Below are 59,285 nucleotides of genomic sequence, written 5' to 3' on the forward strand. Positions count from 1 at the left end.
ACACTTTTGGTCACTCAGTTATTTTTCTATAAAAAAAAAAACTTAATTGCACTTTTGGTCCCTGATCTAATACGATTGTGCAAAAGTAGTCCTTTAGTGTTTAAATGAGAGATCAATGTCTTAGATCTTGTTACAGTGAGCGAACTCATTCCCCCATCCATCTCCATCAGCTGACTAACAGAATGTGTTGACGTGTGCATCATTAATTGACGTGGCACCTTATGTCACCACGCCATCCTGATAATTAATGATTAAACATTTATTTCTCCCCTCCCCAAAACACAGCTCTTCTTTATTCATCTTCACAGTTATCTTCATCTTCATCTTTATCAAACAAAATCTCATATATAGAATCATACTCAAACCTAAAAAAATAACTCATCTTCATTGTAACTCATCGTGACCAACCCACAATTCACATCAGGGCTGCATCAATCATAAACCCAGAGAGTTGTTCAAACCTACCATGCATCATCAATAACCACAACTTCCAATACCCTTAATTTACACTAGACCTACATCCTTCCCAAATCCTCACAACACCATGAACTCAACCAACACAACCTCCAACCTAAACCAAAAAAACTAGCACCATCTTCTACAATAGGTGAACCAAGCCATCGAACCCAGCAAAATCATAACCACTCGATTCAAGCCACCATCAACCAGGAACCAACACCATCACATCCTCCATCGCTAAAGTCACAGAACTCCCATCACCATCACATATTCGACCTCCACAAACCCTCGCACAACACTGCTTTGTTCTGTGAAACCATGTCTCAATCACTGCTTCCAAAATGACCACCATCAAGTCCATGTTATCATCGTTTCCAGCCTCCAGACCACCATTCAAATCTGGGGTTTTGCTTCTTCTTTGATTTGGGTTCATGTAGAAGGGACCATCCAAATTTGAAACCCTTTGCGACGATTGCTTTCATCAACACATCAAATTGACAGTCTTAGAGACGACGACATACCCAAATGAATCGCGTTCGAAGATTGCTATTAGGGCGTGCAATCGCGTTTGAAGAGGACAAATTGTTGTTGATAGAATCAAGGCTTGCAATCAGGTGTTGCATGTGTGGTGAATCCCTAAATTAATTAAAAATTTCCCCCACCATATCCAACTTCTAGCTTTCTCTCCTTTTTCTCACACCTTATTCGCCCTCACCTGATATTGTTCTTTCAATTTTCTGGTATGAATCTTCATATTTATGCTTTCTCTATTGGGTACACTCTTTTCTGCGAAAAAAGGTTCAAGCTTTTATGGGTTTGATTTTGATTTAAGGGTTTTTGTTTGAATAAGATGAAGATGAGCACTGTGAAACTTTCTCTTCTTATTTTGTTCCCTTCAAGCTTCTTCAATTGAATTTGTGGAAATTAGGAAATGAGTTTGGAGAAATTAGAGATTTTTGTTTGGAAAATGAGGTTTTGAGAAGAGTCTTATTGCGTATATGATGGTGGAGGAGGAGTGTGATGGTGGCGGTGCGGTGGAAGGAAAGAAGAAGAAGGAGAAAGAGAAGAAAAAGAAGAAGAGTGTGGTTGAGAAGGTAGTGATGGTGGTGCGGTTGTGGTGCTCTGTTGGTGAGAGGGAAGAAGATGGTGGGCTGAAGATGATGACATAGCAATTATTTTTTAAAAAATTAATGTATAATTGGTAAAAGAAATAACATGTCAGCACATTTCATTAGTCAACTAACAAAGATGGACATAGAGACTGATTTCGCTCACAACAACAAGATATGAGACATTGACCGCTCGTTTTAAACACTAAGAACTACTTTTGCACAATGGTATTAGATCGAGGACCAAAAGTACAATTAATTTTTTTTATATATTTTTTTTGAAAAAACCAAATATATATATAATAAAGAGGCAAAACCCCAAGTAATACAACAAAACAACTACATAATCAAGCCCCTAATTGAAAAGAGAAGAAACTAAAGAGAAGAAAAACAAAATACATCAGAGAAAAAGAGAAAGAAACATCAACGAAAACAACCCACATAAGAGCGGAAATAAACTAACAAAGCTCCAAGAACTCCACGTTAAAGCAGTAGCACCAAGAGGGATGCGCAGGTAGGTTCAGAGATAGTAAATGATAGTGATCAAAAGTGCGTTGTCAAACAAATGTGAAATACTTAAATAGTGATACTAAATTCCAACTCACTTATCTTTAATGTGATTGGATGATGGGTTATTTAACCCAAACTTTATCATGGGTCATTTAGACAACCTACTAAAATATTGCAATTATATAAATCAATTTGAATCTTCATTTTCGTATTTTAAAAATGAGTGTATTATATATATAACTTTGTTACTTCGTTTGAAAGATATAAGCTAAGTAACCATGCTAAGTGAAAGTTGAAAAAGACCACACGGATCCAAGAGAGCACCGAGAAGAAAGGATGAAGGAATTGAAGAACTATAGCTCAGGGATGACGTAATCTAGTCTAGATACACTGCTTCTGGCTTATTTTCTACAGTATTTTTTTATTATATCGGAAAATTAAATTACACATTTTAAGGATTGAATCACATTCTTATTCCTAACTAATATGTCTTTACTTTTACCACACGATCTATCCTTCGAAGACTCTATAATATTTTTTAAACTTGAAAAATTAAAGAACACTATAGAAAGACACTAAACAAGAAGATAGGGTGCAAATGCGGAAACTTAATAACCATATCTGCTATATATATAGAGGTACTTCTCTAATTTCTAAACATGTAATGTGTTGATGAAGTATATGCAACCAAATTGAACTCTTGTGAAACATGGACTTTTTTATTTTGATAGTGTAAATTTAAAATTTATTTACCAATTTAGTGTAAGTTTTAAAATATTTACGAAACTAGTGTAAATCGCAATTAGTGGTGACGATATCTATTTTTTTTTCTTCATGTTTTCAAGAAATCACCAATAACTCTGGCAATATTTGATTTTTACCCATATTATTTTTCTAGTATTGCCATTACAGTTGGCGATTTCATTTGTTTTTTATTTTTAAGAAAAACACCATTGTGATTGGCGATTTGCTTTGTTTTAATTTAAAACATTACGTTTTGCTTTACAGGTTTTTATTTTTTTGGCTTATTAGCACTTTTGGTCCCCCAGATTTTAAAAATGTGTAAATTGAGTCCCTAAAGTTTAACAATAGCATTCCGCTACCCCGACGTTTGTCTCTATTAACACTTTTGGTCCCCCACCATAATTCCGTCCAAAAACTAACGTTTTTGGCTGATGTTGACTTTTTTTTTAAATGAGTTGGCCACCAATTATGAGAGAGAAAGGTAATTTAGGAGAGAGAGTCAAATTATTAAAATATTAAAATAAATTAACATCATTTAATTAAAAATAAACATTAAAAATTTCTTAAATCCCAATTAACTCTAAAATCCCTAATTCATGCAACAAATGAAGAAGAGTTGCAGGAAAACTGAACAGGGGAAGAAGAAAAAGGGACGCGGTGGAGGGGTGCGGCAGCGGAGCTCCAGGGGTGCCGATGGCGTTTCCAGCGGAGCTTATGACACCGTTCACTACGATCTAACCGATCTGCTTTCCTGGGTTCAAACTATGCTCACCGAGCTCAATCCTGCTCCAACCACCACCTCTACCTTGCTCGATCCATCTTCTCTCTTGGAAAATCCCCAAATCAACGACCCTTTAGACCCTTCTTCAGTACTGCTCTGGATTGGGGTTTTTTAGGTTGGAGTTTCGGTTTTCTCTGGATTTGGGGTTTTGGGGTTCAACAGTTTCTGGGTTGATTTTTTGGTTTGGGTTTCTGGGCTTGGGTTCAATTTCTGGGTTTCTCACTAGATTAGGGGGAAAGGTTTTCTGGGTTCAAGAAGATTGGAGATGGGGATCTTTTGAAGATGAAGATGAAGTGGAAGAGATGAATCCTTTTTGCTGTTAGAATCAATCTAAGATTTACATGCTTCTCTTCTTGTATCATTGATGAGCAAGGTATATTACAATCATGATTAAAGGGAAGAACATTGCTGGCCACTATATCAATCTGTCGTTAATCTCACTCTGCATTGTTGGAGAAACAAATTTTCTTTTTTGTTGTTTCATAAGATAAGGTCCATTAAGCATTTAGAAGACCAAAGTTTGATCATATCAATCTGGTTAAATTGCAGGTTTGGGAGAATTTGGGGGAGAAGAGATGGTGATGGAGAAGAACGCTGAAGGAGAAATGAGAAATAAGGATGGATTCAGTCACGTGATTCTGGAAAATCAGAAATTAGATTGAATAAATTTAATAATTAGATTATCTCTCATAATTACCATTCTCTCTCCTAATTTGTGGCCAACTCATTTAAAAAATCCACGTGAGCCAAAAACGTTAGTTTTTGGACGGAATTATGGTGGGGGACGAAAATTGTTAACGGAGACTAACGTCGGGGATGCGAAATGCTATTTTTAAAGTTTAGGGATCTTATTTGCACAATTATAAAATCTGGGGGACCAAAAGTGCTAATAAGCCTATTTTTTTTGTTCACTTTGATAAGGTTGTAGTTAAAATATAATTTTTTATGCATGCAATGGTAGATGCCCATTATATTAATGTGTTTAGTTTAAAAAAGAAAAAGAAATCGCCAATCTTGTTGGCGTTATTGTTTAAAACAAAAAAACAAAAGACATCGCCAAGTGTAATGGCGTTTTGTTTAAAAAAAATTAAAATCGCTACTCATGATGGCGATGCAAAAAAAATTATAATATATGTATAGTGTTAACGCCAATCCTAATGGCGATACCAAAAATAAAACATCGCCAAAGCCATTGGCGATTTCCTTAAAACGTAAAAAAAATAAAATTAGATATCGCCATCACCACTGGCGATTTACATTAGTTTCGTAAATATTTTAAAAGTTGCACTAGATTGATAAATAAAATCTAAATTTACAATACCAAGATAAAAAAAGTCTAAAACATGATAGAAGATGGTTAGCCAATCTCTACCCAACAGTGCAAATGTTGATAATTTTCTCTCTCTATGAGTAGCTATGAGCGTCTTAGAACATTCATCACTTTCCTACAATCAAACCCAAAAACAACATCATAATTCCTGGGTGGTGGGAATTTGCGGGGAAAAAATGGGTGGTGACTAGTGGGAACAAATGACAAATCCTATTACCGATGACTAATTATCGCAGTAATTTCATAGACCATATTTTTGCATATTTCCGCCAATAATCAGTTAGCGGAAGCTTTTATTGTACACCAATATGTCAATGGCTAAAAATCGTCCCATAATTTAGCATTATAATAAGTTACCGACGATTCAATAACCTATATATACAAGGTCAGGAGGAGGTCCCTTTCATCACACTCCACATTTACTTTCTTTATTCTTTCTTTTCTACCCTTCTTTGTTTTTTTATTAAGTTATTTGCTTTTTATTTTAGTTTTGTTCTCTTTTTTTGTAGTACTTGTTGTGAGGAAAGTATATTCAGAAAATCCCCGCATCTTTAGGTTAGTCAAACTTTGTTCCATGTGATGTAATTTAATCATAAAAATTAGTTAAGTAATATATTGCATGCTTGTAAGACTTAAATTTATATGCTTAATTTGCTTAGTAAATCAACGTCTTTCTTATCTTTGTTTTAAATCAATATTTGTAAGCATTGTAAATTTTTTTTTGAACGGAGCATTGTAATTAGAATATGGTTAATATGTGTTGTATATATAATGATCTATAAATGACAAAAAAAATAATCTTGGCTGGGGATGAAATGTTTGATCTTTATTCCCAAACTATTAAAAGTTAAAACTTTTTTAGCGGTGAAACACTTCCATCCTTAATAAAATGTTATTTTTCCCGTCCAGTGTATTGTCGTTGGCAACTTACCGAATGAAAGTAGTTATCGGTAATTACTGATGTAAAAATTGTCAGTCAATATTACTAAGGGGCTGAATATTGGGTTGAAGTATCTCTTGTACTTCGCTTCAATATATTGCTTATTGCCTATTAAAAAAAAACTAAGGGGCTGAATATATACCCATGGTTTTTCGATTGTTAGTAATTTCACATTATTGACACGTTTTGGTGGTTACCTATGACTTTTTTCTTGTAGACTGTAGTGGCTCCCATCCAATGTGAGGTACACACTACACACTACTTAGTTTTGCAACAGAGTTCGTAGTAGATGACGAATGCTATGAGCTCCTGCCTCTCCTGAATGCGATCAAAATCTAACGAAGAACGTATGCCAACCCTTTTTTGAACATTAAACGTATGCCAACCTTTTTTTTTTTGAAGTAAACGTATGCCAACCTTGATCCTAAAGAATAGAGTTGTTTTTTTCTTTTCCACCACCACCACAGAACTGTTACAACAAGAATATTATTTCGTTGCTCTAGCTAGTAACATGAAGAACTAATATGAAAATACTATACCTTCAGGAATCATAGGTAACAAAATTCGAAAAAAAAAAAAAGTGAAGCATCCTTAAAATGTGGGCAATATCGATACAAATGATCCAAATCTTAATAAATCTCAGAAATTTTCTCTAGTACAACAACCTGCTTCTGTCCTGTCAAAAAAAAAGAAGCTGCTTCTGTATTTTTTCTTTTACTAGACAAATTTTAGTTGTTAGTAATGTTAGTAAATTAGTCATCTCGCTTTTGTATATAATATATATGTTTCTATCTTATTGATATCATTTTTTATTTTCATATATGGTTTATAAAACTTTCCTTTACTTAATATGGTTATATAAAACTCAAATATTTTTACGTTTTATGTTTTATATTTTCATCTGAATAAAACAAGAACCTTTTATATTGATTTTTAAACAGAGTTTAGTTATTAATTATGCACTGATATATTGTAAAACTGTTTTACATAATCATTCAATTAAGGGGTTGTCTAAATGACCCATGTGGGTTACTAACCACAACCTCTTCAAAATTTGTCAAATTTTTTAGCCTTAACTAAATTATCCCCAAAACCATGTTAACTGATAGATTAATCAATCAGCAGTAAGAGACTAGCTAATTAAGTTTTTCTATTAAAAAAAATTAAAATTTGAAATTTAAAAAAAAAATCATTAATTTAAAGTTTTTTTTGTTGTCCCTAAAGGTTAGCTCAAGTGGTAAGAGTTATGTGACATAAGGGTTTGAGAGGGTAAATGGTGTACGGTCCAGGGTTCAAACCCTGAGAGCTGAGGATCACTAATTTACTAACATTACTAACAACTAACATTTGCGTATAAAAAAAAAATCAATTTAATGTTTTTTTTTTGAAATTTCAATTTAAAGTTAAACAATCTAGAAGTTAGAAGTTGATGATTTAGACAATCTAATTTATATAGCTGCTTGGTGGGGCTCATCTATTGCTGTCGTTTATACCTGGCACTTGCTGATGCAGCTGTGTTGGTGTTAATGCATGCCGTTCTTGTAAGCTGCCGAAAGCTGCCTCTACAAATTTTATTTGGTCTACAAGAATTGCATTGAATTGGTTTTTATTAATCTGTCTTCCAGGCCTGACTGAATTCAGGGAATTGTTTTTATATTACCTGCGCATTTGGGTGAAAGAACATATGATAAATGAGAGAAGAAATGTATTTCATCTCTGGATCATAGTAGCTAGTAGTATATATAAGTAATAAGATAGTTAAATCAGTTCAGTAGTTAGGCTTCTGTAAACTGTAATTAATGGATCTTAGTTAGCTTGTTGTGTCTATAAACAACTTGTATTGTTAGTGAATCAATTGGATCTGTTCCATCTTCTTCTCATCAATTTTCACTTTGAATTTGCAATTAAAAAACTACAACCAAATATCGGGAAGAAAATGTGTTGGGCCGTAAGAGGATAAAACTCCGGGGGTCATCTACATTGGGCTAACATGAACAAACTACAAGTGGATTGGACACCACATATTTCACACAAAACCTTAAGACATTATGTGTATGGGCTCTCTCACTTATAAATTGCTCATTACTCCCCTATTAATTCTTCCAACGTGAGAATTCTTACTCACATTTGATATCCCAACAGAATGTTAAAGTAAATGCTCATATTAGAATTAGGGAGGTCGAACTCAACCCAAAAGCTAGCTCAAGAGTTGAGGGTTACTCTACCCTTCATAAGGACTTGTTTGACCATATCTTTAGCCAATGTGAGACTTCTAACACACCCTCTCACGCCCAGGACTTGACATCTGAAGCGTGGAATTAACATCAACGGGTGACTCAAATATTGAAGTCTTCACAACAAATGGATCTTGGATAGGCTCTGATACCATATTATAATTAGGGAGATCTAACTCAACCCAAAAGCTAGCTCAAGAGTTGAGGGCTGCTCTACCCTTTATAAGCACATGTCATTTTGGTGTGTCCAACATTTTTTCTTTATTGCAGTTTTAGTCTTCTAGTTTAGTGATTTCTTAATTTTAGTCCTCCAGTTAATTTTTAGCAATTTTAGTCTTCCTAGTTTTAAAACTACGTATATTGATCCACCTTAATTTTTCATCCAAAATTTAAAGGTGTTTGTTGATATGACTGTCACAACCTGTTGTTCTTGGTGGAGATGTTGATTTTGGGATTGACTGTGCCGGAAGGAAGGGCTATCACTAGGGTTGTATAGTTGGTGTACCTTAAATTTTGTGTTTCAGGAGTTTAAGTTCTGAAAGTGCAAGATAAGCACACTTTGAGAGTTAAACTTTAGTAACACAAAAATTTAGTCTTTAAAAGTTTTCAAAGTCACTCAAGCTTATTTTATGCCAAAGTTTATTTTGGGTATATAAATACTTGAATGGCGTGTTAAAATATCCTCATAAGATAACTTCATTTATTTTGATTTAGTTTACTAAGGTCTCACAGCCAGCAGTTATGAGACTAATTTTCTTAATCAAAGAGATCACAATAAGTGGATAGGTCTATCCTAACAAATCGTACTTCATTCGCCCAAGAATCGAACTCTTATTAAATACTTGCGAAGATAAATGATTTATCAGTTGTGCTATATAATGTTGTAGCTCTTTAATTAATAAAAATGTCAATTCAATAATTTCATTGTGAGTTCGATATTGTTGTTATTACAAGCCGCCAAGTACTTAAAAAATTTGAGATAAAGATGTCTTTAACGTGACATTTTGCTGAAGACAAAATTACATTTTGTTGAAGACAAAATTCCTAGTAAAAGGAAAAGTAATCCACCTGCATTGCCTTCATCCCTTGTCTTTCACGTTGAAACAACCAACGGCTGCTTTAAGTTTCACCCATAGTTTATCTTCAAGCTACAACTTTTTTATTTTCTACTAGTGCAATTGGTTCCTTTGATCTGTGAATCTCCTGTTTCATTCTTTCTGTGGGTCACTGAGAATTGATTGTTGGTAAATGGTAGCGATTTCATTTGTTGAGGATAAACCTGAACCATGGTAAGGTGCATGTTTCGGCTTAAAAAGTTATGGTGAATAAAAATCATGATAAACAGAAGCAACTTCATTTACTTATTGTAGCTGTCTAGAGTGATTTTCACTTCACCGTAATTTTCCATCATATATCCAATCATCAACTAAAACTACACATGTTGAGCATAACTTGCCCCTAGATAGAAAATTTTGCTATGCATCTGGTTCATTTAGCGATATATATGCATTGAGAATTTGAGACCTATGTGAACTCTAACAAAAATTTAAATGTTCACACTTCCATTGTGGTTCGTTCTCTCATAGGACAATAACATATAGGTGTGACGTGGTAGTTGCAAACCTCATTTTTTAATTATGTGTGATTGGAAGTTCGATTTTCATTCATGATTGAGAATATATTTTTATAACAAGTTGTTTAAGGTTTAGTGTGATGATCCGCCCTATAAAGGATTAACCATGGTTGTCCACCCATACTCTATTGTAAACCAAAAAAGCAGCAGGACAAGATAGAAAGTGACAAAGATGGAACATGCTTGCTATTTAATCATCCACTTGTTAATCCGACCGATTATGAAATTCCTAAATCATAGGAAACCGATGCTCTCGGGGATATCCTATTGATCTAAGCTTGCATTGCCAATGCTAAGATTTAACAAGACAAGACTTTGACAGCTTCGTCTACGTAATCTTATTCTGTCCATAGTGCAAAATCATCGTGCACCACGCCGAACGAGGAACTCAACACATCATGGTTTCCTTCTAATGTTTCTATATAAACTGGCATCACATGAGAAGGGTTCTTTCAGAGCGATGTTGAATATCCTTAGAAAGGAAAGAGAGAAGCGAGTTTGCATAATCTTGAGTTATGTCCCCTCCTCTTTATAGTGTCCTTCTTGAAGATGAAAATTCAGTGTTTCTTCTTGATCTTGATCTCTCCTCCCCAATGGGTTTCCATGCCTATCCTCATCTACCTATTTTGGATAGCAGTATTGCCAATTGGTCCCTACCCTTTTCAATTTCCGATGAAACCTTTAGGGAGAGCAAGAAGCTGAAGAGAACCATGATCCCCATTTCCTCTGCAGATTTCAGCATCTCCTCATCAAGCAGTCTGAGTGTGAGTGTGAATAGCATTCCAAGGCTCAATTTCAGAGACCACATAAGGACTTATAAGAGATACCTTGCTGCTGAAGAGTTACCAGAAGATACCAATAGTTCTGAAAGTGTTGTTGGAGCTGAAGAAGATGGTTGTGCTGATGGAATGAGGCTTGTTCAGCTCCTAATCGCTTGCGCAGAAGCGGTGGCTTGTCGCGACAAGGCACATGCTTCTATGTTGCTATCTGAGCTTAAATCCAATGCCTTGGTGTTTGGATCATCATTCCAGAGAGTTGCTTCTTGCTTTGTGCAAGGCTTAGCAGAGAGGCTAACTCTGATTCAGCCAATTGGAAGTGGTGCAGGAGTTTCACAATCCATGATGAACATCATGGATGCAGCCTCAGAAGAAATGGAAGAAGCATACAGGTTGGTTTATGAGACATGCCCACACATTCAATTTGGACACTTTGTGGCTAATTCCACTATATTGGAAGCCTTTGAGGGTGAGAGTTTTGTCCATGTAGTGGACCTAGGCATGAGCCTCGGTCTACCTCATGGACACCAGTGGCGGGGACTGATCCACAGCCTCGCTAATCGTGCCAGCGGACACGGTCGTGTTCGCCGGCTCAGAATCACAGCGATTGGACTATGCATTGCCAGACTCCAGGCCATTGGTGATGAACTCTCGGATTACGCAAACAATTTGGGCATTAACTTGGAATTCTCCGTGGTGCAGAAGAATTTGGAAAATTTGCAACCTGAAGACATCAAGGTGAATGATGATGAAGCTCTTGTTGTCAATAGCATTCTGCAGCTGCATTGTGTGGTTAAGGAGAGTCGTGGCGCTTTGAATTCGGTGCTTCAGATGATTCATGGGCTCTCACCAAAGGTTTTGGTGATGGTGGAGCAGGATTCAAGTCACAATGGACCTTTTTTTCTTGGGAGGTTTATGGAATCACTACACTATTATTCTGCTATCTTTGACTCATTGGATGCTATGTTGCCAAAGTATGACACTAAGAGGGCAAAGATGGAGCAGTTTTACTTTGCTGAGGAGATAAAGAACATTGTGAGCTGTGAGGGGCCATTGAGGATGGAGAGGCATGAGAGGGTGGATCAGTGGAGGAGGAGGATGAGCAGGGCTGGGTTTCAGGCTGCACCTATCAAGATGGTGGCTCAGGCTAAGCAGTGGCTTCTCAAGAACAAGATTTGTGATGGATACACTGTTGTGGAGGAGAAAGGGTGCTTGGTGCTTGGGTGGAAGTCAAAGCCTATTGTTGCAGCTTCTTGCTGGAAATGTTAAATGATGAATCTTCATTCTCCTGCAGTTTGATGTGTGAAATCAATCCAATAAGTAACAGTTTCATTGTGAAGTTGTTGTGTGCTTGCTTAATTTGTTTTTTATTTAAAGAAAAGTGAATTAGGACCCAAATCAGTGATTTGAAAACGCTCTGGTGATTCGAAACCACTCAAGTGATTTCAAAGCAGTGAAGATTGGGGGGTGAGAATAAATCTTTTCCTGTAAGTAATGCTATGTTATAGCTGCTTGGGATAGACCAGAAATAAACTGATGTCTTGTTGTTTGGTGTGCATATAGGGAGGAAATTGACATGTAAATTCCCACAATTCTTTTATTCTATTTTCAACAAACCAAATAATACTCTATAATGCTTTTTTCTGTACTTGCAATTTTAGGCTTTGTCAATTCAACAACTTGGCCAAGATGCTGGAACCACTATCACTACAATCAAAGCCTAATGTGAACATTTCAGGTAAGATTGCATTTAGAAAAACCTTGTGATATGGGCCGAGACTCGACAAACTGGCCCAAAGCTATTAGGCCAGCCCAAAACAATCAAAGCCCAAGCGCAGTGATAAAACTTCAATTCACACAAAAGAAATATCAAGCTTTCAATAGTCTAACACTCTAACTAGCTGACTGAACTAGACTAGTTAAACTATTATAACTATGGTCAAGTTGTTAGAGTTAAGGTTAAGTTGTTTTGCTCAGGGCCGGTCCCGACATTTTGGAGGCCCTGGGTTAATAATAAAAATGGACCCCTAAATTTTTTTTTGGAGAAAGTTTAATAGGAAAACTAAGCCAAAAAAAGGCCTTTTACAGCGCTTCGCACATCTCGCCGCTGTTAAATAGTATACCAGGTACGAAGTGCTGTAAAAGATTGACTATTTACAGCGCTTTTTTAAGTAAAAGCGCTGTAAAAAGTATTCGAATTTTTTTTTGGGGCCCTTCTTTTTTGGAGGCCCTGGGCTGTGGGCCTGCTTGCACAGGCCCAGGGCCGGCCCTGGTTTTGCTAAGTGGCCGATCGTTTATGTCACGTAGGCAAGCAGTTAACACCTAGCAATTGAACATGTGCGAACGGCCAACACACATAAATGTAGTCCTCTCAATGTAAGCAAGGCAGACTCATTTTTCTTTCTTTGTTGCTCTTTTATACTCTGGTCTGACTTAAGCGTCCCTGAGTGCTTTTTGCAGGTACGCTACACATTGTGCACCACCATGTTCCGCCTTTGCTCCACCAGTCTACACGGCTAAGCACTACTCTAACAACTCGGAAAACATCATGTTGAGTGTTGACCAGAATCCTTGAGTCCGACAAGGACACCTTGGGTGATAAACTCAGGAGTGAGAAATCATATCACATGTGATGGTGAGACGTTAAGAGAGAAACAATGATCAATGAACAACCTAGAGGGTGCATGCTGTTAACAGCACCGAGAAAACAAAATTGCCAAATGGAATATAAGTAGATAACATTTTGAACATCCCAGATTTCATATGCAATTTACTTTAAGTTAGTAGATTGACCATAAAGCCTAATTATGCACTATCATTTCCTGTTGCCTTTTGTGTTATCCACGAATTTACACTATGGGGAACCTAGTTAGAGTGTATAGGCATCAGAATAGGCCATAAGTCTCAAACCTTCTTGAGCCTGCAGTGTGGACTGGAGTTCTAAGAATAAAGGGGATACATCAATGAAGCAAGTAGAATGAAGCTCTGATGAAAATAAAAAGAGAGATTTATGCATTGTGAATCAAATGTTAGGACAAATTAAGTAAACTAGATTGCCTTTCTCTCCTAGTTGAATAAAATTTTGACCTGTTTATTTCTACTAAAACAGGTTTATTATCATTAAATTATAAAAAGGGACTGGTTGAAAATTGAAATCAGTTCAATACCACCAATTTTGACCCAATTAAACTTAAAAAGAGTGAAGTGTGTGGAGATGGATTGCTATTTTGTTGGAGAACAAGTACAATGAAGAGAAGTAGTGCCTACAAAAATTAGTTCAAAAGAGAAATTGGTGGATATGTTCTCATAACCAGTGGCTGAAGACACCTTTGAATAGATGCTCAACAAGCAGTTCAAATCTTCCTGGCCCTGGGCCAAGGGGGAGTGATCAAGTTAAATCTAAATTAATTGCTAATGTAAATAGGTTTCTCATATCTCATAGTAAATGATATTTATTAAGACTTAATTGTGAAATTTTTAAAGAGTAGACACATGTCACTACATGATTGGACAACTTTGATGAAATTGATATAAGGAACTTGGGGTAAGTTTTATCTAATTCGAAATTGCTGAAAGTTAGGAACCTAATAGCTCAAAGTTATGAACATTGATATTCCACACTTCCTAATAAGGTGTAAGGGTGTGCTGTAAATTTTTAGGAGTGTAAAAGTATAACTCTCATCTATATGCCGCTCTAGTTCACCAAATTCATCTTCTTCTTAGGAGTTTTACATATATCATTTTAGAACTTTTTTTTAACCAACATTTTAGAACATTGTTTTGGAGAAAAAGTCATATTATAAAATTTGCTATTCCATACCAAACTATATAATAGATACATTTTACAGAGGTTAAATTCATACTATAATTAGTTTTAAGAAAAATACTATAATTTAAATTATGATTTTTCAAAATTTTGAAGTATCATAAGCATAACTTTTTAAACATTTTCTCTTGTAAATATTTCTTATTTCATTATCATTATAAAAATATCATAGAGTGAGAAAAATAAACAAGACAGCTAGCATATAAAACAATTTCCACAATACTCAAATAAAAATTAATTTTAGAAATAGTAAAAGGACATGAGATAAAACAATTTCCACAATAAAAATAATAATTAAAAAAAGTCTCTGTTGGTCTTACCCACTTTCCACATCCAAATTCGGAGTATCAATCCCTTTATTCTTTCTTTCATTCTTCCTCCAAGGTCTGGTGCTGGTGCTGGTGCTGGTGCTGGTGCTGGTGCAGAGTCAGTCACCGCCGCAGACAGTAGCCATGGGAGTGTTCGCTGGAACCACCGCTGCTGCTTGTGTCACATCCTCTCTCGCACTCACACCAACAACACCATTCTCTTCTAACAAGAGAACAACCATCACCACTTCATCCTCCAAATGCAGAATTCGAGCCACCCATCACCAAAACCTCACTGCATTTCCCTCAACATCCCATCTTTTCTACGCTAAATCCCTCCGCACCACCAAACCCCGCATTTTCCTTCCACACTTAATTGCTTCTCTGGTTTGCTCACTCACTCTCTCAACAATTGGAAATTTATCATCACTGTATGTATTTGTAAATGTTTCCTCTAATTTTTCTTCTAATGTGCAGGAACAGGTTGACCAAACTTACATAATGGTGAAGCCTGATGGCGTGCAGCGTGGCGTTGTAAGCCTCTCTCTAATTTTGTTTTCACTTAGAATTGTTTATTTTTATTTGTAATGTGCTGGTTTTTGTTCTTTTAATTGATGTTATTTTGGATAATGATTTACTTATGGTCCTGCAAATGCTGAATTTTTCTTATTGTGTTGAACTGGTTTAGGTGGGAGATATTATCTCTAGGTTTGAGAAGAAAGGGTTTAAGTTAACTGGCTTGAAGCTCTACCAGTGCTCAAAAGATTTAGCTGAGGTTTGTACTCGCTGCAATACTTGATTCTTATAATATCATGCTGCATCCATTTTGTGTTGAATTTATACTGAACAAACAACACTCTGATTGTATTTTGCATTTAACCTGAATTTTTGTACCAATGCATCACCTACTGACTACTCAGATAAATGATAGCATTGTGTTATGTTTAAAATGACTCATGCTAACTTCTAAAATGTTGATTCTCCTTTTTGGTTTAAGATATGCATGTTAACATTAAGAGTATGTGTTTTATTATAGCCTTGTCATGTCCTGTAATTTTTAAGTTTGTCATATCTTTGTATCTATGTCGCATTATATATGTATCTCACATCATGTCCATTTTTTCTATCATGTGGTAAAGTGTAACTTTTTTTTCTTAATGTTGAAAAAAGGAGTTTATGTAGGAAAGGAGGAAAAAAGAGAGAAAGGAAAATGTAATCATATTGTCCAAAGTAACAACCCAATGGTCCTATTCATACTACTAGTGAATCACATAAAACTATATTTCTGATTAAATAAGGTAATAGAATGAGAAGATTGGTTTCTCAACTAAAAGACTGCTTGATTCCAGAATATATTATAAGAATCTTCTAATATTCCTAGATACAGGGAAGATATAATGACATCTGTGAGGCGAAGGATGCACAACAGAGAGGCACCTTTGTGAGGGCATGAAATGGGTGGGGTGCCAAATGACATATGTGTTCTGTGACAAAGCCAATATGAGGAAAACAAACTGGAAGGGAACCAATATGTGGAAAGACAAGTTGGGACAAAGTTAACCTGCAGTAAGAGGGGAGCTGGGACAGAACTGAAAAGATATGAGAACAAAAATCAGGGTTTGGGGGTGGCAAATCTTATATTTACAAGTTCCATAAACTTGACACTTTTCTTCGGGGTGGATACTATGGCCTGATTGTGGGATTCAAGTAAAGGAGGAGAAAGAGAGAATGAATACTCCTCATAATATTATCTATGAAGTTGATATGGTGTGTGACGATACGATAAAAAATATCAACCCAATGGTCCTACTCACAATAGTACAGTAAATAAGTTAACTATACTTTAACAATGAGAACATTGCTTCCTCAGAAGATATTATGATATATTCGAACAATCCTATCATCTAGAGGGTATACTCTGTGTATAGTAACAAATAAATAAGTTACTGTTGTCTAATTATTCGAAACAGATGCTATTTGATTTAGTTGTAGCTGCATGAAATGTAAGAATATGGAATCCAACCATTTGGTTACAGAATCTCATTTTATCCATGTTTTCATGATTGACTTCTATACCATATGATATGAACTTACAGTCTTTCAAATTGTGTTTGCAGTAATGTTCTAACTGTGATGTTTATTATGACTTCAACTTTTAATGTGATGTATACATTTCTGAGGCTTATTATGACTGTTTATGGTTCCAGGAGCATTACAAGGACTTAAAACTAAAGTCATTCTTCCCTAAGCTGATTGACTATATTACTTCTGGTCCTGTTGTGTGTATGGTATAATTCTCTCCACCAGTATCCCATTTTTACCTGCATTTTTGCAATCTACCAGATGAATGTGTTCTCTAATTCTGATATAATGCTATGTTTGCAAGGCTTGGGAGGGTGTTGGTGTAGTGGCATCAGCACGCAAGCTTATAGGGGCTACAGATCCTCTTCAAGCTGAACCTGGCACAATAAGAGGAGACCTTGCTGTTCAAACAGGAAGGTAAGACTTTTGTTGCTTTTTCATCTGACTGGTGACTATTGAGTGCCTTGACTCAAAGTCTGTTTGGATACCCGCTAGTGAGTATAAAAAAGGGAAAATAACAGATCCCGTGCGACTTTTTGTTAAAGTATGCCGCAAGGTGTGTTATTTTCCGTTGGCATATTCTCTAACGGGTATTCAAACGGACTCTTGAGTCAAGAATCAAGATAGTCTGCAAAGAATCTGTATTTCTTGGTGATTTGAGTAACAGGAATGACAAGTCCTTGTGATGAACTTTGTTCAGGAATATTGTTCACGGCAGTGACAGCCCTGAGAATGGCAAGCGTGAAATAGGTAAGCCTCTTATGCTATCCACTTTTATCCAAATAAATGGAATAAAAAATATATGTGAATGCAAAGAGAGTATTTAAAAGCTAGCTACCAATTTGAACATTAGCAGGTTTCAGCAGTATTATGAATACAAAATAAAGCTTTAACTTCAATTTTTTTACTGGTTTTTAGCATCTGTCCATATTTTGCTTTGATTAATGTGAGTTTCAATTTCCAAGAAACCTTAGGAGCTTGACTTTGCAAGTGTCAAATGTTGTTTTATTGCAACTGATTAAGGCTGGTGAACATATGGTTAGAAGATGGAGTGCACATTACAATTAGTAATATCATTTTGAGTGGGAGTGTTTGTGTGGTATTATCCTCCATCAATAAGGTTTTGAACATGAGAATTTAGGTAAAGTTGTGGAACTCTAGTGAATTCAGGTCACACAATCAACTAAACTCTTCAAAAATATTAGTATTTAAAAAAACATATCCTAGTCCTGGAATGTAATTTAATATCAATATCCACATATTGAACAGTCCAATACGGCAATACCATAACTAAACAAAAGAAATTAATAAAAGATAAAATTATTTCAATTGACGGTCATATTGGCCAACACACATTGCTTTGTAGTTGAATACTTGAACAAAATAGAACAAAAATAAAAATGAAAACTTCAAAACTCTTTGGATAGAAAAGTGAGGCATGTCAACCGTTAATTTTCTCATTTACGGTTGAAATATCAACCAAAAACTGTACATTAAGACCAAGACCATGGATAAATCCAATTTGTAATCTTGCGTAGAATCAAGAGTTTCTTAGAGTATACTTCAACTTGTACGAGCTTACCAGAGATTGTTAATGCAATTTAACTCGTTTGTGTCCTCTGATAGCAATCTTACAAGAGATTTAGATGAATTTGAGAGTTAACTGTGATGTGTAGAATAATCTAATCTATTTGTTTTTCTGAACTTCTGGCATCAAGTTTCGCCATGAAAAACTGTTATCCTTCATCTCCTCATGACATAGCACCAGTCTACCACCTCATAAGTTATTGATGTTGCAGTCACTTATAAAATTGTATCCGTTATCTTTTGAAAACCGAATATTCTGGTGAGTCCGAACTCCGAAGTTAGTAATTGGGATACAATTGAATTGCGCATTATTTCAGAGTAGTAAGGATAATTTGTGCTGCAATGTAAACTTTTCCCATAGTAATGTGATTTTTTACTAACTGGCTTATTTCCATTTTTTGCAGCTCTCTGGTTCAAGGAAGGTGAATTATGCGAATGGACTCCTGTTCTAACACCATGGCTAAGAGAATAGTAAAATCACGGACGCCCAATCACAGATACAAACAGTTTCATGGTTCAATAACATGATCCATTGTTTCCAGCTGTCAATGTAGCATTACATATTTCAATTAGCTTTTCAAGTCTGAAAAGTTCATCTGTAATTTTTATAAAATTTTGCAATTGCCTGAGATTCAAGTTCATACCATTTTCTTTTGCGTGCGTGCTTACATGAAGTTGCTGCAACTAAATAAAATTCAGCATACTGATGACATTATCTACTGTACTGAACAAGATTGATGAGCAAACACCCAGAAAACTTTAATTTTGAAAAAACTCAATGATGATAACAACCTTTGATGTATTTTAAATAACAATACATGGTACATTGCAGATGGGGTAAGCTGAGAATGAAATACAGTACAGTATAATAAGAATGAAGGGAGTTACCCATTCCCCTTTGTTAATCAGACAATTCACAACAATCTTGCAAAGTTTGAACACTCTCCATTTCACTATCGTTTTGAGATTCAACAGAACCAGACGACGAAACGCATCCAGAGCTACCATTCTTCGATCCTCCACCAGAGGACGACCCAGTAACTTGCCCAGAATCCTTCAATTTAAAGAAATGAAGAATTGAAACATTACCATGCTTTCGCTGTTCCGAGTTCCCAGTGGAAACTCCGCCACTAAAACTAGCTGATGCAGTTACAGAAGAGCAATCTGTGTCAGTACCCGTCATAATTATCTCATCATCACCTGGTGAATGATGCGACCTTGACGCATTTGGTAGATTTCGATCTGCATCCATATTTGCATCTGAAGAATCAGTTACAATCTCTTCCATTTCCTGAGAAGATTCACGTGCACTTGAATCGCGTTGAGCACCGAGTTTCAGCTTCATCAGAGTAGCCTCTGAATCAAAAAACAACGAACGAACGAACGATTCAGAATTTGAGCAATTGAGGAATTAACAAAGGGACGAGGAAAGAGGGAAGAGAGAGAGTACCGTAGATGGAGAAAGAGTCATCTTTGAGAAGCTTGGAGGGGCAACCTTCCAACGAAGAAGACGAAGCCCTAATTTTGCCGAACATTTTCTCCGATTTCACTCCAACCGCAGGGGAGAGGGTATAAATAAAGAGAGGAGCTGAATTTGTTGGCGCTGTTTTGATTGAATTGCAGAAATCAGAGCGGGAAACGTACAAGCCACACTTCTCAATTTCGACCCAAAATAATTGAGATGATGGAAATTAGACAAAATAGGTTTTGACCAAAAAAAAAAAAAGAATTAAATTGATTAAATAGTTAGTTTTTAATACTTCATATCCATTAAATTATTTTTTAAAAAAGAATTATCTAATTTAATATATTTATTTAACCTAAATATATAGCAATGAGAATTGGGTTAAAACTTAAAACCCTATTTTGGAAAATCACGGGGCCGCTCCACACTTTCTTCCAAGGTGCCGCTGCAACAACCAATGGTTCACTTCATCCTTCCATCTTTTCCCAAGCTCTCAAGTTTGAACCAACCACCACCATTAATCGAAGGTACCCGAACCCTCTATGTACTTTATTTTTTTGGTTATTTGGGTCTTCACAAACTATTCTAATGTAAGAGGACAAAGTTTTACTTATTGTTCAATTTTTCATCGTAAGGTTTCTTTGTGTCTATTTTCAAACACCATTGCTGAACTAGTAGTAAGGCTCAATTGATATCATGTTAGTTTAGTTAACTTACAACTGCATGTGGATTGTAAAACGATGATTTGATTATGATTATATGTTTACGATTTGATATCTAAATACATGCGTAGTTTCCATCAGGTGGATTGCTTGGGTATAGAGGCAATTCATTTTTGTATGTTGTTTTCTTATTTGTAGGCATGTTTGGTGCTGGCTGCTATTACAGTGACTTGCATTATTTGATTTATTTCTTGTCAAAATATCTTCATAAAAATAATCTTAATTTTGATGTATAGTTGATTCACTGACTGCTTTGCTTGCAATTTCTTTTCTATTAATAATTAATACCCCTACGCCCTTATTAATATTATTTGAGAATCATTTGTGCAATATCAACCCTTCATAAAATTTTATCAAGCATGAAAACCTACCAAAGTCAAAGTTTCACATGCTTGCTTGTGCTTAATCTGAATTCAGTCTCTAAAAACTAGTGCAACATTTTTTAGTAGGAAAGAAGTAATGTTGTTGCCATAGATGATAAATTTTGCTCTAAACAAAATCCACCACCATGAACAAAATCCATAAAATCCATACATACTAGTATGCTAAGATTACAAGACGTCTAAATGGAAATTGATGTCGTTTGTGGATAACCTTCATTGTACGCTGTCAGGATGTGTCATATTATGGTTTATATGTTGGCACAAAAAGACTATTCTCGTGTTGACTTTTAAACAGGGGATTGTACAATTATATTCATCAACGAAACATTACAATAGTGAAAAATCTTGTTTAGATAGATGGTTGTAGTAGAACCGTTTTTTTTAGTGTGTATGTTCTTGTTTTTGGTACCACATATTGGAAGACTGGATGTAACAATTTAGTTGTTATATTTTCTTGTTGTATTCATCATTTCCATGTTATATTTTGATGTGCTTTGGTGCTGGTTAAAACCAAGGACACATGTAAGTGAGTGGTGAATTTTTTTTTGAAGCAATATGCAACTAACACAGTAACACACGAAATCAGTTGTCACATATGGTTATAGTGCTAGGGGGGCAATGTTTTCGGATGCAATACATCGACTTTGTGCATGACACTTGCACAAAAATGCATGTAACACCGTGAAGAACACACCTTTTTGGAAGAATTCAATAATGTGATGAGTTTGAGGAATATTGGAAGAAGATATTTGTCAAGCTCGGAGAAAACAAATGGATTTCCAAAACTTCATGACATAAAGTCAATGTGACTCACCGTTTATCTTCGCGAACAATTCTTTGATCGAATGCAAACTACCTCACTATGTGAAACAATGCTCGAATAAAGCCATATGTTGGCAAAGAAAAAATAACATTGTTGAGTTAATGGACAATATAGTGCAAGCTTTAAGAGAATGCATTAGGTTGCTGATATTAAGATTCATTTTCAGAACTTGTGTTGACTAAAATCAGTTGTGCATGAAAAAAGAGTCTTAAAATCAGCAACCAGCTTGTAAAGCTTGCTCTATATTGTGCATGAACTCAACAATACAATACTTTTGCCAACATATGACTCTATTCGAGCATTAATGACCTCACTTTGTGAGGTATTAAGATATTCGAGCAAAGAATTGCTCACGAAGATATGCAGTGACCCACATTGACCTTATGTAGTTTTGGAGACCCATTTGTTTGGCACAAGCTTGTGCTTGACAAGTGACAACCATCTTCTTCCAATATTCCTCAAAAAAGGCATATGTTCGTCACAATGTCACATGTATTTTGTGAAGTGTCATGCACAGCTTGTGTGATCCATCTAGAAACACTTGTTTGATGACCTGTCTCATAGGACCATCACCATCCGTGACGACTGATTTCGAGTGTTTGTTGCACACTTTTTCCAAAAAATTTCCAACCCCCAGGATGTCATCCACAAACAAAGCACACCCGAATGTAATGGTCTGAGAATGCAGATTACAACCAGAAAATATAACAAGTGGATTGTTATATTTGGTCTTCCGATAGGTGGTATTAAAACAATAAATTCACCGACGCACTAAAAATCAGTTTTACTTCACCAATCTACCCAAACAAGATTTTTAAGTCTACTGTCATGAGTAGTTGTGTAATTTGAAGTACAAACATGACATCATTATCAACTTTTCCTCTTAGATAAATTACATCCCCATGTTTCTGTCAATGAACATAGTTGTACACAATGTTCTGAAAACCGGACGAGGCACTGGTTTAAGGTTTAAAGGTCGAACCGGGGTTAAATCGAGGTCAAACCGTATTAATTTAAATAATATTTTTTTAAATATACATCTTTAAAATAATTATTTAAAAGTATGATATCTCTATGTTATTTTTCAATATTCTACTGCTATGTTATTTTTCAATATATTTCAGTTGTATTTGTTTGGTACTCAAGCAAATCTATATCTCTTCATGCATTTAATCAGTATAAAGGCAGTCTATAACAAGTGTGGACAAGTTTCTTTTTCATTAGAATTAGTTTTGGCCCTTGGAATCACAAAAAACTTTTTCCCATAATTTTTTTATAGAAACAAAACGCAAGAATATATATTTCTAACTAATATATTTTTATTATTTTACATTTCAATTATTAATTTTAAATATATATCTTTATTCATAATAGAGCAATCATAACAAGATATCTTTAATTTTTTTTTTTTTTGAAAGTATGATATCTTTAAATTGGGTTTAGGGTTATTTTCTCTCTCTACAACCTCTCAAGTCTCAACTTCTCTCTGCGTTTCTACAGCCACTGTTCCTTTCTTCTTCCTCTCTTTGTCTCCATGTTCTTTTCTTCTTCCTCTCTTTACCTCCATGCTCCTTTCTTCTTCCTTTCTTTGCGTGTGATACTTGCCTCTTCAGATCTGTGACTCAGGTTCCCTTTTTTTTCTCTTCTATGCTCGTTGCTCCTTCCATGGCCGCCGCCGTCCCCTGTTTCTGGTGGTGCTAGATTCGGTGTGATTGAAGGTTGCTGGCTCAGGGTGGAGGCGCTACTACGGCCGCCGTAGAGAGGGAGCTTGCCGGCGCTCAAGGAGAACTGGAAATTGGAAAACAATCACCTCGTTCACGTGGTTTCTCTCCTCTGTTTCACGATCTGTTTTTTTTTAAACATCATCTAAACGACGTCGTTTTGGCTTGAATGAACAGACCGGAAAAAACCGGCCAACCCGCGGTTTTTACCGGTTTGGCCGGTTCAAGTCTGGTTTTATCGGTTCAATTACGGTTCGATGTGCAGCCGGTTTTAGAGGAGTTCCGGACCGGGGAGGGGTCCGGTTCCCGGTTGAACCGGCCGGTCCGGTCCGGTTTTCAGAACATTGGTTGTACAAATCCTCTTTCAAAAAATCAATAACAAAATATGTCATTTCTATGCCAACATGTAAACCCATAATATGGCATGTTCTTATATCGTATGAATGAAGGTTATCCTGAGCTTTATCTACATCGCTCATCATCCAGTAAGCGGCTACTAATGACACGTACATGGATGCGGTAAGTTCATGGTTATGATTCTCCTCAACTGACACCGCCTCTTATTTTGATATCTTCTTGTAATCTAAGCATACTCGAAGCTTGACTTGACACGCAGTGTGAGTGAGGGGTTTATGATCTTTTTTTCCTATCCAGCATGATGAAATATTTTTTATCCCCTCTATTGCTTACATATTGGCGTATTATAAAATTTTCTTAAAAGACCAGTGGAGCCCAACACTCACTCTGAAGACTGCACTTCTCTCTGCTCCTCAACTTGATGATCCTCAATATGCTATTGTGGCACATCAGGCCTGGCTCATTCTTTTGTGCAGTCATGTCTATGGTTTTGTGAAATGTTTTTGTTTTCATATGCTTTATGTGTATAGTTGCCAAAGGCAGTATATTGAAGAATTCAATCCTCGTCCCGGTTGCTGCTAGATCAACTTATGTTAATATTGCTTAGTTCTCACAAGTCCTGTCATTCACTATCTGAAAGACTAGCAGTCATTTGTTAACATTGTTAATGCCTCTAGATTTTGATGACAAACAGGTTTGTGGTTTCTCACATCCATGAAAAATGCGCCACAAGAAGATTATATAGCAACTAATTAATATTTATTAAAACTTCAGATTAATTTTGATATATTTGATGTAATATAATAGCGAGTAAATGTAAAAATGTGTTCCAAGGGTACAAGATCGATTTTTGTGATGGTGGTGTGGTTATATTCCACTAATGCCCTTCTTGACAATCTTTATGACCAAGAAATAGCATCAACTATATCAAATTCAATCTTTGGGTGAAAAAGCAGAAGACTATTATCCTGTTGAGATTGAGAACCACTGAAGTGGAGGCTTTTGTTCAAAAAGTCATCAATGAAAGTAAGCATAACTATTGCTAACCAGTACAAAGCAAAGACATGTTTGATTTGAAGGATCACTTGAAGGATCTGGAGATGACTGATGAGAGCTGCAAAGGCCTTAGAATACTTCAATACCACCCGACACATGATCCTTTACTATGAGGATCTTGTGAGAATTCACAGTAAGTACCTCATCATTTAGGTATTCACAGGTATATCCATGCCACGGGTACTGTTATTGAGTTTAACTGCATAGTTGTCCCACAGGTATATAAACCAAAGCTTTGCCAGTCTTCCCAATTTATAAATTGCCATCTAGACATATTCAGATTTTGCTGTAATAATGCAAACAATGGTGTGACAAATCAAGAGTTTGGTTCACCCCCTATGCAAGTAGAAAGAATGCAACCCCTTGTTACAGAAAGTGTAAAATCTGAGACTATGGAGGAATTTGAATATGGTATTGCAGTAACACAGGAGAACCATTATGGAGACCTTTTCTTTACAATGAGGGTTGTCCTAGATGCACTACCAAGTGCCACCGGTGGTACTGAAATCTATTGCTCCTCCAAACCACACGTTTGAGTTGCATCATCCTCTTTGTAAGCTCGCCTTGTGGTGTAATCTTGTTGGTTCAGGCAAAAAAATTGGCTGCTGTTGCTCCAAGCACATTGGATTTTGTTGCTTCTCCATGGAAAGCTCGGAGTCTTGGATTATAATAATGCTTTGAAGGCATCATTTAATATGCTCTAATCAGATTGTTCATATTTTGTGAGTTATGTTCTATTTTATTTGGTTAATTTAATGTTTATTACTAGCATCTCTCTATTTATCTTTTAATAAAACATTTTTATGGAATACTTTTTTCAAAACAAAATGATGTTTATCCATGTCTCGCTTTACGTTGTAGTCAGTTGTAACTTGACTTGTTCAAACTATTTCTTATTGTTACAAAAAATATCACTCCTTAGAACATTATATTTTTAAAAGGTTGTCTAAATGACCTATGAGGAAGTTTGGGTTAAATAATTCATCATCCAATCACATTGGAGATAAGTGAGTTGGAAACTTATTTATTAATTTATTTCCAACTCACATATTTCCAATGTGATTGGATGATGGGTATTTTACCCAAACTTTTCTTGGGTCATTTAGACAATCCCTTTTAAAAATATTAAAAACTTTGCTAGGTAAAATCAACATAGGTGAAAAACTAAGAATAAGTAGTGGATAGGGGTGGGAATAGTGAGTTGAGGTAGGTTTTGTATAAATATGTCTGAAAGGCCTAAGGCTTAAGTTTGACCTATTTGAAGATTTGTTTCATAATAAGATTTTTGCGTTTGCAAACAAATCTATATGTAAAGAGGTTATCAAAGACTGGCGGGTTTAATTATATTAAAAATAATTTCTATAAAGAAACTAATAATATTATAAGCTATAAGGTATGGATGAAAGTAAACTTGGTTGAGTCTTTTAGGTTATGATAACCTATTTAAAATCATACTTCATAATAATGTATTTAAATAGGTCATAAATCTAGTTTTAAATAGACTTTATACCCTTGAATCATTATATAAGTCAATTTGTTTAAATATATAAAAATTTAATTAAGCATATAATTTTAAGATATATTAAATTTCTAACGTAACAACAATAACAATGATAAAATATATTTATATGAATCTTATTTATTTAAGCTAGCATGTCAGACATACGAGACTTTTTGAATAATCTAATCATATCTTTTTATTTAACTAAATTAAAAAAACTTAAGTTTGTCTATTTACTAATTTGGTTTGGTCTAACCTAGGCCTGAAATAGGCTAGGCTATAGGCCTACGAACGGTCTACTTATTCTCACCCCTAGTGGTGGACATGACCAAGCATGTCAGTCACATAGCTTATGTACCACCACACCAAAGAGAGTGAACTTAGCTTATGTACCGCCACCAAAGAGAGTGAAAAGAGAAAAAACGTTTAATTAATAAGGGTACATTTGTTTTAAAAACTAAGGTGTACTTCCAATTTGAAAAAAGGAGTATTAAAAAAAACTTACTCTTGACTAAGCCATCTTGACAAAAAAATAAAAAATACAAGGGTATCTTCGAATTCTTTTCCCTGATAATTTTTTCACACTCTATTATTATGTTTATTATGAAATAGATGTCTACATATATATTGTAACTAATTCATACTCGGCTACCTCTGAATCTGAAGTGTCTTAGGCAAGTAATCAATCACACTCACACAATATCCAGTGTCGACATTTCATACAACCAGTTCCTTTGAGGAATTGAAATCATGGGATGTTATGAAGAACGATACCCTTTTAGAGATAGTTGTCAACACTGCAACGTTTATGTTGTGAACTAAAACATAGAGACTTCATAATATCATTAAATATTTCCTCAAAATTTTGAAAAAATTGGTAATGCATTCAATTTTTTCCCGAAAACATATATCAAGTACAGACCCAAAACATTCTAATATTCTAAAAACTGCCTGCTGAGGCTCCCCCAGATCAAATTGTGATCGTCATCAATGTTTAACTTATATACCATTTTGAAGAGAGAATATTTGAATTCACCTTCCTCCATTGGCACACAAAGAATTGATCAGCTAATCAACAAACTATACCCACGTATCCAGACCTGCCTATTTATAGTGTGTTTGAAAAAAAAATTAACCCACAAGGCTAAACTACAACTGGTAGAGTTAAAGTTTCTCTTGATACGCGATTTTGGGGCGTAAATATTGCCTGCTCTCATGCTTCTAAACATGCAATTAGTATCTACTGTGTCCAAAATAACATTTTCCGTAGACCACGTTTCTTACCTCTGGGCTTAACATCCTTACCTGTGAAAAATCAGGTGAGCTCAGAATTAGATATAGCTGGTCTAGTAGAATGCAGAGATATACTAACATAAAATAGAACCCACATCAGAAACAATCAAGGAATGAAGACACTAGAAAACATGTGAGGCATGCCGTTTTGAAATGCAAACAAAGATTGTACAAAAAATTAGTAGAATCAATTTTAAAATGTGTGTTAAGCAAGAGTTTCAATGCCCCACCTTTAAGTCTGCCGGCTTGAAACAAAGCTTCTTCAGCAATAGGTCTCCACTGTTCTGCACAGGAATAATTGATTCCAAGTCCAACGCTAAGTCCTCTCAGTAGATGCACTGTCCGAAGTACAGAAAACAGTTCTTCTGGAAAAGCCTACAATATCCAGGCACAGGAAGAATAGAAAATTTAGTGAAGAAAAAATAGCAGCAGAAGATATTAACAAGCTATTTCCTGCTTGTTAACATTACCATAAATATACCATTTACAATTTTACAAATATGCATCACGTCACGTTACTTCCTTATTCAATATTTTGATTCAGTGCACACATATTTTCATCAACAGTGAGTCATTAAGAAAAGGTTTGCCACCAACCTGACAAAGAAGAGACTACAAACTTTCATATTTTAGTTAGCGTTATGCTCAAGTACACTCCCAGCAAGTGTAATATTGTTCGAGTAGGAAGATCCACATTCTAGTAGGACTAGCACTCCCAGCAAGGTTTTTTTTTTCGTACACAAGACTCGAACCCGAAACCTTGCTTAAGGGAAATCAAGTATGCACCACTTGAATCAACCACTTGCTGGTCCATCCCATTTTCTAGTTTTCATTAAAATTAGTATATAATTTCTTATTATACCCCTTATCTCTTATATTGATTAATTTTTCTCTCATTTATTATTCTCTTTTCGATGTTTTCTCTCCGTAATAATTTGTTATTGGTAGAATGTGAAAAAGAAATGGTTCATTGCTATTGTAAAATGACAATCAAACTGAGATTAATACCTGAACAGCAATTTTTTTAATTGAAGACTCGTCAGAGAAAGGTTGCAGCATTGTCACCCCAGGAGGCAATTTTGTATCAAACATTGTCTCTGCTAGTTTAAACATTTCTTGTAGCTCATTTTCACATTTGCTAAAGGTTTCTATACCAAGTTCCCTATAAAATAAGAGTAAACAAAGAGTTAGACAATCTGATATGAACATAGCCATTAAAGAATCGTTATTAATTCAAACTTATGAAGTTAAGGAGTCGGCTGTCCTCCTCTGAAGTCCATATTTCACATAATCTAAAGATTTAAGCAGTCAGCCATTTGGTGAAAGTGAAATACTTTAATATCTATAGCGACAGTAACAACAGAATGAGAAAAAGAGAAAGATTTACAAAAGGAGGGTGCTGTACCAAAGCATATATATCTACAAGTACCAATCATTGTTTCACATCAATTTAGGATTTCTACCTCTTTTTTTTTGAAGATAAATCAATTCAAGACATGGACACATGGTTACTTCGTCTTGTTACAAAAGTGCGCTTTAGAAAGCCATCAAATTAGATCATAAAAAAACCATCAAATTTAAGGTTACTAATGAAGAATTAAATAATTTGGACTTTTAATATTTTTACAACATTCCCTTTTTTTTTCTCCCCTCATGTCTTATGTACCTTCTTACTTCTCACATCAAGTAGTCCATGCTTTCATTATTTATTCCCAGCAGCACCACTAGTGCAGTTAGTCAGTATCAGCTAAGTTATCTATTTCAGATCTTATTTCCACTAAACATGAGAAGCATTAAATATAGAAGGCTGAATTGAAAATTTCAGTACCTATAGCTTTCTGAAGCTCTTACTGGGTCACCATCAGCAATTGCAAGAACTAGATTAGCATAACCAAGCCTTAACTGTTCTGGGAGATCCTTCACCTGCCCATAGTCTAGCAAGGCAACCTGACTCGAGGGAAGATACTAAAATTAGGGTGGTTAAAAGTAACAAAGTTACGACAGGCATCAAAATCTAATACTAATTTTCAATATTCTACCCCCAAGTCATCTGCATATTACTCATCTTGATTATAACATTTTTTAATAACAGCTGGATACTCATCCATAAAGAATTTAAATAACATTTAAGGAGATATTCGGAAAGAATTACAGCTGATGACTTGCCTCTGATCCTTTACAAATCAGGATATTTCCTGGATGAGGATCGGCGTGGAAGAATCCACTTTTCAAAATCATTTGACCATATGCTAGAGTCAAGCTTTGAAGTATTTTCCTGCACTTTTAGAAGAAACTTAATAGTGTAATGCACTTAAACTACGTGTATAAGTATGAAGCATCATCTATGTTATGAATCATTCAGAGAAAGGTGGGTTTCAGTGTTATTAAAACTTAACAATCCCCGCTGTATTATCTGAATATGACATTCATGGACATTCCCCAAAAGAATTTCGGACAGCAATCAAATCTATTCAAAGTTGAATGAGCTCCAAGACTTATCAAATTTATATTGGTCCCAAAATTTGTTGATTTGAGGTTCATTGTCAAAAGTATGACAATTATTTTTATTTAATTGTATATACTAAATTTATGGTTTAATTATTTTAAAAGTATAAATTCAACTAAGCATCATTGAGCATACACAATTCAATCATGAAACAAACAATCGTTGTAAGAAATCGTTAACTATTCTCCTCATGGTTTGTTCAAGGAAGTGGCCAACCTGATATTAAATGTTACTAGTTACTAACAACTTGCTGCATTCTTAATTTTAATCTTTTTTATTATGTTCTTTCCTTTTTGGGGATATCCTATCGTCCTCCAACTTTAACTTTCCTTCTCATTAATTATTTTTCTATTAAAAAAAGACACCGATCTAATTGGTACAAGCAACAAACATTTTATCAGGCTTTCATAGATGAGGGATATTGTGTCTTCTATGGCATCATCAATTTATAACTATTGTAAAGAATCAACTAGCATGGCAGCAAAATCTCCCGAAGTGATCATAAAGTTTTTAGATGAGGGATTAAAGAAATCATGAATTAATGAGTGAAGGTGTCACCTCGCACCACATCCTCAACCTCCCCGCATCCAAGACTCCTTCTTGCTCAGGGGAGACAATAATGGAGTCACTGAGATCATGCACAGGAGCAGATTGCACTCTAATATACCAAACAATTTTCCATGACATCATAACTGACTAAATTGCTGATAGGGAGAAAGGGAGTGGCACTAATTGCAGAGAAAAATTAATTTGTGTAAATAAGGGAAGTCAAAGATAGAGAAAATGGGTAAAAAGGGCCAGCAGGAGTGTAGGAGAATGCTAGGAACTAGGAAGAAATGAAACAGAAGTCAAATTACAGGAAAGAGAATGAATGAATTAGTTTATTCTGATGATTCACAATAGACAAGAAAACTAAAAGCAAATATCAATAGTCAGGATTCAGGTCATGTATAAGTTATTAACAAAAACAAAAGTAGGGCATACAGAACTAATGATAGAATAGCTCAGGAGCTTACTGCTTTGCTACAGCTGCAACCTTACCACGTGGATTTATGCCTCTCTTTTCTATTTCATCACCAAGGTTCATTATTGGAATCCCATCCATATATTCCATAACTAGGATCCTTCTGTACAATTAAAGAAGCACATCATTACTAAAAAACTTCTTACATATGAAATTGTGTGAACCAATGCATGTGAATAAAGACTTAATCAAGCACATATATAAAAATATTATACCTTTCTTGGCCATTTGACCAAGATTGAATGTGTAACATAGTAAAAGCTTTTTTCCAGACTGGACTTTTTATTCATTGTTTTCGGTTCAACCTTGATTATAATGCCACCCCATAGATATTCATGTCATCCCCATGCCATCCCTTTCTGCACTTTCAATGTGCGGAATGTAAAATTTGTGTTCTGCAAGTGCGGTATGTAATTAATTCCCGCACATATAAGTGCGGTCAAATTGGGTAGCGAGAAAATGAATAGGGGTGGCATTCAAATCAATTCCCGATAATTTTTGGTATAGCAAGCTAAAAAGTTAAAGATGACATGCTGGATTCACTGTGTAGAATTATAGATCCTGATGACAACTGTGCACAAAGCCACAAACTTAACAGTGCGCTACCATTCAAGCTTTTAAATTATTTCATTGTTGATATTTTGATCAAAAACCAAAATATTTACTACATCAACCAATTAGCAAAACTAGTTTACCCAAAAAAAAAACTCATGTGGTAACATGTTATTCAACGTATGATTTTGGACTTTGGAGACAAAAGCAATACTTGAGAAAACTTCATTAATTTCTAAAACTGCCATATACTCCAAGTCCAATGAATAAATTGCTGACACTTATTGATATAGTAAGTTAAGCATTCTGGTCCATTACTGATATCTCATCCTGATTCTGTAAGATGCTGTGCTAATACCTAGTAACCATATCTCTTATTACTCTTGGCACCAAAACAGGAGTCCTTCTGTTATGTTCATACAAGAACTTTCTAATCCTTGCCATTGCATCAGCCTCCCTCACGAAGTCAAATTCATATCCAATCTACAATAGTTATCAAGTAGAAGTTCAGAACTAGTCATGGTAGATTGCAGGAAGAACCTCAATTTTAACATGACTATGAAACTACAAGCATAGAAAAGAAACTAAATGGTTTGTGAAGAATTTGAAAATAATTGACTAAAAGATAGCGACGGGGTGAGTCAGTCTTGTTTTCTCACTCAAACATCAAACCTGTTCCATTACAGATAAAGCACTTTTAGTCCAGTAGTCTAAATATGATTTACATGCTAAGTGAAGAGAAACTTGCTCCAGTTTCTTTATAGAAGTAATAAACCTTCTAAGCCTAAATTGCTTTTTCCTCCAAAAACCTCATTAGTAACACAATTTTGGGGGGAAATATGTAACCAACATTCTTATCAAGTTACAACAGATGTGATGTTCAAATTAATAATAGTCAATATTTAAACGAACATTCAGTCTGGCAGTACAACCGTCATTCATAAACATTTGGTTGGAATTTTGTCAACATTGTGCCATTGTTTTAATGTGACTCATTCAAAGCGCAAGAAACAAAAAGGTTCAAGAGATCAGATATGTTGATAACTTCCTTACAGCTTATTTATAATTGCATTATTTTCATTTTAAAGAACAGCTAATAAGAATTGCATCCAAAATCCATTAGGCATACACTTTACACATAATGAGGGGGCATAGTATTTTTTTTCTTCAATTGAAATACAAATCCAGCAATTTGTTTTTTCTTCGATTAAGATGCTACTACTCAAACAAACCCACAAAACAGGGCAAGAAAAATGGGTGGGAATCAAATAATCCATGTAGAATACTGAAATTAAATAGCAAAAAAGAAAAATAATAATGTCCACCTGTTTTTCCATTTCCTTTGTCACCGAAAATAGATCAAATTTGATATCTGTCTTTTGCATGTACCAAGCAAAAGCTTGCAAATTATGGATATCTGTCATCATCAGATCCTGAACTCCAGGATGTTGAACCTATTATATGCAAAAGAAATCAGAATCAGATGTTTACTGGTCTCATGAATTCACAAGGCTTAAAAGTTCAATTACCTTGACAACAACATCACCTTTGTCACCCTTCAGTCTTGCTCTGTGAACCTAATAAAAGCACAACACACGTGTGAGTTTCATGATCCTAAATCTTCATAAGAATTCATTACAGTTATCACTTATACAGTTATACTTCTTTTACTAAGTAGTCACCCTCTGAAGACTAATATGTGATACAAACATGAATATGAACCCCAGAAAGCACAGAAAAACTTTTTACAATACTACTTTTATTTATAAAAAAACAGATTTACATTACAATGCTAAATTTCCAAAGAGGTTTTTACACTTAAAAATTACTCTGCTACACCAGACTGAATTGCACTGGCATAATGAAATAAAAAAGAAGAGAAATAATGTTTGAATATAGCACACATGGTAGGACAGGTTTTATTTCCAGATATTACCCAAAGTCACCCTTGATTAACATAAATTCTGCACACAGATGGACAACACAGCAGATGCTTACTAAACCAACTCTAACTTCAAAAGTACCGTGCCTATGGAATTTATGAACAAATTTGCTGGTCACTAAACCAGCACTGAATCGCAAAATCACTGGTCATGAAGACCAGCAAATTAATAGAATTGGATAGTTGGAGATTCAAAGACAGAAAAGACTGTGATTGTATATCTGTAATTTTGCAAAACTGTTTTTCTTTATTCCTTAGGATACCATGTTGTAGAATAAATGTATATATGACAATTTAGCTAATTGATAGGGCAGAAAAATATCAGCTTGTACTAAACAGTATTTATATGAGAATTCTCCAGCAAGAGAACACACAGGTTTGCCTACATATTTTTTAAGTTTAACACGGTATCAGTCTGGGTTTTGATGCTACCCTAACTTAGTCTGAAATTCCAGCAGTGTTGCCAATTCTGGATAATGGCGCATAGCGTCTGACCCCAAAAATTCTATAGCGGGTATAGTCGTATAGGCGTATAGCGCAAAGCGGGATGACCGCTATGCTGATTTTTTTATACAATTTATATAATTTAACTGTATGCATATATAAGTGCTCAAAAATGATAAAAAATACTCATTTCATGGCACTCATAATTAACAATAAAAAGTCATAGGTAAACTGGTAAACATACAAGTACCAACAAAAGTCAATGTAACTAAGAAGTCTAAGCCTCTAATGCTAAAACTAAACAGCCTAAAAACATGAAAATTCAAATAAAAGTTTCCCAAATATGAATCATCAATCATCCTTAGATTCAAGTCTTACTCTTTTTAACACTTACATTACTCTTACAATCTATCTCACTTTCTTCTCATCCTCCTCAAACTAGGCCCTTAAATATCCCCTAAAAATGCCCTAATATCAACTTTTTTGGGGTTTTTATCAGTTCCACCACATAGCGGCCACAACAGCCACTACACCACATAGCGGCCACAACAGCCGCTACACCACATAGCGCTCTATATTGACAACCCTTTCACGCCTCTCAGCTATTTTCTGGGTTGATTCCAAGCCCTGATTTGGTTCTTCGTTGGCAAAGGTGATCCCTTCCCCACAGGTATGTTGTCGAGATACCTTAAAGCAAAAGCCATGTTGACGGTGATACCTTTACCCCTTATAAATAGCAGTGACCTCACTTATTATGAGTTATGTTTCTCCATTTAGCCCAAACAATATAACCACTTCTGATACACACTAATTTGGGTGTTGAAGTGGCCTTGAAAGTAGTACCCAATCACTGTGTAGCTGAGGATAGTTTATGGGGAAGGGTATTGAGAACAAAATATGTAATCCCTACACATTTTGGTGACATTGACATGAGGAGGAAGATGTCCAGTTGGTGGAAGGATATTATTAATCTTTGTTTTGAGGATGATGGGGTTAGATGGTTTGATAACGGATTGCAGAGAAATGTGGGAGATGGCAGGGGGGTCGTTTTTTGGCAAGACTATTGGGTAGGCCATGACAAATTGCAAGACAGATACAGCAGGCTTTTTAATTTATCTGTGCAGAAACTTGCTTGTGTTAGAGACCTGGGTCATTGGGAAAATGGTACCTGGGTGTGGACTTTCCTTTGGCGAAGACCATTATTTGCAAGAGAGGAGGAATTGAAGGATGCGCTCATGGCTACACTGACTGCAGTAAATCTGGTTGAAGGGAAGGAGGATGAATGGATTTGGACGGCAAATGATGAAGGCTGTTACAGTGTGAAGACAGCGTTTCAACTCTTGCAGGGCCTTAATATGGAAGACACGATCCCAGAATTTGAAACCTTGTGGAAGTGCTTTGCTCCTTCAAATACACTTGCGTTTGGATGGAAGACAAGGTGGAGTAGAATTCAGACAAAGGCTAATTTAAGCCGGAGAGGAATTTTACAAAACGATGATACTTTGTCATGTGTTTTCTGTTTGGGGGAGGAAGAGTCAATGGAACATCTTTTACTGCATTGTTCCTTCTCTTATCAGATTTGGCAGAAGTGCTACAGGTGGATGGGAATCCTCACAATGCTCCCAGCAACTTGTGGATTGCATTTTCTGCAACATGGGTTGTGAGGCAGACTAGACTATGTGATAGCAAACCAGAGACGGGGAGCAAAGTCAGTGTGGCTTGCAATAATTTGGTCCTTATGGCTGTCAAGAAATAAAATCATCTTTAAAAATGGCTTGAGGGATGCAGACAAGGTGTATGAATTGGCACAATTGAGGGGGGGGGGGGAATTTATGATAGCAAACCAGAGACAGGGAGCAAAGTCAGTGTGGCTTGCAATAATTTGGTCCTTATGGCTGTCAAGAAATAAAATCATCTTTAAAAATGGCTTGAGGGATGCAGACAAGGTCTATGAATTGGCACAATTGAGGGCGTGGAATTGGATGAGAGCAAAGAACAAGAATTTCTCCTTCACAACCTATGAATGGACTGTTAATCCAAGATTTTGCTTGGGAAGCCTGTGATTGTGAATTCTTGTGAGGCAGACTAGACTATGTGAGGAAACCTGGTCTATTTGTTAACAGATGGTGGAGGAAGCACGTTGAATGTGGTGGGATTGCTAGTTATTAAGATTGATGGGTTTGAATGCCAATTGTATCTGGTCTTATCGGCGCGCTATGTACTTTCCCTCTGTTCTGTTGGTTTTCTGGTTTTACTAGTTTCTGTTATACTCCTTTTATGTACATATTTTCTTGTTCTATTTGGGTTAGAGTACCCCTAGTACTCTATATCAATATATTTTGCTTACCCAAAAAAAAAACTGTGTAACTGAGGATAGTCCTCCATTGACATGAGTAACAGCAGCTGATTCTCACCCCGGACTCCAGACAGGAACAATTCACATAAATTGGTATGCATAACTAATGTCCTAACATGTCAGCACAAGCATGCATAAACTCACATTCTTGAGAGATAAAGAAAAATGCTACAATTCAAATTAAGATAATGAAGAACATGAACCTGAGCAATCGAGGCAGAACCAAGGGGTTCCAAATCAAACCTCTCAAACACATCATCAATACCCTGTCCCAGCTCATTCTCCAGCACAAGCTTCACGGTGTCAAACGTGGTCGGAGGGGCACGATCACACAGCGTCACAAGCCTTCTCACCCAGGCAGCCGGAGCCAAGTCGGGCTTCCCAATAATTTGAGCAATCTGTCTCACATTTCAATATCACACAAACAACACAGGATGAACAAAACAATCATCACAGAAAACAAAAATCATCACCAAAATGCAAATCATAAAAACCCTCGAAAAATCGAAGTAAAACAAGAGAATCTCCTATTGCATGTATAACAATAGAGCCAAAAGGTGAAATTGGAATAGAAATTGATGGAAAGACCTTGAGGAAGAAACCACCAAGGTCAGAGCACATGGCGTAAATCTTATCAGCAGCAAGCTCGTGCTGTCTCTCCCACATTGCTTCCTGCTTCTGCGCATCCTTCTCGAAATTCACCCTCACTTGAAACACCTGCAATGAATGAAGAAATCAATGTCAATTTGGAATAATAATCGAAGTTGGAAGCCAATTTCATTGAATTCGCACAGCAATGACTGACCTTGTATCCAGTGTAGATATCAATGGCTCGCACCCAGAACTGGAAGGAGCGTTGCCAAGGGCGTAACTGAAAGGAGAGATTCTCCTTCATGTCGTTCAGATCGATTGGAATTCGAGGAGGTAACATGGTTGCTGTTGTGTCTGTGTGATCCTACCAACTACAACACACGATTTCGATTTCGATTTCGATTTCGCATGTGAATTTATTATTTTTGTTCTCAATCAAAGTGTGGCTCAAAAGTCAAAACCACCACCACACAACTCACTCACACTCTTTAACTAGCTAAGCTATGATGTGAGTCACAAATTTGTGTTACTCCCAAGAAACGTTCTTCTTATGGGGATTTTGGATAAGCATGTCTCTTTCTCTTTGTCACCTCATTTTTGGAACACATTTAATATTTCTTTCTTACTAGTTACCTACTACATTCATGTTTTTTCGTTGCTTCTTTATCTACTCTTTCTAGTTCTATTGGAAGCTTTTCTTACATTGATATATAAATGTCTTCAATTCAATTCTCATGAACTGAAATAATTATGGATTAGTAATATGGATTTAATTTATATTCATGATTACATTATACATAACTCTTTTATGAAGCGTATTTAGTGGTTAACTGCTTGCTATTTAATGTAATTATCCGCAGCAAATGGTGGTAGGTGGTGGGCTAAAATGTTTCATGGTAATTTTTTTTTTTTAATGAATTGGCGGTTATTACTAGTTTAGAATGGATAAGTAGGAACGTGTGAATTTATTTTCCTAAATAAAAGGATCTTTTGATTAGATTGGTACTTTTATGTCATATTGTATTGTGAACTGAATATCCTGTGTACTGTGTACTCTCTATGTCGATGCCTCCAACATAAATGCACACCAGCACTATTTTTTTTCTAGTATGTATAGATTATGATAATAGAGTCGTATAAAGTGACGATTAACCATGACACGATACTAAGTTTCTAAACGTCTTAAAAGTATAAAATGCCAAAAGCAGGAAACTAAAATATATGCTAAGTTTTGGGATTACAGTACAATGGTTGCATGGCAACTACAAGGTATGAATATTATATAATCTTTTGGCCGTTGCACACTGAATAGTGTTCTTTTCCTACATCATTTTGGAATAATTAATATTGTGAAATTACACAATTGTTCAATATCCACAGCAGAAGTTAATATTTAAAGCTTTATCTCATGATTGATTTTAAACCTAGAATCAATTGTGAAAGGAAATATCTTTGCACCAAAAATTGCAGTGCATAATCAAATCTCACACTTGCAGTTGTGGATCCATGGATCCAAACATGTCAAACTACAGAAGCCAAGGATCAAACACTGATTGACGTATGGATTCAGTAAACTGGGTTGTTCAACATTGAAAATCAAATCAGATAATAAGCTACATAAATGTCATGCTTGCACGCCCAACTAGTAAAATGCATTGGACAAAATGTCCTTGAAATTGTCAATATCTCTGTCTTTCTGATAAACTTTTAATCTAAACTCGCAACAGACAACCTAAAGATCAATCACACGTGACAATTTCTGGATGCGGTTCAGTAGGAAGTCCCCTTGCTTGATAGTTGCTTGGTAAAGAGCATTTTTAGCATCAGGACGGTTAGTTTCAAGAACACCTGCAACTTTATCAATCTTACAATGAAGTTTCCCTGCTGCAATAAAACGTGACAGCTCCCTGAAAGCAAATGAATGTAATGAGTTACCTCTCACAGCATTTAAAAGCTAATAAGAACAACAAAAACTAGAGGAAACATATGATAACGGATTTGAAATTGTAAGCAAGCAACTCCATTGGTTCTATTCCCAATTCATAACTAGAAAGTTTCCCTGGCCCTTCATTAATCGGGGCAAAAAAAAGCAAGAAATTAGAAATGCCAAAATAGGAATGAAGATCGATATTATTAGAAATGCCCAAAAAATATCACATATTCATAAAACAAAAACATAAATGTACTCCTACGAATGCAGAAAATATACTGGTTTGGGTAAACAGATTAATTAAACTCTTATGTAGTAAGTGCTTATCGCACAAGCGTTTACTCATAAGCTAAATTTGAGAAGCTTATTGAAATAAGCTCAAAATAGCTTATAGGCAAGTTAAGCTATTTACATAAGCTCTTTATGCTATAAAATAAGCTCTTCCAAACAGCGCCTTAAGTGTGTTTGGTAGAGCTTGTGCTCAAAATTTGAGTCACGGTGGAGGAGAAGCTACAACTTGTAGCTTATAGTTTAGAAGTGATTTTAGTATATATTGTGATATTCCACCGAGTCCTAAACATGCTATAAAACCAAAGTTGAGCTAGTGAAATGCATTCACTTACACATCAATGAAATCCACTGTAACTCCAAAGGCTTTTGCCATGGCTTCAATTGTCACACTCTTATAAGATTCCAAAAACTGGGAATAAACAACAGTCCTGACCTCCCTCATGTAATATCGGAAGTGTGGATGCAGATAGCGGTCCAACTTAACTTGCTCTGTCAGGCCAGCTGAAAAAAATATTCAAAATAAAACAGAGCTAAGAAGATCGGATCAAACAGATAGGAATTATTGATGAATTATCTACCAGTACTTAGCAACCCCTGCTACACATTACAGTTAACTTATAGCATGAAGTGTCTCCTATAAAGAGTCAAAAACTTCAAGAAATCACTAAAAGATAACTGAGATTTTACAGAGGTCAGCTCACCAAATGCTGAGAAAAAAGACTTGTATTGACAATCATATAAGGAGTTCATAAACTCCGAAAGATGTGGGATTTTGCCAATCACTGTCAAGATCTCAGGAGCATCCACTACCTGATGCAAATTAGCTGAAGTTAGTATTCAGGTACATGCAGAACACTTGCCAACAAACATTAATTCAACAGTAAAAAGAAAATTATATTTAGCATGAAGGCTTCATGAAATAATCAACATACCTTTTGCTTTAAGGAAACTCTATCCAATGATATAATGCTCGTCAAAACTGTGTAAAATATAAAGGTGTCATAGGGAAAGAGTTCATAGGTTGTAAATGTTGATATAGAATCCAAAAACAATTCGGCAGCTTTCTTGAAATTTCGAGAGGACATGCAGTACAGGCTTTCATACACCTTCAGTCGATTCTTCCTTTCCCAGTCACCACCTTCTTCAAATAAGCTGCCACCACAGTACAAAACAGTGAGAAAACCAATCCTCATTTAAAAAATAAAACAGATGGCATAACTACAGAGATTTGTATGTAATTAGTTACCTTTTAGCTTTGTCAATGCTTTTAGAAATAAGATCAAAATCCATGTCAAAGAAACCAAGCTGTAATGTATAAAACACCAGGTCCATCTTCTGTCCAACTGCAACTGTCTTGGTTTCTGTTATCTTGAGCTGTTCCAAGGCTTTCTCCTGGTACGTAAGACAGTATTGTCAAAAACTGATTCCAGCAGCCGACAGGAAATGAGCAATAAGTTATAATAGCTACACATACCTTGTCCCCAATCCGGATGAAAAACAAGGATTTTGCCAAGTGAGCCTCACGAACTTCACTCTCACCTAAGTTTTCCTCAGCATCAGCAATTCTGAAATGAGGCATCCACAAGTAATTTCATAAGTTCAAGGATCATCAAACTTGCCACTTTTCAAATAATAGTTTGTATCTCAAGGAATTGCCAAACAGGAAATGCTAAGACTATGATCCATCTGGCCCACCCACTGTATTTTTCATTTTCCTAGTATCAAGTTTTCTAGGTTTTGGAGGATAGATCTCATACTCCCCCAGATATAACTTCCTTCTTTTCATTGTAATATCTTATTTCTCTCTGGACTTGAGAAAAGAAGAGCTAACCGCCATACAAAGCATGTGCAAAGGCAGGCCAAATTTCATGCACTATATTTCTAGTCTCTAGGAGATACAATCAGTGTTCTACATGTGACCCTCATTGCCAAATGGGAAAGCCGCAAAGAGAGTTCATCACGTGACATCTTCCTTGAGTGGTAGTGGATATTGATTATGGTGCTACCGTGTCAGCTCTATTGGAGTGAAAATTATGCATTATGGTATAATTCATCCCATTTTTTTCTCAGTCAACCAGCAGGTTGTGATTTTATGCGTCACAATAGTCATTCAGCTTTATCTTTGTGCAATATAGTTGGAGCCGAACAGATGTGCCTTTATTGATCTTCTTCAATCTTAAAAATGAAAATAATAATACTATCCTGAAATTGTCTCTGGAATACACTTAATCCAAATCTAAGCTCAGTTCTATGGTTCTTTTTCAACAATATCTTCCTCAAAGACCCTTGTTTTCCTTTTTTTCTAAGTTTTTGCTTTTGGCTATAATATTTATTTTATAGTGGCTTTTCATTATATAAGATATTACTTATTCATCATGTTGGAAACCCAACAATCTGGATTCAACAATGAACAGAAAGAACTCAAAATAACCAAGAAATGCAGTTGATTGTTTATTGAAAGTAAATGGAAAAATACAGAGAGGGAGTAGTAATCCCAGATTCTGACCAGAGCTCAGCTCCTCTAGGAAGCTCATTGCTTCCTATTCATTCTAATTCCTCGAATGATCAAAAGATACCCTCAACCTCTCACTCTATTCCTTAATATCTAGACGGTTACAACCAACTCTACTGTGGGGTCCTTAATTCTGATTGACCTTCCTACCCTTTCTGGAATATACCTTCCACACCTTAGGCCCAGCTGATCCATGTAGTGCTAATGGGCCTTCCACTGGATCGCAGGTCCTAACAACACCCCATCCTAAAACAGCAACCTTGTCCTCAAGGTTGAATGCAGGAAACTGACTGCTGATTGTGAGTGTGTCTTCCCAAGTAGCCTCCTCTTCAAGCTTTCCTTTCCAATGCACCAACACTTGGTGAACCTCAGCGCCCTGCTGTTGCACTGTACGCGTTGCCAGAATGTTGTCAGGTTCAATCAGATCAGAACTTTCTCCTTCCAATTGCGTAGGAAGTTCTTCCTCCTCTGTGTACTCCCCTACCGCTTTCTTAAGCAAAGAGACGTGGAATACTGGATGAACTCGGGAACCTTCTGGCAATTTCAACTTGTAAGCCACTGCTCCTATGCGTTCTATCACCGGATACGGCCCATAATATCGAGCAGCCAATTTCGCGTGAACTCGAGTCACCACCGATTGTTGCCGATGGGCTCTTAACTTAACGAAGACCCACTCCCCAATGGCAAACGAGCGGTCCACACGCTTAGCATCCACCTGCGACTTCATACGAGTTTGGGCTCGCAAGAGCTGAGTGTTAAGTTGCCGGAGAGCTTCGTCTCGATCAACCAGCTCCTGTTGGACAGCGGCGACGCGCGTTTCTCCCAATCCCCATCGCGCGAGAGCGGGAGGCTTGCGGCCATAAACAACTTCAAATGGGGTGAGCTGGGTCGCTGAATGGTACGTGGTGTTGAACCAGTACTCCGCCCAGTGCATCCACATAGCCCAGGTCTTAGGTTGATCAGCGGAAAAACACCGAAGGTAGGTTTCAAGGCAACGGTTGGTCACCTCCGTTTGCCCATCCGATTCCGGATGATACGCTGAACTGAGCTTCAGTTGTGTCCCTTGGAGCTTGAAAAGCTCTTTCCAGAAGTGACTCATAAATATGGGGTCGCGATCACTTACGATTGTTGACGGAATTCCATGTAAGCGTATAACTTCCTTGGTGAAAATTTCTGCAATGCTACGAGCTGTATAAGGGTGTTTCAGAGGAATGAAATGGCTGTATTTTGACAAGCGGTCGACGACGACAAGAATCGCCTCATAGCCCCTCGATTTTGGAAGTCCTGTGACAAAATCGATTGAGATGTCTTCCCAAATCCGCTCAGGAATCGGAAGAGGTTGCAGAAGGCCCCCTGGAGAAGTAGCAAGATACTTTTGTCGTTGGCAAATGTCACAACGTCGAACAAATTCCTGAATAACATTCTTCATTCCCACCCAGTACAAGTTGGCCGCTAACCCGCGATATGTTCGCAAAAAACCCGAATGCCCTCCCTGGGGAGAGTTATGGAACTCGTGGAGCATTTTTGGGATCATTTGAGAGTGCTTGGACAGGACCAAGCGGTCTTTGTAGAACAGAACACCCTGTTGGAGCCTGAACTCGGGGTGCGACATTAGGTCCTCTTGCTTCTCTTTAATTACTTGCTGTAAGTGTGGGTCAGCAAGGATCTCTTCTTGGACCTGACGTTGTTCATCCCAACTTGGGTAAGACAACAGGGTCTGCAACTCCATTCCTTCTTGGATTCGTGAAAGAGCATCCGCTCCCCTGTTCAATTTTCCTGGCTTGTAGCGAATCTCGAAGTCATACCCAAGCAATTTAGCAGTCCAATTCTGTTGATCTCCTGTGGCCACTCGCTACTGTAGTAGTTCCTTGAGACTCTTCTGGTCGGTAGTAACCACGAATCTCCTACCTAGAAGATAAGGCCGCCAATGTTGTATGGCCAACGCGATTGCCATCAGCTCCTTCTCATACGCTGATTTAGCCAAATTTCTCACCCCAAGTGCCTTGCTATAATATGCTATGGGATTCTTTCCCTGCATCAGGATTGCTCCTAATCCCGTGCCCGACGCGTCGCATTCGATTAAGAATTCCTTCTCAAAGTTAGGAAGTGTCAACACCGGAGCTGTGGTGAGTTTCTCCTTAACAGTGTCAAATGCTAGCTGTGCATCAGAGTTCCAGCAGAAGGCATCTTTCTTTGTCAGGTCAGTGAGTGGTTTTGCTACCTTTCCGTAATCCTGAATGAATTTCCGGTAATAACCGGTCAATCCCAAGAACCCTCTCACTCCTTTCACAGATTTTGGGGTTGGCCACTCACGCACGCTCACTATTTTGCTGGGATCAACCTCTACACCTTGTGCTGAGATCAAATGCCCCAAGTACTCCACCTTGTCACGAGCGAATTGGCACTTCTTCTTATTTGCGGTCAGCTGATGTGTGCGCAAGGTTTCCAGCACTGTGCTCAAATGTTCCATGTGAGTAGTCCAATCCTTGCTATATACGAGTATGTCGTCGAAGAAAACAAGGACATACTTGCGGAGCATGGGCCTGAAAACTTCGTTCATCAGACTTTGGAAAGTTGACGAGGCGTTCATCAAGCCAAATGGCATGACGAGGAATTCGTAATGCCCTTCATGAGTGCGGAAAGCGGTCTTGTGTACATCCTCTGCTTTTACTCGCACTTGGTGATATCCAGATTTTAAATCAAGCTTTGAGAAGAAGCTTGCCCCATGTAACTCGTCTAACAATTCCTCAATAACTGGTATTGGGAATTTGTCAGGTACTGTCACCTTGTTCAAGGCCCTGTAGTCAACGCACATTCTCCATGTTTGATCCTTCTTCTTGACAAGAATGACAGGGCTGGAATATGCACTGGTGCTGTTGCGTATGATCCCAGATTCTAACATCTCCTTCACTTGCTTCTCGATTTCATTCTTGTGCAGGTATGGGTATCGGTATGGTCGCACACTAATTGGTCCATGTCCTTCCCTGATATTGATACAATGCTCTTTCCCTCTACTGGGTGGTAAACCAACCCGTTCAGTGAATATGTCAGCGTACCGTTCCAAGACACACTTCAACTCTGTGTGTAAGGCTACTGGCAGAATTGGCTCTTCTGGTTGTTCAATTCTGCGATTCCCCACTGTCCGCAATTCCCCTTGTTCAGTTCTATGGACTCTCCTGACAATGCTTTGAAGGGCTACTGGAGCTTCTTGCCCTGCTTCGATTCCTAGTAGCGTGACCCACTGTGTTCCATCCCAGAACTTCATTGAGCGTTTGCTCCAATTGATTAAGGTATCTCCTAGAGTCTTCAACCACTCAATCCCCAGCACGAGATCCGGTCCTCCTAACTCGAAGAGATATGGAGTGCATTTGAGTGAGTATGACCCGAGCTCCAACTTCACCAATTTGCTCCTGCCCTGGGTGTGTGTTCGATATCCATCCCCGAGCTTGATCGACATCCTGGGAGTGTCTTCGGTTTCCCATCCCATCCTCTGAACTAATTTTTGCTCGATGAAGTTGTGTGTGGCCCCACTGTCCACTAGTACTAGCACCGGAACCCCATGAATCTTTCCTTGGAGCTTCATGGTTTGAGGATTGGCATCGGGCTCGTGAGAGAGGTTGAACAAGCCCATTATGCTCAGCTCTCCTTCCAGATCCCCTTCTTGTTCTTCCATCTCCATTGCCAAAAGCTTGCTATCTTCTGCATCATCGTCGCCGTCTTCAACAATAAGCACGCGGAGCTGCTTATCGGGGCACTGATGCATGGGATGGTAAGGCCCACCGCATTTGAAACATTTCCCTTTTTGCTTACGGTCCAGCAGTTCTTGGTAAGTGAGGTGGGAAAAACCACGATCCCTTGGCCCAACACGACGCGTTTCACCTTGGGCCTGCTGTTCAACCCTTGGCCCATTTTGTCCAGTTTTTGTTACTGCGGCCCCATTGTCTTTTGCCCCACGTACCCAGATCCAGTCACTCCCTCCCGGTTTACTTGACCCGTTCGCTCCGGGCCAAAAACCCGGTCCGTTCCCTCTGGATCCCCGAGAATAACCCGATCCACTATCCCCTTTCACCTCCTTCTCTACCACACGCGCAGCCATCAACAGCTTTGATCGACTCATACCCTCCATTATCGCCAAGCTTCGAACCTTTCCCCTAATTTCCTCCTTCAATCCATGAAGGAAATACCCCTGGAATTGCTTATCAGGCAAACGAGGGATCTGGGCTGTTAAATACTCGAACTCGGTGATGTATTCATCGATCGACCCACGCTGACGTAACTCTGTCAGCTGTTCGTACACGTCGCCCTCCCCATGGCCACCGTACCGCTCCAGAAGTGCGTCACGAAGCTTCTCCCACGACAGTGCAGCATCGGCTTCCAGTAGTGAATTGAAGAAGTGGATGGTTGGCCCCTCCATGCTCAACTGTGATAGACTCACCTTCACCGTCGGTGATGTACCTTGCACCCGGAAATAGACCTCAGCTCGTGAGATCCAACCGGCTGGGTCCTCTCCGTTGAACATCGGCAGCTCTACCTTCTTGGCAGAGTGTCGAAATTCCAGCAATGCATCTCCCTGCAACCCACTTGATTCTCCGGCGCTGGGTATAGCTCCCATCGGTTGTGGTGTTCCTCCGTTCCTTTGATTCACGCTCTCTTCTCCGATCTGTACTGATTTTCCCATCGATTTCTCCAGCATAGCAACCAGCGTTGCAGGTAAGTCCTTGACCGCGGTGGTCACCGCCGCGAGAGACGATCGCATCTCCGCGAGCTCACCCTCCAATGCATCGACCTTGGCCTCCATCTTCTGACCGGTGTGCTTGGTCTTCTTCGGTGGCATTCACTGATTTCGGAATGGGTATCCGGCAGGTCGGACCAGTTTGTTGGAAACCCAACAATCTGGATTCAACAATGAACAGAAAGAACTCAAAATAACCAAGAAATGCAGTTGATTGTTTATTGAAAGTAAATGGAAAAATACAGAGAGGGAGTAGTAATCCCAGATTCTGACCAGAGCTCAGCTCCTATAGGAAGCTCATTGCTTCCTATTCATTCTAATTCCTCGAATGATCAAAAGATACCCTCAACCTCTCACTCTATTCCTTAATATCTAGACGGTTACAACCAACTCTACTGTGGGGTCCTTAATTCTGATTGACCTTCCTACCCTTTCTGGAATATACCTTCCACACCTTAGGCCCAGCTGATCCATGTAGTGCTAATGGGCCTTCCACTGGATCGCAGGTCCTAACACATCATTATTAGGCACAGGTAATAAATTTAACATATATTAAAAAAATGTTGCCTTGGCTTAGCTATGGTGGTTTCCATCTCATCTGCTACGCATCATGTATGTTTTGGGGCTTGCTGCCAGTGGCGGTCGCATGCCACTGGCGACACTGGGTACATAACAGGAATTTGAAAGAAAAAAAAATACACACATCAAGCAAGCAACGTTTGGCCAAGTCAATATATATCACCATTGCCAGTTAGGTGCTAATTTGATTCATAGTCTCAACATAAATAATTTAAATAATATAATCATATAATTTGATGCACACAATAACATTTCATTTTCCCTGACAACACACCATTATTCATTACACTCGATTTTTCATATTGAATTCAATATAAGATCAGAGTATGGGCATAAGTTGTTTTCCAGCAATCACAGACACATACATATACACATTGCAGGAGAGGGAAAAAATTAAATCAAGAGAAACACGGATTCACAACTTCAAACATACTTCATTGGAAGGCATTTAGCATCTCATTTTTTCAATTTTCCATGCACCCTGTCCACATGCTCAAGCCAAGTAAGTTTGGTACATCATATTTGGGGGGAGGGGGGATTAACACAGTTCACAGCCTCAATGATGACTGTGATAGTGATGGAGTGATGACAAACATCAATCATCATAAAAAGAATAATGAAGTACTGGACAACCAAGCAATCATCAATCATCATATAAGAGCAACAACCATCAACATGTACCAAACAAATTAGTGTAGTACAAATAAGCAGAACCCGCATTAGAGGTTAATTGGAAAAAGAACATGAAGAAACTCAGAGTTGCTAGGATGATGATACAGCTATGGTATCACCCTCCCTTAAAAATCACGTACAGACTTTATTAAACAGTTTAACCAGCCTTTCAAATCCAAAATTCTCAATTGCTACACCCATCTCCAAAAAATTGGGCAATAAAATGCGTCCTAGGTTGTGAGAGAGAGAGAGAGAGGCGGGCAGACAGAGAGACTCACTTTTCATCAAGCTTTTTGAGTTCATCATCAATTTTTGCACGCATAGAGTCCAAAAGGGTACGATCCATTTCGAACACAGAATCAGCAACTAGGGTTTCGTATAAAGGGACCATATCTGTACCCAAAAAAGAACAGTCAGGGTATCATATATATAAATATATATGTATAGATACACACGCACACACATATATATAGAGAGAGCGAGTGAGAGAGAGAGAGAGATGGAAAGGGTGTAAGACTGTAAGCTACCGTTATCCTTGACATGCTTGAAAACTTCCTCCTTGAAGCGAACCTTGTTAATGTCTTGCACATCCGGTTGTTTCAGAAGGAATAGTTTGTCGGCCAGCACAAGCTGTGGCTGCTGAGAACCCTCTTCTCCTTCCAACCCCATCACCTTGCTTACCACTTTACTTGGGAAGGAAAAAGTAAATAACAGTGTGAAGCTCAGTTTAGGGATGGCAACAAAGGCAACATCAAAACCACAAAATATAAACCAGTGAATTAAAATTCACGATCTCACAACCACAAACCAAATTTAATGTAATTGCAAACACTAAACAAATGGTGAGTAAACCATCATCTTGCAAACTAAGAACATTCGATGGTCCTTTGGAAATATATGCAAAGAATCTGTTGACAAAAGACATCTTTCGAAAGCAAATGCTATCATGTGCGGAATATTGCTCACGCTCGCACTTTGTAATTTAGGCCAATCAATAATCATAGTTTAAGTCGAAGTAAGCTGAATACAATAAAGCATCAGAATTAAGTTTAATAACATCCATTATCGCCTACCATAACCAATCATTTATTAATTACTATCGTTTAGATCAGTTTCAAATGCTTCCTTAGCAACAGTCACAACTCACAACCTGCAACCTCATGTCACCAACATTTCAATCACACCAACTATATCTTCTTCTTCTACCACATTACACAGCATGACTAATCCACTTCCATATATACTAAAATTTTGAAATATAAACTAACATCATTGCCAAAACTTTGAACTATATAAAGTCACAAAGCATTACAAAACCTAAGTTATGCTGAAAACAACACAAGATGCGGAGCAAAAGATCACCCACTAATTAACAAGAAAATACTTGCAATTTTTCGAAGCACTAAGCTATGCGAAATTCGAATCGCAATACCTGGAGTGAGTGATGGAAGAAACGGTCACGAGATTGGGGTCAGTGGCAACTGCGAGAGATCGAGAGATCTGAGGCAAAAGAAACCCAAAAGAGTGAGTGACGGTGCGGAGAAAGAGAGAGGGAGGGAGAGGGAGAACTCACCGGCGGTGGCTATCGGGTTCGGGTGTGTGCGGAGTAAAGTGAGTGAGGGCGTTGGAAGGAATTTTGGAACGGATTAAGTGAAGGGAAGGGAAAGCATGTCGTGCAATTTCGGTAACATATAAGAAATTAAAGTATAAATTAGTTTAAAATTTTAATCACAAAAAATTGTTTACATGTGGAAAGAAAAAAAATGTAATTTTTTTTTTAAAGTGGTCATAATATTAAAGAGAAAAATTAAGGGGTCATAGAGGCGAGTACATCATACTAAATCAAAGAAACTACTTTTGGCGGCACGTCTTCAATCCAAACCATGTTTGAGAACTCTGAAGAGTTCTTGGCCAAGTAGTCAGTCACAGCATTGCCGAATCTGCTAACAAACGATAAATGAAAATAACGGAACGACGAAATCATGTCTCTACAGTCTTGTAAAATAGAAAATAAATAAGAAGAGCCTCTCTTGGCTTTCCTCCAAGTCTCATAAAGCTGCAAGCAATCAGTTTCTAGGCACACTTTTGGAAAACCCAAGTCAATAGCCATGGAAATAGCCCATCGGAACGCTAGAGCCTCGGCCAACAAAGAAGAAGAAGTCATTAGAGGTCCTGTCGTGGCTGCTGCCATCACTTCACCATTAAAATTCTTGGCTATTAAACCAAGACCAGCACCCTGCAAAGCACTCCAAGAGACGTCAAAAATCAATTTGATAACATCACCTATGGGGAACTTCCACCGCACGACTGGCCCAGCATCTCCCACATGAACCCAACCTGTTGCAGGCTGATACGGCGGCCCATGGAGGCTGGTTAAGCGCCGGAGCAAAGTATCCAAGCACGGCCTAGCTCCCTGGAACATCACCTTGTTTCTCAATTCACATATCATGTACATGAAAGTCATACACGAGCCAATAACTTCTGTATCTGCACACTGAAAAATCCATCTGGTTCCCCAAATGCTTGACCAAGCATAAGAAGGCCTACTTCCTTTAGAAGCATCACAAAGTTCCTTATTTGTGAAATACACTGTAACGCCCTGACTTCTAGGGGTCACCAAAGTAACATGCTAAAATAAATATGCAATGTTTTCCAAAATGATTCATAAACACGAGTATATTTTTTTCTCTTCAAAGTGTTTCCAAAACATGTCATGCTTAAACCTAACTGTAATTAAATTTACATCAAGCCTTGAACAAGGCAAGTACCCGAGGGTAAAGACGAAAGCACGCAACCTACAAGACCTAACAAGAATCAGATTCAACAAATAATCTATTATGCAATGACATCATAAACCCGACACACTCCCTACGATCTCCACATCGGGAAACCGCAGGAAAGCAAAGCACCGAAATCTACCCGAAAACCTCAAATATAGCTTCCTAAAAACATTATGTAAGCTTTAACCAATAATGGTAAGCTCTCTATCCCAAGGCTCTAGCCCTACACCCGACTCTATTCTTCGAGTCTTCCACAGTTCTTCAAGTCCTCATCTCCATCTCGCACAAAGGTTAAACTCCATCGAAGATTCTCCATCGCCTAATAGTGTTAAGCGCTCAAACAGCAAGTAGCAAGCAGAAAGGGTTAACTTCATACAATTACCACATATAAAAGAGAAAACATGCTATTTGAATTTAATTACATAGCATGGTAAATAAACTAGCAACTTAACTCAAGTTAGATGACAACTCATCATATCAATCATGAAATCGAATCATATATTAACAAAATTAAACGGTATGGTTTTAAAACAGATATCAACAACTTAACAACATAAATTAACTGAGGAATCAATAACTTAGCAACATAGACTAAATCAGATAACAATAACCTCAACAGTATAGATTTAGATCAGATCTCACAAAACCAACATTATAAATCAACTCAATCATCAACAAAACCAACAATATAAATCAACTCAGATATCAACAAAACCAACAATATAAATCAACTCAGATATTGACAACCTCAACAATATAACATCAAATCATATATCGTCAAAACCAACAATGCGGATCAAACAATAACGTCTCGCAAGACGGGACGACCACGTGGGACAAACCCACCTCATCGCCACTTTAGCGTCTCAAAGGGTAGGACAATCACGTGGGACAAATCCACCTCATTGCCACTTTATAACGCCTCGAAAGACGGGAAAATTTCATGGGACAAACCCACCTCATCGCCACTTCAAGCAAGTCAAAACATCTCATCCAACTCAGTAGTCACTCAACCAACAATCTCAAATTCAATAATCAATTCAGGATAACCACATGTTATTCATATTATCAACAAACATAAGTCTTATCAACATGCATACTAACTCAGTTCACTATTTCAACATAACAACAATCACAATATCAACAATAACCAATGGTCGAAGCCCAGAAAACGGAGACGCACGTCTCTATTGTTTAACAATGGCTGAAGCCTCATAAAACATTTAGCGAAAGCCTCAGAAACATTCAACATAAGCAAGCATACCAATATTTCAATCAAACGCTAATCAAATTAAACACCTTCATCTCAAACGTAAGCAGTGCGATTAAAGCACGCAAGACTCAAAGACGCTTCTAAATCGAGTTACCCTTACCTTTTATTTCTCCATCCAAGCTCGACATCGCAATTCGATCCAAATTGAGTTCCCGAACTCAACAGGTTCTCTAGGGTGTCATCCTCCGTTGTGAAACGCACAACTTGCTCCAAAACCTCTTTCCTCGGCTCAACTCGTTCGAAACCTTAATCAAAGTATCCTTGCTTAGTCACAAAGAAATAGTATACACTATTAACATTAATCAAATCCCGAAAAGAAGCCTTTGAAGCTTCAGAGTTCGACATTTAGGCACGAATGGACAACAAGACCTTTGTTCGCTAAAACGCGCATAACTCGAGCTACATAACTCGGAATAACACGAAACCTACATCTTTGTATATGTTCCTAAAAGGGTGTGAACCTCCAGATGGGCGAGGGCCGGCCTCCCACTCTCTTATGCAGCATTTATTGGCTTAGCCGAGTTAGGCTTTTGCGTACCCATTAGTACTCGTTCGTGCCACCTTGTGTAATGCATAAAACCAAATCGCTGACCGGTGGGGACTCTCCCATCAATGGTCCCCTTCCCCAATTTAATTTTTAATTTTTCACTCTACGAAGGAAAGTGAGTTCACAGTTTTTCAAAATTTTGACAACTGAAAGAGCTACGCTATAGCTCAAGCCATACAGACCCAAAAATTATTTTTGGACACGACATCATATCAGCAAGTTTTTGCCACTACCAAAAATAGGGTTTCCCGAACTTTTTCTTCGATCTAATTAAATTCCTAGGCATTCTTAGGCGATATATATGGTAGGGAAACACTCAGAACAATCACATGAGCTAAAACTAGAATATGAGCTTTTTGGTCCAATAAAATTGCCAAAAAACTCAAAGTCGATATTTTTCGAAAAAGATTTTGAATAGTGATAAACAAGGCATTTACTAACAACAAATCCTACAGGCGCTAAGCAAGATCGAGACTTCCAGCGTCAAAAAGTAACGGTTGAGTGAAAATGGGTTTTTGGCTCAGATTTCATATCTACGGCGAGTCGGTGAAATTCTGAGCGCACAGATCATGAATATAGTGTATTGGGTTAGTATAGAAGGTATTTGAAAAGAAAAACCGAAGCTATCAGACATTTTGACATTTTGCTCCAAACTTTGAGCACATAAAGACATGGTAAAAGACATCAGAAAGAAGAAACGGAGGTAAGGATGATGAAGGTTACCTCAGTGCCAATCCAAAGAAACTGAAATCACGACAATCGGGCAAGCAACGAAGAAAATCTCTTCCTCTCTCTCTCTCTAGGAGCTCGCAGCCTCTCTCTCTAATTGTGAGGGGAATAATGTTTTCCCCTTCTTTTATAGGGGGAGGAAAAATAAGAAAAGGAAAGATTTTGCGGATTCGGTCGTCCTGGTACTTTCATCTGCTGATAAAAAGTGAATATTTGGCGACAGAATGCCAAAACTCAAAACGAGGTTCTTTAATTTGAAGAAAACGATCCAAACGCAGTATGGATCAAAATACGCCGAAAAACTACTTTTTGCAGTTGACGTCGGATGAAGAAACTTCCTTCTGGAAAAAGATCGCAAACGTCGAAAGTAATGAGGCAACGACGGATGGAAACTTTGTCAGAAGTCTCGAATAGAAAAACTCGTTATTCAGGGTCTTAATTAAAGTCCCCGAGAAGATAAAGTCTAGCTTCGACGGACTTCCGGGAAGCAAAACCTATCCTGCGTACAGCCTATAGTTTCGTAACGAAACACTGGTCATGGGGAAAATACTAAGGTTCTTATTTTTCCGTCAAATCTATATTTCTCTTAAATAGTGCTCCAGGAGCGGAAATAGCCTTTTTTCGGACACTCTCGACCTTAGTCGGGTGCGAATACAGCTCGTGCTATCACTTAAAATGACTACAGTATCATCCATAGTCATAATCTGAACTTTTTTTTATCATATAAATAGTTTTGATGATTCGTAATAGGTTCAAGTCAGAAAATAACATAAAATAATCGAATATAAACACTCAATTAATTAATATAACGAAAATAAATAAATAATCTAGTTATTTATTTCTGGGTCTTACAATACTACCCCCAAAAATAAAGTTTCGTCCTCGAAACATGGTGTCAGAGAAAGCTCGGGAATAACATTCCCCCACGTTTCTTTCCACTCACAAGTAGTGTCAGAACGCATCCCAAAACTGGGAGACGTCACAACGAATTCACCTCAAAGGTGACATACAAGACAAAAGCAACACCTAGGTATCTATCAATCATCCTCAACTAAACCTAGATAACATGCTCCTGCTAGTGTTCTAAGCACCTAACTCAAACGCCTACATGAACAACTTCACAGGTATCGTCATGCTCTCACGCTAACACCTCAACCATAATACTTACAACCATAACATCATGCTAAAACTATTCTAATCTCGTCACAAGCTTCTTCTACCAAGAGCCTCACACTCAATATCCTTGACCAACAGCTCTTAAGCAAATTGTCATCTTAGAATCTAACAATCCATCAACATAATCTCCTTTCCGAACTATCCTCATACAAACCATAAAATTAACCTTCCACTTAGTCCCAAGTCAAATCACAACTTATCTCAAGTCTTAACACTCTACACAACTCGAGGCTTATCATATATAGCTTGATCAGTCTCACGTCAATCAATCCTTAGTTTCTCAATTTCCAAAGATCTAACCGTTATCATCACAATTAAAACCACTAACTCTCTTATTCACCCATGATTTTCGACTTACAAAATCAATCTTGACCCTAAGATTCCAAAATTCAGCTTATCATTCTTCGTTGCTAACCTTAACATGTTTCTGTGAAATCCAAAATCATTGCTTAATCATCACTTACTCCTCTAGAGTCTAACTAGGTGATAATCCATCAAGTCTAGCTTCTTTGTGTAATTAATACACAATCACATAACTTAAGACTCTTAAACATTGAATCTCTTGACTTGTCTATCTCTACTTAGAGCAATCACGCGAACTAACCAATTTATACTATCCGACAAACATCGACTTCCAAAGATTTAAATCTTAATCCTCTACAATCAAGCGCTTATGATAGAATCCTTAAACTCCTCAAAACTCATGATTCGGCCCTAAGGTACATCTCCAAGACTTTCGACAAAACTTAACCCACTCGAATCAGGTCATCCTCAAGGTTCGTTCACACTTATAGGAAAGGGTAATTTAAGAATAAAAAATTATAACTTCTTCCGCTCCGTATAAAATCTAAACAATGAAGCAATAACTCTATTCCGTTTCATCATAAAATACAAAAACAATGGAATGAAATTTTTATTTCATTTTACTATGCTACATTTCATTCCATTATTTCATCTGTTTCACTTCATTATGTTCCATCAATCCAAAGATAGCTTACCTATTCATTTTTATTGAGCTTGATTGAAAATATTATGAAATAAGGTATGAAGCCTGACGAAAGAGAGAAATAATACTCCCTCCGGTCATTTTTATAGGAAACAATTTGGAGATTTTTCTTGGTCCTTTTTATAAGAAACACTCTTATAAAATTAAGTCAAATAATCAATATCAATGCAAAGGGACTTATTCTCAATACAAAAATATGGAGGGAAATTGCAAGCACCCGATAGGTATGATCAACATTTATGGTAATTAGCATGATTGTTCTTGTAAAAAGGAAAAAACATCATTGGAATTAAGCATAGTAGTTAATTTTATAAAAAATATTAGTTTCCTTGGTTTGGGTGATTTTGTCCAAGTTTTTCTTATAATAAGGACATGAGGGAGTAATAAACGGAGCTAAAGACGCTAAACCATCATCAGTGTAATATGCCAAACGGATTCCAAGAACACACCACAGTCAACTTCATTCCAAAACAAAAGGCACAAATACACATGCAATCTAGGCACTATAAAAATTACAATATGGAAACAATCTGTCAGGGAAAACTATGCTTTGCCTTTCCCGGCCTGAAGAGACTGAATCCTTTGTTGCACTTTCATTATCTGCAAGATAATAAAAAATAAGATCTGATCAGTACTATGCAAATAGAGATTAACACGTCCATTCTAGCATGTGGTGACATATACAAACTCAAAGCTAATACAAAACATAATGTGTTCTCTGTTCTCTTAACATGGATGATCTCCACAGCCCAGAAGACTATTTAATTTAATTTCTCACACAGCGGCGTTTGGGCATTCACATAAGCAGGGTGGGAATTAAGACTCTCTCCTACATAAGGTAGGGGATCCTAAGGATTATTTTGCTAGAGGCCTATTTAATCATCACTCACTAGGATCCACCAAATAAAATTTATTTTCCTCGAGAAACAATATAAGAGGCAAGACTAAAGCTAAAAAGGTGAGCAAGGAAAAGTTACAGACCGCTTCTTTCTTGCTATTCTGCTTCTCTTCCAAATCTTGAACCGTGGCATCAAGACGCTTCCTGACACACAAATACCACTTATGTATGACAGCAATAAAAAATTGTAAAACGCTGAAGATACCGAACCAACACAACCATGTCCATACCATAACAGAATGAAAAGGTGACAAATAAATCATGCAGCAAGCCAGCAATAATAAAACAGTCTCACAAATGAGGGAAAGGAAGGAAGCAAAGAGAATAAGTATTAATAGGGGTGTTGTGCTTTCCCTAGCCATAAAGATTTGATAAAGATTTATGCTGGTTGTTGTCTTGTTGACTACCTCAAAAACCCTCCTCTTGTATATGGGCTTGGGGTTGATTATGTGAAGATTTACAGCAAAGCACAAAATAAGCAAGTTGATCAACTCTGCCAATGTCATGTTTAGATATGATCAACACGCTAAATGGTATTTTCATATATAATTCATTAATTTGTTCAGTATAGAACTGAACTTAGATATTCATATGCACCCTAACAATTCTAGTCAAAGCTATGAAGCAACCAAGATAAAACATTAGAAGAGTAGCAGGTTTGCATTTATGTGTGGATATTTCACACATAAACAATAATCTAGAGGTGTCAGGACAGAAACTTCATGTTAAAGCAGATTAAAGTGCACGGTCATGCAGATTCACTGGCGGCAACAAGGATTTTAAGTCCAAAATATCCTGTGAGAATTACAGTCGGAAAGTAACAAAATGAAGTTCTTAAACCAACTGGATTACTATATCAAACGATGCAAAATAAGTTTATAATAATAAAAGGAAACAAGACTGTTGAACAACATGAACTTGCAGTAGTGTAAAGTAAGGATGCAGGTGAGCCTTAGCACAAATGTGCTGCCTTAAGACCTAATTGTTACTGATAGGGATAATAAACAGAAAAAAGGATTGGAAATGGAAATGTGTATTCAGTATTAATCTTTGGAAGGTAAAAGAATTACAAGATAGAGTTTGAACTTGGAACTCTGAAGAAAGAAAGAAAAATAGCAGAACACAAAGTAATATCCATTCCCTTGCCCAAGCCTAAGGCCGCAATACTGAAGGTGATCAATCCTTACTCCCCCACCCCCAATTCCCTCGCTCCTATAACTATCTTCTCACTTCAACCACGCCTCGAAAGAAGTACTGCCACCTCGGCATAACTAACTTTCCAGTCTCCCCTCCATGTACCACCCCCTTATCTCTCCTAGAACATAGCTTCCACAGTTCACACCCTGGGCACACTTGTTACCTGCTGATCTGGTAATGTCTACCTATCCTTTATTTCCTCCGGCTCAATGGTCTAATCAGTTTCAGGTTCTTGTCATAGAAACAACCTCTCCACAATGAGAAGCTGAGTGAGTCTTTCCATGCCTCACAGTGGCGGGTGTCCCGTACACTGGGCAGAGCTGCGTTTACTTAAAAAGTAGGGTGGCAAATCATACGTAAACAAGAATTCAAAGCAAAGAAAGCCATATATATATACCCAGAAAAGTAGAAAAGAAGCTTACAGTTCAGCAGAGATGTATTCAATTCTTTTGCGGACATTTGCATTGGCCTCAGCCAAATCTTGCTTAACAAGTACTGGGCCAATCAACTTGTAAACATTTGCGTCTTGTTTCAATAAATCCAGTTCCTTTAAAAGAAAAAGAGAGAAATAACAGTCAGAGAAATGAGAGCAAAGCAGAAGGATAACAATTACAACTAAAAAAGAAAAGGTTTGACAAAAGGGTACCTTAAGGACGAGCTCGTTCTCGCCAAGCTGAACCGTGTACTTCTTTCTAACTTGGTGATTCTTGGCAATATCTGCAGAACGATTGATGAAGGAATTAGCTAAGGGGGGTCCCGGGTGGGTTGGAGTAGAATAGAAGGAAGCTTGCCCTTTTGAAGCTTGCTGAGATCGTTGGCTTTGTTCTCCAATTCACGTTGAAGATCTCTAATGTTGGACGAACTCATTGTATTCTTCGTGTTGATCAACTTTAACTTACTTCAAGGGATATAGGAAAAATGAATGAGAAAACAAACAGACAAAATTTTACTATTATATATCACAATTTTTCCAACCCAGATGTTATTATTCATATGCCCCCTTTGTGAATATATTTTCCCTTTCATATTACATGAAAATAGAGCCGGCATATACATTAATAATTGGTAGTAGCTATAGAAAGGTAAAGAGAAAAGAACACAAGATAATAAAAAGCACGCAACATAATTGAAAAACTATATGCTAGCATAATGGTAAATCCTTTACATTACACAGCATGACTAATCTACTTCCATATATACTAAAATTTTGAAATACAAACTAACATCATAGCCAAATTTTGAAGAATTCAAAGTCACAAAACTAGTGCTCGCATAAAACCAAAATTTCAAGCTCTCTACAAGGAACTTGACTACTTCCCATTTAAAACACAAATGCACATGGAATTTTTAAGCATCATGATTCCACAAAATCCCTAATCAAAGACTTCAAATGTGCTGAAAACAACACAAGATGCGGCACTAAACTATGCGAAATTGAAATCGCAATACCTGGAGTTAGTGATGGGGGAAACGGCCGCGAGAGATCTGAGACAAAAGAAACCAGAAAGAGTGAACGACGGAGCGGAGATAGAGACAAGTAGGAAGAGGGACAACTCACCGGCGAAGGGAAGGGAAAGTATGCTGTGCAGTTTACTTTTTTTTTCCCTTCATCGGAAAATAGCAATTTACTGTAAATATAAGAAATTAAAGTAAAAAAACAAATTAAGATATAAAATTGTAACCCAAAAAAAAAATGAATATAAAAAATATTTTAAAATTCTAATTACAATTTTTTTGTAAAAATTAATTTAATTGCGTTAGGTGTCGGAGGACGGGGATCATGTGCTTCGCCGATGCTCGGGATCGACGTGGGTCTGGAGTCAATTTTCGAGGTCCACAACTGTTGTTCTAGTGGCTGTACCGTTTCAATTCTGGTTATATGCCCAACTTCAAGTCACGAACAACGCT

The 59,285-nt window shown here is 37.2% G+C and overlaps 6 protein-coding genes and 1 long non-coding RNA gene across 12 annotated transcripts; 3 read left to right on the top strand and 4 right to left on the bottom strand.

The window, feature by feature from the left end:
• The first annotated feature begins 10,109 nt into the window (after positions 1–10,109).
• LOC130715280 (GRAS family protein RAD1) lies at positions 10,110–12,074 on the top strand. The gene has a single exon (XM_057565358.1). The coding sequence runs from the start codon at positions 10,256–10,258 to the stop codon at positions 11,783–11,785; it is 1,530 nt and encodes a 509-aa protein (XP_057421341.1). The 5' UTR covers positions 10,110–10,255; the 3' UTR covers positions 11,786–12,074.
• Positions 12,075–14,681: 2,607 nt separating this feature from the next.
• On the top strand, positions 14,682–19,031 carry LOC130713912 (nucleoside diphosphate kinase 2, chloroplastic). Of its 2 annotated transcripts, none has more exons than XM_057563742.1 (7): positions 14,682–15,037; positions 15,134–15,184; positions 15,339–15,425; positions 16,858–16,938; positions 17,037–17,149; positions 17,433–17,482; positions 18,724–19,031. In XM_057563742.1, exons 1-7 carry the CDS (start codon positions 14,795–14,797, stop codon positions 18,789–18,791), a joined length of 693 nt encoding a protein of 230 aa, XP_057419725.1. In that variant the 5' UTR covers positions 14,682–14,794; the 3' UTR covers positions 18,792–19,031. The 2 variants fall into 2 exon arrangements, with proteins under 2 accessions (XP_057419725.1, XP_057419724.1); XM_057563741.1 differs by having other exon boundaries at positions 14,684–15,037; positions 15,128–15,184.
• Positions 19,032–19,105: 74 nt separating this feature from the next.
• On the bottom strand, positions 19,106–19,994 carry LOC130713913 (uncharacterized). Its single transcript, XM_057563743.1, has 2 exons — positions 19,770–19,994; positions 19,106–19,675 (listed from the first exon to the last, which is right to left on the bottom strand). The coding sequence occupies exons 1-2, from the start codon at positions 19,852–19,854 to the stop codon at positions 19,221–19,223; spliced, it is 540 nt and encodes a 179-aa protein (XP_057419726.1). The 5' UTR covers positions 19,855–19,994; the 3' UTR covers positions 19,106–19,220.
• Positions 19,995–20,137: 143 nt separating this feature from the next.
• On the top strand, positions 20,138–25,562 carry LOC130715122 (uncharacterized). The gene is made up of 2 exons (XR_009011556.1): positions 20,138–24,979; positions 25,065–25,562. It is a non-coding gene; the product is annotated as an uncharacterized LOC130715122 (long non-coding RNA).
• A 1,618-nt stretch (positions 25,563–27,180) lies between these two features.
• LOC130711150 (protein ACTIVITY OF BC1 COMPLEX KINASE 8, chloroplastic-like) lies at positions 27,181–37,633 on the bottom strand. Its single transcript, XM_057560648.1, has 12 exons — positions 37,270–37,633; positions 37,053–37,181; positions 36,668–36,862; positions 33,252–33,299; positions 33,048–33,176; positions 32,081–32,205; positions 31,163–31,273; positions 29,807–29,915; positions 29,469–29,587; positions 28,649–28,802; positions 27,871–28,015; positions 27,181–27,652 (listed from the first exon to the last, which is right to left on the bottom strand). Exons 1-12 carry the CDS (start codon positions 37,393–37,395, stop codon positions 27,588–27,590), a joined length of 1,455 nt encoding a protein of 484 aa, XP_057416631.1. The 5' UTR covers positions 37,396–37,633; the 3' UTR covers positions 27,181–27,587.
• Positions 37,634–38,595: 962 nt separating this feature from the next.
• LOC130710681 (26S proteasome non-ATPase regulatory subunit 6 homolog) lies at positions 38,596–49,458 on the bottom strand. 2 transcript variants are annotated; one of them, XM_057560024.1, is made up of 10 exons: positions 49,345–49,458; positions 49,204–49,271; positions 48,299–48,454; positions 48,050–48,164; positions 40,751–40,841; positions 40,523–40,668; positions 40,209–40,428; positions 39,978–40,086; positions 39,609–39,777; positions 38,596–38,962 (listed from the first exon to the last, which is right to left on the bottom strand). In XM_057560024.1, the coding sequence occupies exons 3-10, from the start codon at positions 48,438–48,440 to the stop codon at positions 38,788–38,790; spliced, it is 1,167 nt and encodes a 388-aa protein (XP_057416007.1). In that variant the 5' UTR covers positions 48,441–48,454; positions 49,204–49,271; positions 49,345–49,458; the 3' UTR covers positions 38,596–38,787. The 2 variants fall into 2 exon arrangements, with proteins under 2 accessions (XP_057416007.1, XP_057416008.1); XM_057560025.1 differs by having other exon boundaries at positions 48,299–48,459.
• Positions 49,459–55,680: 6,222 nt separating this feature from the next.
• LOC130714875 (prefoldin subunit 6-like) lies at positions 55,681–58,988 on the bottom strand. 4 transcript variants are annotated; one of them, XM_057564843.1, is made up of 7 exons: positions 58,936–58,988; positions 58,827–58,862; positions 58,169–58,275; positions 58,024–58,094; positions 57,800–57,924; positions 56,264–56,324; positions 55,681–55,882 (listed from the first exon to the last, which is right to left on the bottom strand). In XM_057564843.1, exons 3-7 carry the CDS (start codon positions 58,242–58,244, stop codon positions 55,826–55,828), a joined length of 390 nt encoding a protein of 129 aa, XP_057420826.1. In that variant the 5' UTR covers positions 58,245–58,275; positions 58,827–58,862; positions 58,936–58,988; the 3' UTR covers positions 55,681–55,825. The 4 variants fall into 4 exon arrangements, with proteins under 4 accessions (XP_057420826.1, XP_057420827.1, XP_057420828.1 ...); XM_057564844.1 differs by having other exon boundaries at positions 58,827–58,984; XM_057564845.1 differs by having other exon boundaries at positions 58,169–58,271; positions 58,827–58,979.
• Between the last annotated feature and the right edge of the window lie 297 nt (positions 58,989–59,285).

This window comes from Lotus japonicus, chromosome 4, assembly GCF_012489685.1.
Source record: "Lotus japonicus ecotype B-129 chromosome 4, LjGifu_v1.2".
Classification (NCBI taxonomy): Eukaryota; Viridiplantae; Streptophyta; class Magnoliopsida; order Fabales; family Fabaceae; genus Lotus; species Lotus japonicus.

What these genes read in the sequence shown, in the direction of transcription:
- LOC130715280 (XM_057565358.1), top strand. Translation starts at nt 10,256, where the DNA reads ATGTCCCCTCCTCTTTATAGTGTCCTTCTTGAAGATGAAAATTCAGTG.
- LOC130713912 (XM_057563741.1), top strand. Translation starts at nt 14,795, where the DNA reads ATGGGAGTGTTCGCTGGAACCACCGCTGCTGCTTGTGTCACATCCTCT. An exon ending in ATGGCGTGCAGCGTGGCGTT is followed by an intron (nt 15,185 to 15,338) that starts GTAAGCCTCTCT and finishes GAACTGGTTTAG; the next exon opens with GTGGGAGATATTATCTCTAG. An exon ending in CTGGTCCTGTTGTGTGTATG is followed by an intron (nt 16,939 to 17,036) that starts GTATAATTCTCT and finishes TATGTTTGCAAG; the next exon opens with GCTTGGGAGGGTGTTGGTGT.
- LOC130713913 (XM_057563743.1), bottom strand. Translation starts at nt 19,854, where the DNA reads ATGTTCGGCAAAATTAGGGCTTCGTCTTCTTCGTTGGAAGGTTGCCCC. An exon ending in TGACTCTTTCTCCATCTACG is followed by an intron (nt 19,676 to 19,769) that starts GTACTCTCTCTC and finishes TTTTTGATTCAG; the next exon opens with AGGCTACTCTGATGAAGCTG.
- LOC130711150 (XM_057560648.1), bottom strand. Translation starts at nt 37,395, where the DNA reads ATGTTACCTCCTCGAATTCCAATCGATCTGAACGACATGAAGGAGAAT. An exon ending in TTGGTGGTTTCTTCCTCAAG is followed by an intron (nt 36,863 to 37,052) that starts GTCTTTCCATCA and finishes AATGTGAGACAG; the next exon opens with ATTGCTCAAATTATTGGGAA. An exon ending in CAAAGGAAATGGAAAAACAG is followed by an intron (nt 32,206 to 33,047) that starts GTGGACATTATT and finishes TAACTATTGTAG; the next exon opens with ATTGGATATGAATTTGACTT.
- LOC130710681 (XM_057560024.1), bottom strand. Translation starts at nt 48,440, where the DNA reads ATGGGGTTGGAAGGAGAAGAGGGTTCTCAGCAGCCACAGCTTGTGCTG. An exon ending in CAAGCATGTCAAGGATAACG is followed by an intron (nt 48,165 to 48,298) that starts GTAGCTTACAGT and finishes TTTTGGGTACAG; the next exon opens with ATATGGTCCCTTTATACGAA. An exon ending in TCATCCGGATTGGGGACAAG is followed by an intron (nt 40,669 to 40,750) that starts GTATGTGTAGCT and finishes CTTACGTACCAG; the next exon opens with GAGAAAGCCTTGGAACAGCT.
- LOC130714875 (XM_057564843.1), bottom strand. Translation starts at nt 58,244, where the DNA reads ATGAGTTCGTCCAACATTAGAGATCTTCAACGTGAATTGGAGAACAAA. An exon ending in AGAACGAGCTCGTCCTTAAG is followed by an intron (nt 57,925 to 58,023) that starts GTACCCTTTTGT and finishes TTTCTTTTAAAG; the next exon opens with GAACTGGATTTATTGAAACA. An exon ending in GAATACATCTCTGCTGAACT is followed by an intron (nt 56,325 to 57,799) that starts GTAAGCTTCTTT and finishes TTTGTGTGTCAG; the next exon opens with GAAGCGTCTTGATGCCACGG.